Below are 72,089 nucleotides of genomic sequence, written 5' to 3'. Positions count from 1 at the left end.
GAGTCCTTGCAGAATCATGCCGTTGGCACGCTCTACTTGCCCATTCGTCATGGGGTGAGCTACGGCAGCCCAGTCCACCCGGATGTGGTGATCCTCGCAGAAGTCCAGGAACTTTCTGCTGGTGAACTGGGTGCCGTTGTCGGTGATGATGGAGTTTGGGACCCCAAAGCGATGGATGATGTTGGTGACGAACGCCACCGCCTGTTCAGACCTGATGCTGTTTAGGGGTCGGACCTCGATCCACTTGGAGAATTTGTCGATAGCGACCAGCAGGTGCGTGTAGCCCCCGGGTGCCTTCTGCAAGGGACCGATGAGGTCCAGACCCCACACAGCAAACAGCCAGGTGATGGGTATTGTTTGCAGAGCCTGAGCGGGCAGGTGGGTCTGCTTTGCGTAGAATTGACACCCTTGGCAGGTGCGTACAATCCTAGTGGCGTCGGCCACCGCGGTTGGCCAGTAGAAACCCTGCTGGAAGGCGTTTCCAACGAGGGCTCGAGGTGCTGCGTGGTGACCGCAAGCCCTCGAGTGTATCTCTTGTAATAACTCCTGACCTTCGACGATGGATACGCATCGCTGGAGGATGCCTGAGGGGCTGCGGTGGTAGAGCTCCTTCCCGTCACCCAACAAGACGAACGACTTGGCGCGCCGCGCCAGTCGCCAAGCTTCGGCTCGGTCGAAGGGTAGCTCTCCTCGGTGGAGATATTGCAGGTATGGGGTCTGCCAGTCTCGATTAGGCGGGACCCCATTCCACTCTTCCTCGACGCGCAGTGCCTCACCCTCGGGGGCCGAGGGTGCCTCGGGCAGGGCCGAGACCTTCTCGGGCTCGGGCGTGTCGTCGGTCTTGACTGAGGGTTGATGTAGGTCTCGGGAGAAGACGTCGGGAGGGACCGTTGTCTGCCCCGAGGCTATCTTAGCCAGCTCGTCCACAGTCTCGTTGTATCGTCGGGCGATGTGGTTGAGCTCGAGCCCGAAGAACTTGTCCTCCAGGCGCCGAACCTCATCGCAGTAGGCTCCCATCTTCGGGTCGCGGCAGTGGGAGTTCTTCATGACTTGGTCGATGACGAGCTGCGAGTCACCACGAGCGTCGAGGCGTCGGACCCCTTGCTCGATGGCGATGCGCAACCCGTTAACCAGAGCCTCGTACTCGGCCACATTGTTGGACGCCGGGAAATGGAGGCGCAGCACGTAGCGGAGGTGCTTCCCGAGGGGTGAGATGAAGAGCAGGCCCGCGCCCGCTCCTGTTTTCATCAACGACCCGTCGAAAAACATGGTCCAGAGTTCCGGTTGGATCGGAGCTGCGGGAAGCTGGGTGTCGACCCATTCAGCCACAAAGTCCGCCAAGACTTGGGACTTGATGGCCTTCCGAGGGGCGAACGAGATAGTCTCGCCCATGATCTCCACCGCCCACTTTGCAATCCTACCCGAGGCCTCTCGGCACTAGATGATCTCCCCCAGGGGGAAGGATGACACCACAGTCACCGGATGAGACTCGAAGTAGTGTCGCAACTTTCACCGCGTCAGAATTACCGCGTATAGTAGCTTCTGAATTTGCGGGTAGCGGATTTTGGTCTCGGACAGTACTTCACTGATGAAGTAGACCGGCCTCTGGACGGGCAATGCGTGCCCCTCTTCTCGTCTCTCGACCACGATCGCGGCGCTGACCACCTGAGTGGTAGCGGCGACGTAGATCAAGAGGGCTTCTCCGGCAGCGGGGGGCACCAGGATGGACGCGCTTGTAAGGAGCGCCTTTAGGTTCCCGAGGGCTTCCTCGGCCTCGGGGGTCCAAGTGAAGCACTCGGTCTTCCTTAAGATGCGGTACAGAGGTAGGCCTCTTTCGCTGAGGCGTGAGATGAAACGGCTCAGAGCCGCAAGGCATCCCATGACCCTCTGTACTCCTTTCAAGTCCTTGATGGGCCCCATGTTGGTGATGGCCTCGATTTTCTCCGGGTTGGCCTCGATGCCCCGCTCGGAGACGATGAACCCCAGGAGCATGCCTTGGGGGACTCCGAAGACACACTTCTCGGGATTGAGTTTTACGCCTTTCGCCTTGAGACACCGGAATGTCGCTTCAAGGTCGGAGAGGAGGTCGGAGGCTTTCCTCGTCTTGACTACGATGTCATCGACGTAAGCCTCGACCGTTCGACCAATGTGCTCTCCGAACACGTGGTTTATGCACCTTTGGTATGTCGCACCCATATTCCTCAAATCGAATGTCATAGTAACGTAGCAGTACATGCCAAAGGGTGTGATGAAAGAAGTCACGAGCTGGTCGGACTCTTTCATCCTGATTTGGTGATACCCTGAGTAGGCATCGAGGAAAGACAGGGTTTCGCACCCAGCAGTGGAATCCACGATTTGATCGATGCGAGGCAGAGGGTAGGGAACCTTCGGACATGCTTTGTTTAGACCAGTGTAGTCTACACACATCCGCCATTTCCCTCCTTTCTTTCTCACAAGCACAGGGTTAGCAAGCCATTCGGGATGGAATACCTCTTTGATGAACCCTACAGCCATCAGCTTGTGGATCTCCTCGCCTATGGCTCTGCGCTTTTCTTCGTCGAATCGGCGCAGAGGCTGCTTCACGGGTCGGGCCCCAGCTCGGATATCCAGCGAGTGCTCGGCGACATCCCTCGGTATGCCAGGCATGTCCGAGGGACTCCACGCAAAAACTTCGGCGTTTGCGCGGAGAAAGTTGACGAGCACTGCTTCCTATTTGGGGTCAAGCTTGGAGCCGATCCGGATCTGCTTGGAGGCGTCGTTGCTGGGGTCGAGAGGGACGGACATAACCGTCTCAGCTAGCTCGAAGTTGCCGGCGTGGCGCTTCGCATCTGGCGCCTCCTTGGAGAGGCTCTCCAGGTCGGCGATGAGGGCCTCGAATTCGACGAGGGCCTCGGCGTACTCCATGCACTCCACGTCGCATTCGTACACGTGTCGGTACGTGGAGCCGACGGTGATGACCCCGTTGGGGCCCGGCATCTTGAGCTTGAGGTAGGTGTAGTTGGGGACGGCCATGAACTTGGCGTAGCATGGCCTCCCCAGCACTCCGTGGTAGGTTCCTTGAAACCCGACCACCTCGAACGTGAGGGTTTCCTTTCAGAAGTTGGAGGGAGTCCTGAAGCAGACGGGCAGATCGAGTTGTCCAAGGGGTTGGACGCGTTTCCCGGGGATGATCCCGTGAAAAGGTGCCGCGCCGGCCTAGATCGAGGACAGATCGATCTACAGGAGCCCGAGGGTCTCGGCGTAGATGATGTTGAGGCTGCTGCCTCCGTCCATGAGGACCTTGGTAAGCCTAATGTTGCCGATGACGGGATCGACAACCAGCGGGTACTTTCCTGGGCTCGGCACGCGGTCGGGGTGGTCGCCCTGGTCGAAGGTGATGGGCTTGTCGGACCAGTCTAGGTAGACTGGCGCCGCCACCTTTACCGAGCAGACCTCCCGGCGATCTTGCTTGTGGTGCCGAGCCGAGGCGTTCGCCACATGCCCACCGTAGATCATGAAGCAGTCGTGGACCTCGGGAAACTCTACTGCCTTGTGACCCTCCTTCTTGTCGTTGTTGTGGGCTCTGCCACCTTCCGCTGGTGGCCCGGCCTTGTGGAAGTAGCGCCGAAGCATGACGCATTCCTCAAGGGTGTGCTTGACGGGACCCTGATGATAGGGGCACGACTCCTTAAGCATCTTGTCGAACAAGTTGGCGCCTCTGGGAGGCTTCCGAGGGTTCTTGTGCTGGGTGGCGGCGACAAGGTCCGCATCGGCGGCGTCGCGTTTCGCTTGCGACTTCTTCTTCCCCTTCTTCCTCGCACTGCGCTGAGCGGACGCCTCGGGGACATCTTCCGGCTGGCGCCCCTGAGGCTGCTCGTCCTTCCGGAAGATGGCCTCGACCGCCTCCTGACCAGAGGCGAACTTGGTGGCGATGTCCATCAGCTCGCTCGCTCTGGTGGGAGTCTTGCGACCCAGCTTGCTCACCAGGTCGCGGCTAGTGGTGCCAGCGAGGAACGCGCCGATGACATCCGAGTCGGTGATGTTGGGCAGCTCAGTGCGCTGCTTTGAAAATCGCCGGATGTAGTCCCTCAGGAACTCTCTCGGCTGCTAGCGGCAGCTTCGGAGATCCCAGGAGTTCCCAGGGCGCACGTATGTGCCCTGGAAGTTGCCGGTGAAGGCTTTGACCAAGTCGTCCCAGTTGGAGATCTGCTAAGGAGGCAGATGCTCCAGCCAGGCTCGGGCGGCATCGGAGAGGAAGAGGGGAAGGTTGTGGATGATGAAGTTATCATTGTCCGTTCCACTGAGCTGGCAGGCCAGCCGGTAGTCCGCGAGCCACAGTTCTGGCTTCGACTCCCCCGAGTACTTGGTGATAGTGGTCGGGGTTCGGAACTGGGTCGGGAACGGTGCCCGTCGTATGGCCCGGCTGAAAGCTCGCGGACCGGGTGGTTCGGGCGAGGGGCTCCGATCCTCCCCGCTGTCGTAGCGTCCCCCACGCCTGGGGTGGTAGCCTCGGCGCACCTTCTCGTCAAGGTGGGCTCGACGGTCGCGGCGGTGGTGCTCGTTGCCGAGGCGACCTTGTGCCGCAGGCGCTGTGTTCCGCGTTCGCCTGGTGTGGACCGAGGCTTCCCGCATGAATCGGGAAGTCGTGGCGCAATGCTCCGGGGGGTACCCCTGCCTTCGGGAGGCAAAGCTCTCGACCCGTAGGACTGCAACATCTTCCAGGAGATTCTTGAGCTCTCCCTGGATACGCCGCCCCTCGTTGGTGGATGGTTCCGGCATCGCTCGGAGTAGTATTGCTGCTGCGGCCAGGTTCTAGCCGACCCCACTGGAAGCCGGGGGTAGCCTCGCCCTGGCATTGTCGGAGATGCGGTGCTGGACGTCCTCGGCCAGATGACGCGCTTCTCCGGCCGGTGCTCGGCCTGCCCACTCCTGCCCGATATTTTGCCGAAGCTGCACAAGTTGTCCTGCTTCCACGTCAAGCCTGGCCTGTACCTCGCGGATTTGCTCGAGCTGTGCGTCCTCACCCCCCGCAGGGACTGGGACCACAGCTAGCTCCCGAAGGATGTCAACGCGAGGCGCAGGCCTAGGGGGATCACCGTCCTCCGGCATACCAAGATGGTTGCCTTCGTCAAGACCCCCTAGATCGACGTGAAAGCATTCGCGACTTGGGCCACAGTCCTCGTCGCCGAGGCTGTGGCTACTATCGGAGCAATCGGAGAGGCAGTAGTCACATGCGGTCATAAAGTCCCGCATGGCACTGGGGTTATCGAGCCTGGAGAAATCCCAACCAGAGTCGGGCTCGTCATCTTCCTCGGAACCTAAAGGCCCGAAGGTCGAGACGGCCGTCAGCCGGTCCCAGGGTGACCGCATATGATACCCCGGAGGGTTTGAACATGCCTTTACGAAAGCGTCCACCGAAGCGGGGTCGCTTGGTGGGTCGCAGCTGAATTCAAAAGGCATGGAACGGGAAACGGACGGTACCTCTTGATCGACGGGCGGTGACGAAGTCGCGTCGAGGATGGACTGCACCATTGTCTCAGGTACGAGGCTGACGCCCAGCAAGTCCTTCGCGAGCGTGCTGGCGTCATCCGTCTGCTTGGAGTTGGCGTGTTGCAGGGAAACGACGCTCGTCTTCGTCTCAGGCGCGAGGTCAACGCCCAACGTGTCCCCCGTTGGGACACCGGCGTCGTCGACTCGCTCGACAGCCGACAAGGTGCCACCTCCTGCTTGGCCATGCCTGCCCCGCCTCCTCCTCCATCGACGGGGAAGGTGACGGGACAGACCCGGATGTTGTTCTTCCGCCACGTGGGGAAGACGTCGTCGATTCTGCCGCCGGCGGGTGGGCTGTCGGCCGCCATTGTAGTTGTCGCGCGGCGGAGGAAGGAGTATCATGTCGTAGCTGCCGTCGAGGGACATGAACTCCAGACTCTCGAAAAGGAGCATCGTCCCGGGTTGAAGTGGTTGCTGGAGACTGCCCATCTGGAGCTTGACGGGAAGCTGTTCGTCAACACGCAGCAGGCCCCTACCTGGCGCGCCAACTGTCGGCGTTTCGACCCTGGGGGGTCCCTGGACTGACGAGTAAATTGTCGCCACGTGTCCCAGCCCAGATGGGTCGGCGCGAGACGGAGCACGAAGGGGGGAGAAACAGCAAAGGGGAAACCCGCGGCCTCCGTGTTGTCCTGCGCCCAGGTCGGGTGCGCTTGCAGTAGGGGGTTACAAGCATCTGCGAGGGAGAGAGAGAGAGACTGTCTGCCAGCCCGTTCTCTCGCGCGGCCAACTTTCTCGTACGAGAGCCCTAGACCTTCCTTTTATAGGCGTAAGGAGAGGGCCCAGGTGTACAATGGGGGGTGTAGCAGTGTGCTAACGTGTCTAGTAGAGAGAAGCTAGAGCCCTAAGTACATGCCGTCGTGGCAGTCGGAGAGGTTTTGGCGCCCTTTTCATGTGATGTCGTGGCCGTAGGAGGAGCGCTTGAGCCCTGTGGAAGTACAGTTGTCGGGGCTGTCGGATCCTTGCTGACGTCTCCTTGCTTCCGTAAGGGGGCTGAGAGCCGCTGTCGTCATGGAGCACGCGGGGTGCCATCATTACTTGTTTACTGGGGCGAGCCAGATGGGACGCCGGTCTTGTTCCCCGTAGCCTGAGCTAGCTAGGGGTAGGGTAATGATGGCCCCCCTGTGACGTGGTCGGTCCGAGCCCGAGGTCGGGCGAGGCGGAGGCTCCTCCGAGGTCGAGGTCGAATCTGGTCCCGAGGATCGGGCGAGGCGGAGACTGTCGTCCGAGGTTGAGGCTGAGTCCGAGCCCTGGGGTCGGGCGAGGCGGAGTCCGTCTTCCGAGGTCGAGGCTGAGTCCGAGCCCTAGGGTCAGGCGAGGCGGAGTTCGTCTTCCGAGGTCAAGGCTCACTCTGAGCCCTGGGGTCGGGCGAGGCGGAGTCCGTCGTCCGGCGTCGAGGTTGAGCCCGAGCCCTAGGGTCGGGCGAGGCGGAGCTTCCTATGGCGCCCGAGGCTAGACTTAGCTGCTGTCAGCCTCACTCTGTCGAGTGGCACAGCAGTCGGAGCGGGGCAGGCAACGCTGTTTTCCCGTCAGGTCGGTCAGTGGAGCGGCGAAGTGATTGTGGTCACTTCGGCTCTGTTGACTGAGGAGCGCGCGTCAGGATAAGGTGTCAGTTGATCCTTGCATTGAATGCTCCTGCGATACGGTCGGTTGGCGTGGCGATGCGGCCAAGGTTGCTTCTCCGTGAAGCCTGTCCGAGCTAGGCCTCGGTCGAGCCGAAGGTGCGTCCGTTGCTTGAGGGGACCCTCGGGCGAGACGTGAATCCTCCTGGGTCGGCTGCCTTTGCCCGAGGCTGGGCTCGGGCGAGGCGGGATCGTGTCCCTTGAGTGGACGGAGCCTTGACCTGAATCGCGCCCATCAGGCCTTTGCAGCTTTGTGCTGATGGGGGTTACCAGCTGAGATTAGGAGTCTTGGGGGTACCCCTAATTATGGTCCCCGACACTAACAGAGCAGGAAAATCCAAGCTTGAGAAAATAGCGCAAGCGATTGAGATGGCACATCAAATGCTATCAATGCGGGTTCCTATTTATATGCCCAGCGCATTGCAACTTGGTGGGCCCTACATGTCATTGACTTTCGCTCTTCTAGCAAAGGGAAGGTGTTTCTTCGGACCTTCGGCTAATGGCCTTCGTTCACGTCATAGTCTGAATTTGTCAAATACAAAAACAAATTATTACTGCGAGGGGCTACTGTTGGGGGCCTTCCTCTTCCGAAGGTCCTCAAAATCTTAACTAACATGTTTTTCAGTATAACAAAGACTGTTGCAGGAGGCTTTGGCTTTGAGATGAATGTATGCGTGATATGTAGATGCGAGCTGAAGGAAGGATGAGCGAGCGCCGAAGCTGTGGCTGAAGGACCTTCGGCTTAGCATGATAATGATGGTGAAAGATGGAACCGACCTAAAGGAGAAAAGACTACTTAGTCCTTTGATAGTTTGCCTTATGGCTAACAGTAAATGTTAGGGACGTGAATGTAATTCTGCCCGGGCTGCGTCCCGCGCCTATAAATAGATGAACAGTAACACCGTACTGTTCACGCTGTATTGTAATCGCTCTTGCGTCTTTCACATTGTCACCTCCCGTCGAGCCGAAGGTATCAATGAAATATAAATATTATGAGCATTTATTCATGTTTATAAAATGAAATGAGAATGTACATAATCTATTTTATGTTGCCATTGTTTATATTCTTATATGTTTTATGTTTCTTTATTTGTATTCATTTACCGAGATGATGAAGGTACGCCCTTCATGACCTTCGTCCGAAAATCATTATAGCCGAAGGGAGATGATGTTTCGAAGGACAAAGGTCCTTATCCATTAACAATTGTGTTGCTTTGTTCTTGGTGTATAGCATTCGAGAACAAGGACCAACAACATTAATACCTTCGGCTTGGCAGAAGGTAAGGATGCGAGAATGACACGAGAGTGATTACAATCCAGTGTGAATAGTACGAGGGTACTGTTCATCTATTTATAGGCATGGGACGCAGCCTGGGTAAAATTACATATAAGCCCTCAAACATTTGTTTACATGTAATTAAAAGTAATGAGGTCTATCTAGTCCTTTTTCCTTCTTTGCTTGATCTGGGCCGAAGCTATCGACCTTTGACATCTTGCACTATCGACAAAGCCATTTAGCTTCGTCTCGAAGAGTTGAGCTTAGGCTGAAGGTAACTTCGGCAAGCTTTTGTATCATTTTGTCGAAAGTGTTTTTGCCTTGAGAACCTTCGGTGAAGAAGAAGACCCCCAACAGTTAGCTTCGTATAAATATTTACTACGCAGTAGCAACATTGATTATATGATATCCCATACTTTTATAATTAAGTAACTAATTTGATTAATCTATGTTTTCTGGATTAGCTTATTCTAATATTAATATAGCATCATGATCTTAGGGTTATCTTTGGCCTAAAAGATGATTTATAATCAAGTAATGACTTAGATTAAAGTTGAGTTAACTATTTATAAGATATTCTCTCATGGTGTGCCCTAATCAATCCATAATATAGTTTAATATTTAAATCACGTAGTGTAACACCCAGGGCTTTAAGGGACAAAGTCGGATGCATCTCATACATGCGCCAAAGAAGACAACACATATAATAACAGAGTGTATAGAGATAAATGTCACAATAATCAGAGTACTTATTACATAGCGAAAGACTTACAAAAATAAAAGATACATATAACAGGATCTAAAATCCATCCTTGGAGCCAGAAAGTCAACTGGGAGACACCACCTAGATCGAATCGAACTCCTCGATGAGTGGCTCCTCTTGAACCACATGTACTTCTCTTGTGGGGGGGTGTGAGACAACAAGGGTGAGCTCACACATGTTCATCGCTCAACAAGTTGTGGGGAATAATGTGGCATGAACTCACCTAGGGTGGGAGTTCATGTGAAGTGTAAGGCTGATCAACAAAATAAAGGTTGAAGCTGAGCATAGCTTTTATAAGTTGGTCAAAGTTTTATTAGCAGTTACTAAGTGTAAGTAAATACCAAACCTTAATAAAAATAATAGAACAAAATTAATAAATATTCCTATGTAGATGCAAATGACAAATTGAGTTTAGGTTCCATAATTTAATCATCAGAGAGTCCTGAGCTTCTCATGACCGCAAGCACGACTAGTATACCAGTTTCACACTCTGCAGAGGTTGTACCTTGTACCCACAAGTCATGTATCCCATGTCTCCAGGGTTAGCTAGACCCTTAGACACTACCGAGGTGAATGGCTAGGGATCCACTACGAGGCCTTTACAAAGTTCCACTAGCTTCCGAAAACCCGCTACAGTTTATGGGAAGAGCACTTGCAAGAATTCCCCGTTTGACCGCCATCGCAGCAAAATCAACTCGAGAACCTCCTTGCATGCAATCTCCTACTGCCCTTGCTCGTTTCGGGTAAGGTAGTCTTCCACTAGCTTTTCTAGTTAGTTGGCCAAGGGCGTCCCATTAAACCCTTGTGGTGGCACGTGTTTCTCAAGTTAAGCTCCATGTTCCAATTAACATTAATGATCTTAACATTAATGCATTTTCTATGATTTATACAAGTTCTAGGGTTTATTTTCATATTAAAAATCCAATTTCCAATTCATTTAATCAATTTAAATTAGTACTGGACTGGGCCTCAATTCCAGGAAAGTCTAGGGGTCTCGGGGTAACATTTCTAAGGCACAGGAAACAATTTATGTGGACCGCGGGTTGATTTAAATAAAGAACAGGGACTCTTTTGCGAAACAGACAACCCGAAGGGGTATGTTTTAATCTGAGCCTCACGATCGCAGATGGACGCTGCAGATTAGACCTGAGCCGCGATGAACCGGTATGTGCCCACGATGGTCGGATCTAAAACTAACGGCTCTGATTTAATACAACGAGGGGATATGCCCAAACTAATCTCTACCGTCCAAGGCTGGATCAGTGGTCCCGAGGCGTTCTTCTACCTCACGATGGTCAGCCCGGGGGAGATCTTTCCTCCGCGGTGGCGACCTCGCCGACGCCCACTGACCCGACGCCCCAGTGCACGATTATCAACCACAGGAGGCTCTACTCGAAGAGAATAGTGAAGCAAATCGTGGGACGGTGATCTTACCGGCAGTGTGGGTGCAGACCGCGCTGGCCACGGCGTCATGCGGCCCACGGCGGAAGGAGGAGCGCAGTGAGGAATTGCCGGTGTGCAGATGAGCAATACCGAGCCGCGTGACCAAATTAAGCTTTCCCCCAAACCAAGGAAGCTCTTGGGCAAAGCTTCACGGGCGCAGTCGGCAGCAAGCTGAGGTTCCCAGGCGGCGGCCCTGAATCCCTCCGCGGCAACGAGAAATTCTTGTGTACGCGGAAGAGGAGGCGAGATGAAAAAGGGGCGAGTGGATTGAGCAGACGACCGAGCTCTTTATGCAAACCCAGCGCGGTCAATGTGGTCCGATATTGGTGGGCGAGATCCGCCGAGCTCGGGTAGGTGGTTGCGTCCAACATCGCGAGGAAGACGGAGTCCGCGAACGCCCAACGGCGGTCCACTGACCAGTAGGGCCCATCCGCCAGTGTAGCTGAGCGCGCGCGAGAGAGAGCCTGCCCCGCGAGCCCCACTTGTCGGCACGGAAGCACAGCGGCGGCGCGGTGGCCTGCTGATAGCTGGGTCGGGCGCACGCGGTCTGGTGGGCCGAGCGCACTGAAGTTGGCCCAAGCGAGTTTTTTTATCCGTTTTCTCTTCTTTCCTTTTATCTTTTTCTTTTAATTTCTAGAATTCAAATTTGAATCCACTTTTAAATGTGAACTTGTATTCATTTGAAATGCACAAGTTGAACCCAATAATATGGATGGTTTAACTATTTTTATATATACATATTTCTTCATTTTTGTATATAATTTCTCTTTCTCTTCTCTAAACTTCAATTTGCAAATTGGGGTTAAATCTCCAAATTTTGGATTTTGATATATTCCTTTTTACACTTTTTTTATATTGTCACAAAAATGCACACAACATGAAACCTCAGCATGATGCAAAATTTTGTGGTATGTCTTTCAATAATTATTTGTTTTTAAATGTGGTGTTCACATGTGATGATGCATAAGGGTCAAACTCACATATAGATGAAGTGTAATGGTGTCCCCTTTTATATTATCTCATACCAATTACAATTTGGGTATTACAAATCCTACCCCCCTTAACAAGAATCTTGTCCTCGAGATTTAAGAAGATCTAGGGAAAAGATGGGGAAAATCTATGCGAAGCTCTTCCTCTCTCTCCCAAATAGCTTCATCTTCTCCATGATGACTCCATTGTACTTTGCACATCTTTATCACCTTATTTCTTGTAACTCTAGTCAAAGTATCAAGAATCTTGATCGGGTACTCCGTGTAAGTCAAATCACCCTGAACACTGAGCTCTTCTATTGGTAACTGTTCCTCAGGGACACGGAGACACTTCTTAAGTTGAGATACGTGGAATACATTATGCACATCCGATAGACTAGCAGGTAGCTCGAGTTGGTATGCCATCTCCCCAACTCTCCTAAAGATCATGAATGGCCCAATATAGCGAGGGGACAATTTGCCCTTGACTTTGAATCTCCTCATTCCACGAAGTGGTGATACCTTGAGGTACACATAATCTCCTTCCTCAAATTCTAGTGGTCTTCTTCTATTATCAGCATAGCTCTTTTGCCTGGTTTGAGCTACCCTCAAATTCTCTCGAATTATACGGACTTGTTCTTCTGCCTCTTGAATCAGTTCAGGCCCAAAGAACTGTCTTTATCGAGTCTGATCCCAATATAGAGGAGCCCTGCACTTCCTGCCATATAGAGCCTCAAAAGATGACATCTTCAGACTGGCCTGATAACTATTATTATATGAGAACTCAGCATAAGGTAGACTTTTATCTCAACTTCCTCCATGCTGAAGGGCAGAAGCTCTCAACATATCCTCCAGTACTTGATTAGTCCTTTCAGTCTGTCCATCGGTCTGAGGGTGATAGGTCGTACTAAAGTTCAACTTAGTGTTCATATTCTCATGAAAGCTTCTCCAGAATCTTGAGGTAAACTGTGAACCTCGATCAGACACGATCTTCTTTGGTGCTCTGTGTAAACACCTAATTCGAGCCATATATAACTCTGCTAGCTGAGATCCTTTATAAGTAGTCTTGACAGGAATGAAGTGGGCCACTTTAGTCAACCTATCCACAATCACCCATATAGCATCATATCCTTTCTGGGTGCGAGGCAATCCAGTAATGAAATCCATACCAATCTCTTTCCACTGCCAATCGGGTATCTTTAATGGGTATAATAGTCCAGCTGGTCTTTGGTGTTCTGTCTTAACTTTTTTTGACACACATCGCTCATAGCCACATGTGCAGCCACATCTCTCTTCAATCCATACCACCAGTATCTCTGCTTCAAATCCTGATACATCTTGGTACTCCTAGGATGAATAGGATAATCTGAGTCATGGGTTTCCTTCAGTATAGTCTCACAAAGCCTATCAATCTCAGGAATTCCGGACCTCGACCTTCAGTAACCAGATCCTTAATCTCTTGTATTTTAGCATTACCAATCTGTTCTTTGCGGATTTTTCTAGCTCTAAGGTAGGTTCCACATCAATAGTAACTCCTTTAGTGTGAGCAACTATCCCCAGGTAGCTGGGCAACAATAGCGGAATGAACGTGCTCCTTTCGACTCAAGGCATCTGCAACCAAATTCGCGTTGCCCGGGTGATAATGAATTTCCAAATCTTAATCCTTAATAAGCTCCAACCAACGGTGTTGCCTAAGGTTGAGATCCTTCTGAGTGAATATATACTTAATACTCTTATGATCCTTGTACACTTGGCTCTTGATTCCCATGATATAATGCCTCCATATCTTAAGCGCATGCACTACGGCTGCCAGTTCTAAGTCATGAGTGGGGTAGTTCAACTCTTGTTTCCGCAACTGACGAGACGCGTAGGCAATCATGTGTCCTTCTTGCATAAGTACACATCCCAAGCCTTGGCCGTAGGCATCACAATAAATGTCAAATCCTTTCTGTAGATCTGGCATAACCAACACTTGGGTGACATCAATCTCAACTTTAGTTGGTTAAAACTGTCTTGGTACTTCTTGTCCCACTTAAACTCTCTTCCCTTCTCCAGAAGTGAGGTCATAGGCTTAGCAATCTTAGAAAATCCTTCAATAAATCTCCGATAATATCCTGCAACTCCCAAGAAACTCTTAATCTCCATAACTGTAGTGGGTATGCTCCACGCCGCTATCTCCTTGACTTAAGCAGGATCCACTGATATCCCTCCATTAGGAATGGTATGTCCAAGGAATGACACCTCGTCAATCCAGAACTCGCATTTACTGTACTTGGCGTAGAGTTGATTATCTCGTAGCTTCTGTAGCACCAATCTCATATGTTCCTCATGATCACTATCACTCTTGGAATAAATAAAAAATATCGTCGATGAAAACCACGACAAATTTGTCCTGATCGTGAACACCTTATTTTTCAGATCCATGAAATAGGCTGGTGCATTAGTTAGTCCAAATGACATAACAGTGGACTCATATAAACCATATCGGGTCGAGAAATCCATCTTGGGAATATCCGATGGCCTAATCTTCATTTGATGGTAACCCGATCGGAGATCAATTTTTGAGAATACCCTTGCACCTCTCATCTGATTAAATAAATCCTTAATGCAGGGTAATGGACACTTGTTCTTCACAGTGACGTCGTTAAGAGACCTATAATCCACGCACATCCCTTGCGATCCTTCTTTCTTCTGTACAAATAGAACCGGCGCTCCCCAAGGTGAGGAACTCGGACAAATGTACCCAGCCTCTTGTAACTCCGTTAACTGTTTATTAAGTTCCTTTAACTCTTCTACAGACATCTTGTATGGCCGTTTAGATATAGGAACAGTCCCAGGTAAGAGATCAATGACAAACTCAACTTCCCTATCTGGCGGCATCCCTGGTAACTCCTCTGGAAAGACATCCGGAAAATCACTAACCACACGGATGTTGTCACCAACAAACTTCCCATCTACTAAGAATGCCGCTAGTCTGGTGGCGGTAGTTACTGCAATTCCAACTTCAAATCTTTCTCCTTTGGAACTGGTGAGTTCTATGGTTCCTTTAGCACAGTGTATAAACTGTCTTTGCCTTTCTTAACCATGACATACCAAGGATCACGTCTATAGTGCTCTCTTCTAACACTATAGGGGTAGCCCATCTGGGTTAGAAACACAGGGTAAGAAAGGAAGAATTGTAGATGAGGCGAGTAATTACGAGGAATGTTACTGTGGGGGATTTATTAGCTAAGTAGATTAGTGTGTTATCCACTAAAGCTAATACATTACCTTATGGTGGTACATGCTAAGATGTCCAACTATAATGTTTCAATCAATCAAAGAAGCAAATCAAGCATTTATCATTAGAACAATCAACCAACATTTTTTTAAAATAGAGAAAATAGTTTTAATTTTGTCTTGGGTTCCCTATCTCTTAAAAATGTCATAAATGTAGGATTCCAAGGTGTGAAATCCATCTTGTCTCAGAGTAGAAAAGGTAAGAATGATCAGAGTAGAACAGCAAAAGGTGAGACATGATCTAGATAAGATGAGTATAGAAAGAATCAGAGTAAGGTAAGTAGGTAAGGGTTTGTCCAGTTCTATCTAGGTTTCGTCCTACAGTCAACATTTCCTCTGATACCACTTCTGTAACACCCCGGGCTTTAAGGGACAAAGCCGGATGCATCTCATACATGCGCCAAAGAAAACAACACATATAATAACAGAGTGTATAGAGATAAATGTCACAATAATCAGAGTACTTATTACATAGCGGAAGACTTACAAAAATAAAAGATAAATATAACAGGATCTAAAATCCATCCTTGGAGCCAAAAAGTCAACTAGGAGACACCACCTAGATCGAATCGAACTCCTCGATGAGTGGCTCCTCTTGAACCACCTGTACTTCTCCTGTGGGGGGTGTGAGACAGCAAGGATGAGCTCACACATGTTCATTGCTCAACAAGTTGTGGGGATCAATGTGGCATGAACTCACCAAAGGTGGGAGTTCATGTGAAGTGTAAGGCTGATCAACAAAATAAAGGTTGAAGCTGAGCATAGCTTTTATAAGTTGGTCAAAGTTTTATTAGCAGTTACTAAGTGTAAGTAAATACCAAACCTTAATAAAAATAATAGAAAAAATTAATAAATAATCCCATGCAGATGCAAATGATAAATTGAGTTTAGGTTCCATAATTTAATCATCAGAGAGTCCTGAGCTGCTCATGACCGCGAGCACGGCTAGTATACCAGTTTTACACTCTACAGAGGTTGTACCCTGTACCCACAAGTCGTGTATCCCATGTCTCCAGGGTTAGCTAGACCCTTAGACACTACCAAGGTGAATGGCTAGGGATCCACTACGAGGCCTTTACAAAGTTCCACTAGCTTCCAAAAACCCGCTACAGTTTATGGGAAGAGCACTTGCAAGAATTCCCCGTCTGACCGCCATCGCAGCAAAATCAACCCGAGAACCTCCTTGCATGCAATCCCCTACTGCCCTTGCCCCTTTCGGGTAAGGTAGTCTTCCACTAGCTTTTCTAGTTAGTTGGCCAAGGGCGTCCCATTAAACCCTTGTGGTGGCACATGTTTCTTAAGTTAAGCTCCATGTTCCAATTAACATTAATGATCTTAACATGAACATAAATAGAATAACAAAATAACTAGAACATGTATATAACAAAATATTATCCCAAAACCATGTAAAGCAATAGCAAAACTACCCAAGTGATTCAGGGATAACAAGGTAAAGAGATAAACAATCTAGGGTGACCTATCGGGTCCCATCAAAATTAAGCCTATGCATGGTAAATGATCATAAAGAACATTATTGGGTAACAAAAGTGAATCAAGGGCACAACTTGCCTTCAATGAGCTCCTGCTCAGCTACTTCTATCTACTGGTCACTAGGATCCTCAGTCACAGGTTCTTCTACTCGCCACAATACAAACATACATAGTATATAGAGAAAATTAACATCACACCAAATATGTAAACAAAATACATAGTAATAATCTACACATTAAAATAAAATCCTAGGAACATGAATCATAATTTTTGGAGTTATAGATTTTAAGTTATGAATTTCCAAAGGTTTTATGTGTTTAAAATAGGATTAAGCAGGAAATTAATTTTCTTACTATTTTTATGTCAAAACAAAGACTGTAAGTGATAGAAAATAATATTACAAAAATTTAGAAAGTGGAATGGATCAATTTGGACTAAAAATGGATTTTCTATGATTTATACAAGTTCTAGGGTTTATTTTCATATTAAAAATCTAATTTCCAATTCATTTAATCAATTTAAATCAATACTGGACTGGGTCTCAATTCCTGGAAAGTCCAGGGGTCTCGGGGTAACATTTCTAAGGCATAGGGAATAGTTTCTGTGGACCGCGGGTTGATTTAAATAAAGAACATGGACTCTTTTGCGAAACAGACAGGCTGAAGGGGTGTCTTTTAATCTGAGCCTCACGATCGCAGATGGACACTGCAGATTAGACCTAAGCCGCGATGAATCGGTATGTGCCCACGGTGGTCGGATCTAAAACTAACGGCTCTGATTTAATACAACGAGGGGATATGCCCAAACTAATCTCTACCGTCCAAGGCTGGATCAGCGGTCCCGAGGCGTTCTTCTACCTCACGATGGTCAGCACGGCTGAGATCTTTCCTCCGCGGTGGCAACCTCGCCGATGCCCACTGACCCGACGCCCTAGTGCATTGTTATCAACCACGGGAGGCTCTACTCGAAGAGAATAGTGAAGCAAATCGTGGGACGGTGATCTTACTGGTAGTGTGGGTGCAGACCGTGCTGGCCACGGCGTCATGCGGCCCGCGGCAGAAGGAGGAGCGAGGTGAGGAATTGTCGGTGCGCAGATGAGCAATCCCGAGCCGCGTGACCAAATTAAGCTTTCCCCCCAAACCAAGGAAGCTCTCGGGCAAAGCTTCGCGGGCGCGGTCGGCAGCAAGCTGAGGTTCCCAGGCGGCGGCCCTGAATCCCTCCGCGGCGGTGAGAAATTCTTGTGTACGCGGAAGAGGAGGCGAGATGAAAAAGGGGCGAGTGGATTGAGCAGACGGCCGAGCTCTTTATGCAAACCCAGCGCGGTCAATGTAGTCCGATATTGGTGGGCGAGATCCACCGAGCTCAGGTAGGTGGTTGCGTCCAACATCGCGAGGAAGACGGAGTCCGCGAACGCCCAACGGCGGTCCACTGACCAGTAGGGCCCATCCACCAGTGTAGCTGAGCGCGCGCGAGAGAGAGCCTGTCCCGCGGGCCCCACTTGTCGGCACGGAAGCACAGCGGCGGCACGGTGGCCTGCTATTAGCAGGGACGGGCGCATCGCGGTCTGGTGGGCCGAGCGCACTGAAGTTGGCCCAAGCGAGTTTTTTTATCCTTTTTCTTTTCTTTCCTTTTATCTTTTTCTTTTAATTTCTAGAATTCAAATTTGAATCCACTTTTAAATTTGAACTTGTATTCATTTGAAATGTACAAATTGAACCCAATAATATGGATGGTTTAACTATTTTTATATATACATATTTCTTCATTTTTGTACATAATTTCTCTTTTTCTTCTCTAAACTTCAATTTGCAAATTGGGGTTAAATCTCCAAATTTTGGATTTTGATATATTCCTTTCTACACTTTTTTACATTGTCACAAAAAATGCACACAACATGAAACCTCAACATGATGCAAAATTTTGTGGTATGTCTTTCAATAACTATTTGTTTTTAAATGTGGTGTTCACATGTGATGATGCATAAGGGTCAAACTCACATAAGATGAAGTGGGATGGTGTCCCCTTTTATATTATCTCATACCAATTACAATTTGGGTATTACACGTAGATCTTCCATAAACCATAACTTTATAACCGTAACCCCGAATTTAGTGATTCTCGTTCCCACGATCTCGTAGCAACACGTAGAGTATTATTATGCAGTTTGTTCTTATGTTTGGTGTGATGTTAATTTTGTCTATACTATGTTTGTTTGTATTGCTACGACTAGCAGTGAGGTCACGAGGATATGAAGAATCATTCTGGTACCTGGAATCTCAAGTCCCAGGCAAGTTGTGCCCTTGATCACTTTTATTTACCCAATAATGTACTTTATAATCATTTTATCATGCATAGGTTTAATTTTGATGGGACCCAATAGGTCGCCCTAGTCTGGTTATCTTTATACCTTGTTTACCCATGAATTATTTGGGTAGTTTTGGTATTGCTCTATATGGTTTTGGATTTAATATTACATTATCTTCATGTTCCTATTATACTGTTATTTTATTTATTGTTCATGTCAAGATCATTATTTTTAATTGGAACATGGAGCTTAACTTGAGAAACACGTGCCACCACAAGGGTGGAATGGGACTCCCTTGGCTGACTAATTAGGAAACCTAGTGGAAGACTACCTTACCCGAAAGGGGCAAGGGCAGTAGGGGAGTAGGCGTGTATGAAGGTTCTCGGGTTGATTTTGCTACGGCGGCGGTCAAACGAGGGATTCCTACATTGCTCTTCCTAGAAACTGTAGTGGGTTTTCAGAAGCTAGTGGAACTTTGTAAAGGCCTCGTAGTGGATCCCTAGTCATTCACCTCGGAAGTGTCTAAGCCCTAGCGACATGGGATACACGACTTGTGGGTACAGGGTACAACCTCTGCAGAGTGTAAAACTGATATACTAGCTGTGCTCGCGGTCATGAGCAGCTCAGTACTCTCGCATGATTAAATTATGGAACTAAATTCAATTTGTCATATGCATTGCATGGGATTTATTATTAATTATGTTCTATTATTATTATGGTTTGATATTTACTTACATCTAGTAATTGTTAATAAATTTTTGACCAACTTTAAAAGCAATGATCAACTTTAACCATTCTCTTTGGTAAGCCTTACACTTCACATGAGCTCCCACCTTTGGTGAGTTCATGCACATTATTCCCCACAACTTGTTGAGCGATGAACATATGTGAGCTCACCTTGCTGTCTCACACCCCCCATAGGTCAAGAACATGTACCACAGGATGAGGCGCATGGAGGATGTTGCGATGTGTTCGTGAGAGGTCTAGGCCGTTGTCTCCCAGTCAACTTTGGGTATCGTTGTCTCTTTTCGATGTATTTATTTATTTATTTATTTATTTTGTATAGAACTCCTATTATATAGTAAAGATGTGACATTCATTTCTGTACCATGATTCATCATATGTGTGAGACTTTGTCCTAGCACACCTGGTGATTATGTTCGCGCCCGGGTCTTGGTGCCCCTAAAACCCGGGTGTGACAGAAGTGGTATTAGAGGAATGTTGACTGTAGGACGAAACCTAGATAGAACTGGATAACTAATACTTACTTACCTTTGCTACTCTGATTCTTTTCTAAACTTTTCTTAATCTTTTCTCATCTATTTCCGCTTTACTCTGATTATTCTTACCATTTCCTTCTAAAGACAAATGTGGATTTCACACTTTGAAATCCTGTGCCTAAAGTGACCTTTAGGAATAAGAAACCTAATCTTAGGAACAAAAACAAAACTATTTTTATAGGTATCTATGTGCTTCCATGGTTGTTCTTGTGATACTTGTCTGATTTGGATCTTTGATTGAGTGTGATGAGTTGTGGAGTAATGTCCACAATTGCGTCTGCATATACATATATGCAAAAAAATGTGTTATAAGACAGCTAGCCCACATAGATTATCCCCCATTAAAAATATATCTAGCTTAATAGATCCATCTTATCTTAATAGATTCTTTCTTATCTTAATAGATTCATCTTATCTTAAAGGATTCATCTTATCCTAACCACTCTACTTATCTCATCCTAAAGTAACAACCATGATCTAATTGATGAGATCTTATCTAGTCTATCTAGTCATAACAATCTAACCTAGATTTGACCTAATGTGATAGATTAATCTAACCTAACGAAGGCTAAAGTGGAGCTAATCTAATGTAAGTTGCTTAACAAGAAGGATAATACAGATGAAATAAATGAGACTCTACTCCTATACAATATGTTTTAACTTAATTCACTCTGCACTAAGAATGACAAACCAACTCGACCATATGCAACTACATTAACCATCCGATAGTTTCATAACCCCTCTGTTTTAACCTAACAGAGATTCTGACTTACCTTCATCATATAATCCATCCCATCTCAAAAGATTCTAACATATCCTAATAATATTTAACCTACCCTGGTAGATCTATCTAACTGAAACTACTCTAATCTACTTATATCCAATCTAAAGGGAGTTACTTAAAAAAGTTAGTTAATACTGGTAACATAGATTAGACCATATTCCTATAAATGGGTATTAAACCTAAATTGGTGTCTTAGACCAACTCGTCCGTGAAACCACAACCTAGCCTATGTTAAAATTCTGTTTAATCTAAAATTCTGTTTGATCTAATATAGGTTGCCCAACCCTTTTATCTCAAAAGCAAAGTAAAATTTTGTTTAATCTACCTACCCTATGTACCCGCAATTGTTATCCCAACTCATATAATGGCATCCAACACCATGACTGATGGTCCCTAAATCAGACCTAAGAAGAAAGTTAACCTCGACAATGAAGGATATGAGTAGAAACAGATCCTCAGATGAATCAAGATCCACCATCCAGAATAAAAGTTTCCCTTACCTAACTCTTCCTTATTCCCAAAATCCTCTCTACACTCATCTAACAGCTAAAACCTGATGTACCCTTGTTTTCTATGCCACGCCTGCTAATGGCATGAAATTTTAGGTGTATAAAAAAACTAATTGGAAGTTCCACTTAGATAAAAAATACTAGAATTTTATAAAGATGAAGTCAGCTTGTTATGCTTACCTAAATGAGATTCTAATGTGATCTAATCTTGTATGATCTAATCTGATGTGGCCTACTTAAACAGATTAGTGGTACTGGTAGAAGAGATTGGACCCTACTAGCCAGGTGTTAACTTAACTTAGGCCAGGTGTTAACTTAACTTAGGACATTAGACCAACTCAATTGTGAACAAAAGAAAAGATCAATGATATACACTGACCTCGAATCAATGAGACCAAGACCGGAGAAGGAAAGATCAACATCAACAAGGAAGTATAAAAAAGTCAAATCGAATCTCAAGATGAATCAAGACTTAAACAATTCGGACGAAGTCTCTTCCTTGACATAATCTTTCTTACCTCAATCTGTTCAGCTTATATCCTACCTAATAAGTAGCTAGATACCTATGCTCTCCCAATCACCCACTATTGACTATTAAAAAAATGAGACTAGATTTTTGAACCAATTATAGACTAAAAGCTGAATTACAAACCAATCCTTCTGTATCCCTTTTCTTACAAATCTCGAGGACGAGATTTTTGTTAAGGGGGTAGAATTTGTAACACCCAAAATCTTATTTTGGATTTATTAAAAAGATTTTTTATTTATTCCAAACAAATGTCATAAATAAGGAATTTATTAGTGTAGAAATTATTCCTTGAATATAAATATATGTTAGGATTATATTTTTAATAGTCAAATATTAAATTTGGGTCTCAAAACTAGATATTTAAAAATTTAAATTCTTTTAATAAACATAAAGATTTTTAAATTTTGATATGAGTGAATTTTTTTCTTCTCGCTCTCATGAATTACGCATCAATACTATTTAAAATGGTAAAATAAAAAAAAATATTATTGCATCATGCTGGATTCTGATTGTGCATTTTGTTTGAAATAGAAAATTCAAGCTCAGATTCAAAAGTGAATTCAATTGGAGATAGAAAACAGAAAATAAAACAAAAAAGAGAAAACCTCCACTTCCTAGGCCGGATCGCCACCATTTCGGCCCAATTGGCCATTTCAGATCCTCTAGCGCGCACTCACTGGCTTGCGGGCCATCTTAGCCAGCTATCAGTGTTTAGAGTCTAATCGCACACCCAGGGTTACCCATTGCGGTGCTTTTGGGTAGGACGTTGTTGTTGACTGTAACTCAATGATTCGTGCTGGATGCACGAGAGAGAGACATGCGATTTTCTGCAGGTTTGGGCCGCTCTGAGAGGCGTAATACCCTACTTCTTAGGGTGGATCTATATATGGTGGGTTACAAGCAAGGTCTCCTAAATGGAGAAAAACTAATGAGATAGGTAGATGGTCGATGGAAATGATGGGGTACCCCCTTGGCCTTATATACACGACCATGAGGCACTCCATACGTACATGAGGATCATATGTTTCCTAAATAATAGTGAACCGACTGAACTGATCTCCCTAAAATTTTGTCGACTTATCCCTAACCCGCCCCGATATTCGAGGACGCCATGCGCGGGAAAGTCGGGTGGTTTCTGTGGATAGCGCATGAGCCGACGGATTGTCTCGGCTTGAGTCCGTTGCCTCCTCAGGTCGGCCCACTCCGCCAGTAGCACTAGCCCGGCCCACGAAGGGATGGCCTTGCGGGGTAATTGGCCTGAGGCCCCGCGCGAGGCATTCTCGCCTTCTAGTGGACCTGGGGATATCTGTCCCCCACAAGCCCCCAATCTTTGGTTTGATTTTGAAATAATCAGCCCAGAGATTTTAGGTCCGGCTTATGAGTTTGTTATGTGGCACGATTTCTACTCTATCGACGGGTGCACCGAAGTTGCACCCATTGGGTGTAGCCCCCGAGCTTTGAGTGGATTTTAGAAATAATCCATTCAAAGGTCTTCATCTTATGCTTTAGAAATCGACATTTTGTTTTCATGGGACTAAAAATCTATTGGGTGTAGCCCCCAAGCTTTGAGTGGATTTTGGATATAATCCATTCAATGGTCTTCATCTTATGCTTTAGAAATCATTATTTTGTTTTCATGGGACTAAAAATCTATTGGGTGTGCACCCAATAGGTGTAGCCCCCGAGCTTTGAGTGGATTTTGGAAATAATCCAATCAATGGTCTTCATCTTAGGCTTTAGAAATTCAAATGATGCTATCTGTCCATGCCTTGTTAGGTCTGAAATCAATTTGATCGGTGACAGATTGGACGTCTGGCTAGTTGAGGCAGATGGTTCTCAGCTAGACATCACTCCGCTCTATGCTTCAATGCTTTTGATGATTAGACTCGCGCTTCAGTAGCTACATTTGGACTTTCTTCCATCTCAGCCGATCTCCTCCTTATGTCATGGTACATTCATTGCGTATATTTTGTGGATATGGCTTCTTCAGAAAATCTTTGAAAATTCTGGGCGACACCCAATGGGTGTGCCCAAGGGGTGTCTTGGTACGCAGAGTGTTTACCGCACTGTCCTGGAGTAGTAACTTGATGTGACCGAGAGGTGTAATCATTTGCCTGAGCAGTTGACTTAGGTCCAACCAGTGCCGTGTTACGCGAAGCGGCGCCTGTTGCATGACTCATTTTTAGGCGGCTTGAATTGCTTATTGAATTATTGCGACTGTTCGGCGAGCGTGGTAGGAAGTGGACGGTCACCCCTGGCCTTTATTATTAGCCTGCTTGCCCCGTTGTTCTCTGCACTCATCCTTCGATCATCTGCTTTCTTCTTCTTCTTCACTCCCTCCCTCTCTAACCAACCATGGGCAAAGGTAAGAGGGGTCGTGGTTGGCCTCGCCGTGCTGAAGGCAAGAGCAAGCGTGCTCCAAGTCCTCCCTCGGAGGACTTCGAGGACTCGGAGTACTCAGAGGAGGCCTCCTCCGAGTCTGATCGTTTGCCTGCTCCTGCTTCTCCCCTAGCGTCATCCGAGGACTCAGATGATTCCATGGGGCTCTCCACTGCTGCCCGGGAGTAATGGCGCTCCATCGAGCGCACCAGGATTAGTGGGTCGGATCAGTCAGGGTTCTCCTCGGACGAGGTGGACTTCTCTGACTCCTCCGAGGAGTGGAGCGGCGATGACAGTGATGACGAGGGCGACGACAGCAGCAGCGGCGACGACGGGAGTGACGACAGCAAGGGCGACGGTGATGGCAGCAGTGGCGATGGTGACGGCAGCAGCGACGACGGTGGCTGGGCGACGGCAGCAGGGGCGACGGTAGCAAGGGCGACGACAGCAAGGGCAACGACAGCAGTGGCAACGACGATGGCAGTGGCAGCGACAAGGGCGACGACGGCAGTGGTGAGCAGCGTCGGCAAGGCTAGTGGCATAATGCCACTGGTCTAAATATTAGTATAGATAATAGTAGTAGTAGTAGTAAGTAGCAGTAGAATAAGGTAGTGTTAGTTAGTAGCGTAGTGTAGTGTAAGTAGTAAGGAAATGTAATGTAATGTACTGACCAGGGGAAAAAGGGCTGACTCATAATGAGTCGGCTCGGCTTCGAGTTTGTATTGCTCCCCCTATTACGAATCAAGGATGAAGTTGCTCCAGATAATCACCGTTGTTTGCTTTTCATTTGTGCACTTGAAAGTTTGTCCGTGCGCTTGACAGTGATGGCATTTTAGAGGTAATGCCCGAGTGACGATTGCAGTCTTTACTTTTCCGAACTGTGATCTGGCCCGACCTAAGGAGCCCATTTATACTCATGCCGACATGCCTTTTTGAGTTCCGAGCCCTAACTCTCACTTTTTCCTCTGCTGCTTCTCCGCTTTTCTGAATTCTTAAGCCCGCTCGTTGTGCCCGAGAGATTGTGATGGCTCCCAAGCGGAAGAGACAGAGCGCCATCATTCCAATCATTCCACCCATCGATCCCAACAGCCAGCTTTCGTTTAGTGGTAATCACATGTCCATAATTTCTGAATCAGACCTTTTGCGTCTTGTGGAGACTGGGGTTTTGCCGCCAAAAGAACTATGTTCTTGGCGGATCTGGCGCGAGGTCACTGTTCCGACAGAGGACACCCACGAATCTATTGTTTATGTGGCGTTCCTCATCCACAGACTTGCTCTACCCGTTTCTCCCTTTTTCCGTGGTCTCCTCGACTTCTACGATTTAAATCTGACACATTTAAACCCTAACTCCATTCTTCAAGTTGCTATTTTCGTACACATGTGCGAAGCTTTTCTTGGAATTCTCCCCCATTTTGGACTCTAGAGGACAGCATCAGCTCGTCGGCGGCGCAAGATTGGAACTTCGCCGGGGGAGCAAAGTGGAATACCTTGACATTCCCCTCAAGGACAACATTAAGGGATGGCGCCTCGAGTGGTTCACCATGGAGAATCACAACAAATCCCTTCCCCTCGGTTAGGAAGGCAGCCCGACGTTCGCACACCCAGCTGGGTGGAGTACTCTACTTACTCAGAGGCAGCCAAAGCCAAGGTGCTGCTTGCTGAAATTTGCTCACTGAAGGACAAAGATCTGACTACTGAGGCCGGGGTTGCCGACTTTGTCTTCAAGAACATTCAACCTTTGAAGGACAGACTTTACCTCGCTTACCTATATACTGGCATCAACGATTCCAAACGAGTCACAAACATGCAGATTCCCAATGAGGACCTGTTAAGCCGACTGGATATGATACTGAGGGGTAGGGTCTCGAATGTTGGTGCTCCCTTAGCTTACTCTGCATGGAACCTACCTCTGCATAGTCCTTTCTCTAACTTTGTCTCCAATCCTCCTGCTCAAGATGGTAGCTCGGGTCATAGAGTGCGCCCCCAGAGGACATTGAGGCCTTGATTGCTCCCCTTCGGAATCTTCCCGAGGCTAAGAAACTAACTCATTTTGAGATGCCATCCAGTACCGATGATGCTGAAATGGATGCCATACTTAGCCTGCTGGCCGGGGAACCATCTAACTCTACCCGCACTGAGCCAATGGCAATTGCGACAGTGCAAGAGTTTGGCGAAGATGAGGAAATCCAGAAACCCGAAGGTACCTGCCGGAAGCGTTCACGCTGAGTGAACCACCCAGCTGCACCTGTCAAGGAGAAGAAGAAGAAAAGGCAACTCCGACGGTTGTCATGCCTAGAACAAGACGCTGGCCCTTCCACATTATTCCTTAGCGATGGCCCGGCGAGCGCCATCCCCGAGGACAATGTTGAAGGTTGTGATGATGCTCAGGTTGTTGGCGGTATGCTTGATGAGGAAGAAGAGGAAGAAGAAGAAATTTCGCTGATCTGCAAGAATAGTCGTCACTACAGGGGCATCAACGGGGGCAGTGACATTTCCACGCAAGCCTTGTCAGCACTCATCAGCCTTCAAGGGTTGTCAATATCTGATTTTGACCAAGCACTGGAAGAGGTCATCCCCGAAGACATTCCATCAGAGCCACCTGAAGCTGTCAATCCCACTATTTGTTCAGAGGTCCCAGATGATGGTCTTCTGCCGCATGACTCTGCTGGGCAAGAGGTAACCCTAATGGTTTCTCGTGCCTCGTCGACCTTAGAGGGCGGTCTTCCTCACGAAAACGCTGATCCGAGTCACCCGGCTCTTATGGACGTGGCTAAGGAATCTTCAACCCTAGAGGTGGTTGCTGTGGAGGGCCCAGCCCCTGAGGGTGGTGCTAGTTGATGTAGCTGAGGTGCCCTATCTTTCGGCGAGTAGAGATAATTTCGATTTGGCGGAAGATGACCCTTGCGATCCGACTACGACGAGCAAACCCGAGGCGCCAATGCAATCGCTGAACCAACTCCCTGTGGTTACCGACCTTGCTGATGCGAGATCGGCCTGATCACGAAGATCGTTTCCTGTGCGCAATCGAAGAACGAACAAGAAAAAGAAGCGAGCAATCTAATCTATTACTCGAGGGTGGAGTTCTGAATACACGAAGACAGCGCAGATTTGCGCGTGTTCGAGAGTAGCTAAGGCTAACGTAAAACAAAACTCGAAAATAAAGGAGGCGCAGCTCCTGCATAAATAGAGGGGGCGCAGCCCCTAGGGCGGCCAACCCTAGGTTGTCCACTATGGGCCGCAGTTGGGCTGGTCGTCTATTCTTCTGGGCCCTCATTCTTCAGTAGCATGACGAAGTTAAGATCTCTGGCACGGGCCCGAGTGATTAGCCCAGCTAATGAAGGAAGTGGCGCTTGATGTGGAGGTGCTGCTGGTGTAGTCGTACTCATAGTGATGTCCTCATCACTAGTAGCGACCTAGCCCCCGAGGGTGTTGGGGCGGGCTCCCTCTCTACTTCTTCTATGGATGTCCACGTTGGATCACCCCTAGTCCGGTCCGAGGAGGCTGTGGTGACACATCTTTCTACGGCTCTCGCTAGTCTAGTCACTTTAGAAGCCAGTGAACCAGACGCCAAGAGCCTGCCGCTTGCTGATGGGGTCAAAATTCCTCCGAGTCATGCCTTTGATATCATTCCCGCTGGTCACCCCTCATCAAGCCATGTATCAACTCTTCCTGCTTTGGGTCTTCCCCTGTTCCTCTCCAATCTTCAGGTGAGTCAATTTTTGCCTTTTTTACTGTTCTTACTGGCAAACTAGCTTTTTTGCTTATCTTTCAATGATCATAGGATTTTCTTGGCGGTGTATGTGCCTAATTGAGATCCTGCGGTGCTCCTGTCCCCGATCAAGCTTCGTCTCTGATGCCCAACCCACTGCTGCTCCAAAAACAAATTGATGACCTGAAGGCGTGAAATATTGGTTAGTGAGTCCACAGTTCCCTTATTTGCTATCATTGCTTGGCTTATTCTAAATATTGCGCTCTCCTTCTACTGCTTTATCAGATTTGGCTCGGTGGTGCTCTGATATTGAAGAGAAGTATTCACAGAGCCAGGCCGACTTAAATCAAACTTCTACTTTCCTGGATGATTCTCGTTCCCTGAACTCCTCTCTGAATGCACTGCTCGACTCCGAGAAAATTGCACACGAGGTAAACTTCCTTGGTTGCTCCTGCTTTGCTCTCCTTGCTTCAATGCTTAGTGTTGTTCTTGCTTGTAGGAGGAGAAATGAGCTCTCGTCGCTTCTTGCGATAATCTAGATAGGCCGTATCGTGATGCTAGTAACTCCTTGACCATCCTGGAGAGGAGCCATCGCTTTACCATGTCTGACTTGGAGCATCATCGCAACGAGCCACGGGCTTCTCAGGATGAAGTCTCTCGACTCGGCAAGTTGTTGTCCGCCAAGGATTCCACCATCAAGGAGCTGCGTGCTTCCAAGAAGCTTGTCACGCAGGAGCTAGAGGCCACCCATCTCGCTATCAAGACCTTGGAGAATGACTGTGTCGCCTTGAAGGCTCAGTGCGACAAGGCCATGGACAAGGTCGTTCGCGTCGGGCGAATCCTGACAAGGAGACCCAGTGTCGTAGTGCCTGATGATATCGTCGCTGATGTCATGGTCGCACCTAATGCTGCAAGTCGTCCATCTTCCTCTGTTGCTCCTGCAAAAGATGTTGCCTGCAGGGATACTTCAACGCAATGATTTTCCTGAAAACACTTATTTATCGAGTTAGCATCTTTTAGTGAAAAGGTGTAATGTGAGTTCTTGTATGCGCACAACAATTATGTTTGAACCGATTGTTCCGTAGGTAGGGTGCTGAAAAACACCCCTGGGTCTGTAAGCGAAATATTTCTTTTTACAAAGTACTCCCGATTTGAGTTGACTATTTTTCTACTAGGGTATAGTGATCACCCTAAGTCATGTGAGCGTGAGCATGTCGCATCGACTCAAGGTGTTTTTGAATTAAGTCGATTACTCTGTTAGTAGGGTATAGTGATCACCCTTAGTCATGTAAGCGTGAGCATGTCGCACCGACTTATGGTGTTTCTGACTTAAGCCGATTGCTCCGTTAGTAGGGTATAATGATCACCCTTAGTCATGTAAACGTGAGCATGTCGCGCCGGCTTAAGGCGTTTCCGACTTAAGTCGATTGCTCCGTTAGTAGGCTATAGTGATCACCCTTAGTCATGTAAGCGTGAGCATGTCGCACCGGCTTAAGGCTTTTCCCACTTAAGCCGATTGCTCCGTTAGTAGGGTATAGTTGTGGCAGAACCTCCCAAGTTATTGGGTCCACATGCACCTGTCCTTGTCTCAAAGACCTCAGACGGCTATGCATGTGCACCAAATAACTTAATAGGATCTGTCCGAGTGTCCCAAGGACCCCGGATAAACCACTTACAACCACGACCGCAGGATTAAGTAAACAGAAATCACACACCAACATTTTTGCAGCGGAATTTCTTTATTACAAAAGTTACAAGTTACAACAAATTTACATTATGTTTATCGGAGTGTTTACAAAAGTGATTCAAAGGAATACACTTTGAATTGTTATAAATTATTTATAAGTTTGAAATATATGCTAGCTTAAGTGACCATCCTCAATAAGAAGTATAGAAGAGTTACTTAGACTTATAAGAAGGTCGTGCCCAACGACGCTTAACACCAATCACAATCCAAGTGACTCGTAACCTGCAGCAACAATGGGAATAAAACCCTAAGTACGCAAGTACTCATCAAGACTTACCTGACTAAAGAAAAGACTCTCAAGGGTATGCTGGTTTTAAAAGGATTCAAGGTAAGGCTTATCAAGAATCAAGGACTCTGTTTGCAGAAAAGCTTACTATGAGTGGATCCTTAAAAATCCATTTTTATTTGTCAGGTTAAGTAAAATTACATGCATCTAGAGTTCTTTATATCCTAGTTCAAACATTTGGCCTACACTAGTCGTGTTTTATCAACCCTTCAGTTCACTGGATTGCTACGTGTAGGGCAGTGACCAAGTCTTTATATCCGAGAAGTAACGGCAATCCAAATCGATTAATACCCAGTTGGGGATCTCCAACCACACGACATATGTAGCACTTAACCCTTGCATATGTCAACTCACCACCGGGTTTCTTAAGACCAGACCGGGTTCACGCCAACCGAGAGCACAGATACACCACCGTCCAACCTCTTGCTACGAAGGGTACACGCTACTCTCGCCATCTCTCCACTCCCATTGTGTGTTGGCCTTTCTGGTATTAGTCTGCCCGAGGCAAAGCTTACCCATGACGAGGCATGTGGCCAGTTAAAAGGTCCTCAATCATCAAGCCTACATCGACACGGTCCTTAATCGACTCAGACGGAGACACTACACCGAGACTCTCTTCTCGTGCAAGTCACCCGTCTGGTCTCGTTTTAATCATTTAAAACCCAAAGTTTGGTACCTGGCAGAGGTACATCTTTTCAGATGTTGAACCCATCACGGCCGTGATGGATCCACCATCACAAGTTTTTCTTTGCAAAAAATTCCCATCCAGTCTGAAGCATCACTTTTGTTTTAAAACAAAACATTCTTGTTTTTCTAGAGCAAGGCTAAGCATAATAAAATTCTTTTCATAAAAGGGTATCAAGGAAGGGTAATCAATTTTCCAAGGAAGGAAATGCATCAACGGTTTAGCACACAACTCCTATCACCTAATGCATCAAACAAAGTGATACAGATTTTAAAACAGCAAGGAGGTGGCAAATGCACCGGGGCTTCCCTGGAATAAACACTACGTTAGTGTTTGTTAGGCGACGATCACTTGACGATCAGCCTTTTGTGTTGGCACTCGTTCGGATTATCCATCTTCCGGTTCGTCCATCAGCATCATCTTGTGGCCGACTCAACTTTGGTCCTCCATATCACGTGATTAATTAACATACCTGAATGAAATACATTATGCACATGAATGCATATAGACAGGAATATCACAAACCTAAATAGTGCTAGGCGATAGCGAATTAAACACCTATAGCAAGACATCACAAAATTTAGTACAAAAATACTAGATATCGATATCACATTAAAATTATATCGATGGCATTCTAATTTTAATTGTATTTAATTCTAACAGCACACAATAGTAAATTATGTATAAGCATTTTACTCTCCTAAAACCTACCTCTCAATATTCAAACTTGGAGTAAGCATAGAAATTGTTTAATTAACTTTTTAAACTAATTCTCTAGGTTACTTATTTAGCACAATAATTAACATAGCATCACATCATTCGCTTTAGCAAGCAAAACCTTATAAGACATCAAAGACTACTACCAGACCATAATTTTTAAATCTAAAGACCTAAAACGTTTTTCTGCACGGGGTTCTTATATTTCGACTTCACTAAACAAATATATTTAGCATAATCGACAATGAACAAATTTATTGGATAATTGTATGAAATACTAAATCTATCTTTTACGTCATCAGCTCACATAAATTAATCTATCTTTTGCATTACTAACTCCATCGTACTGCACATATATTTAACACTATCACAACGTGCCTGCGCTAACACGAGGATTATTACGATTAATATATCTATTCAATCCATCGACTCAATCAATTAAAAAAATAGCGAACTAGAGAACGGTTACCGATTCAATTAGAATTCCAAGCAAACATTGCTGATTCTTGTTCATGCCTCCTGTCGAGTTTCTGGCAAGCGCCTCGCAAGTTCCACTTCTTCACTCAAACTTCTAAAATTTAACATTCTCATCACGACAATAGCAAGGTTGCCGATCGACAGCAGTGCGGAGGCAAATAACGACATCGACGTGGTGGCATGATAATTCTATTTGATGGAAATAATAGCGTGGTGATTTGTTTGGGCTTTTTATCAAGCACAAGCGCAGGGTGTCGGGATGGAGCAGACGTCGCGATGGCCGAAGTTGGCACAAGCGGCAAAGCGAGTGTAAGGGTACAACAGACGATACTAGGCGAGCATGCAGCGAGGCATGCAGCAGCGACGACAGTCAAATCGGCAACAGAGCGTTGGTGAACTCAATAAACTCGACCACAGCGTGCTGGCGCATGGGACCGGGCCGGGCGAACTCTATGGCGCGGACTGCTCCGATAAAAGGGATGGCCACCAGATCTGTGATGCACGAAAGAGAGGAACCGTCCGATGGCTTGAGCGTCCAGCGAAGCAAACGATGGCTGAACAGCAGAACAGAAGCGCGCGCACAGAAGAAGCTCCACGGGCTGGAGGCCGACGCGCGCAGCAGGGAGCAGGGCGCGGCCAACAGCGGAGCAGGCGTGCGCGCCATGGGAGAGGGAAGAGAGAGCTTTGGCCAGGGAGATGCGCGCCATGGGGAGCTTGGCCGGGCACCGAAGCTGGAGGCTGAACCGCCATGGAGCGGTGCAGGGAAGCCGAGTGAGCTGGGGATGGCCGGCGGCGCGCAGGGAGCAGGGCGCCGGACAAGCGCACCAGGGAGCTAGGACGAGGCCGCGGCCGAGCGAGCTCTAAGTTGGGGCCAGAGACGCGCGCGCACGGAACTCAGGGAGATGGGCGCGAGCAGGGATGGTCGGCCTTGGGGGTTGGGGCGCCATGGGAGACCAGGGAGAGCGCACAGTCGGGCCAGAGATGGGGAAGAAGAAGCTCGGTTGCTTGCAGGCTGGAGGGACGCGCGCAGGAAGGTAAGGAGCTGCTGGAGAAGACGACGCGCGCGCAGGCAAAAATCAGAGGGAGGAGAGAGGAGGAGCGGCTGGGAGATGAAGCCGAGGGAGCTGCCGTGGAAGAAGCAGGAGAGAAGTGCGCAGCGGCCAGAAGATAACGACGGTTGAAAATAATCAGACCGCACGCGCGTGGGAGATACGACCTAATGGAAATATCCAGCGGTCGGATAAGAAGAGTGCTGAAAAGTCTCCACTCGAAGTGTGGCGGGTGCAGATAACGGAAAGAAGCAGCCATGCGGAGTAAAAAGAAAATAGAACATTTAAGGGCTGTTTGGTTCGTGTCTAAATGTGTCACACTTTGACAAAAATTAGTCGTTCGAATTGAAGAACTAACCTTAGACAGAAAAGTTAGGCAAAGTGTGGCAAGTTAGTCATCGAACCAAACAGGCCTTTATCCTCTAACCTCACGCATAAAGAGATAAGGCTAGGTCTAAGGAATAGAAAATTGGATTATTCCTCTTAAAACAACAATATGAATATAGACATAATTATAATATGAGTTTTAGATTAGAATTTAGGAGAGTCAAAACAAGTCCTATTAAGGCATTATCATGACACAATATCTAGACGAAGTTTGAATTGATGAGCATTTTCGCGAGGTCAGATGAATTTTTACCTGTTATATATTCAAACATTTGGATCTGGGTGAGATATAATCGGACAGAACCACAGTATCGGCTTTGATATTTTAATCTGCATTTGATTCAGTTGACTTTAGACGAATTCCGTTCGCTACTCGAACACTCGACTAGAGAACAATTCCATTAAAAATCCGTAGACGCGATGTCACGGATGACAAAAGGGGACTAAATTATTTTACACTAAAAACTTTAGTTGTCGAGATCCGCTTAATTTATCTGGGACAAGATGGTATTGTTCCATTGATTTATTTGGGATCGAATAAATTCGCCCGCAACCAGATACTTGGATTTCTCTGCCATAAATAGCGTGTAGGATGAAACCAACCTCGGTTATCGACTTTGCGTGTGTTTTCCTCGGATAGCATGCGCAGTCCAGATTTATGAAATCAATCGATTCCCAAATTTTACACTAGCTAGCACGTCGGACATGCGGTAGCGGAGTGACGGAAGGCGCGGCATGTAGTGAAGAGTTGAATCAATGGCGGATTCGGATAAACAAAAGGGATAGCGGTAGTGAGATAAGGTGCACACGGGGACCTCCGTGGAGACGATACGTGTCTTTCACGTAAGTGAGAAGCTGTGCGTTGTCACACACAAGGTTGCGCCCGCCAAGCTCGTCGCGATGTTAGGTCACAAAGAGACACGTGTAACGCAAGCGTGAAAGAATTTCAAACGAAATTTACGGAACCAGATTCGATTTCCGAAAATTACCAAAGTCTGAATTTTGCAAAATAAATTAGGACAATTTAGACAGATGAAGACAGACACGATATCATAATTGTGATAAATAAGGATGATTAAAATTTAGCATCCGTGTTATCTACCGCTATCACGTGTTAAAGTCCGCACTCGTGGTCGAGCAGACGATAAATACCTGGGGTGTTACAATAGTGATCACCCTTAGTCATGTCATGCCAATTTAGAGTCGAGCCAATCTAAGTCAGTTGTCAATCAAGAGTTTGAACGCCTTCGTGAAATGAAAGCTTTATTGATGATGAAACCTTCTGGTTACAGAGTACAACATTCGTTCGAGAGTTTTGAGGCATCGCTAAGGGTAGAACTTTCTGAGGTGCTCAATGTTCCATGAGTTCCCCACTTCTGTGTCGTGCATCCGAGTAAGCCGATATGAACCCGGCCGTGTGACCTCTGCTATGATGAACGGTCCTTCCCATGGTGGTGATAGCTTGTGTCGCCCCTCCCCCGTTAGAACTCGGCAGAGGACCAAGTCTCCCACTGCAAAGGATCGGTGCCGCACAACTTTGTCGTGGTAGCGCCCAAGGTCTGCTGGTACCTGGCCGACTGAATTACCGTGTTCAATTGTTCCTCCTCCAACACATCAATGTCTTCTAGCTTGGTTGCTTCTGCCTCAGCTATGTTTTCAAAGGTCAGCCTCGGCGCCCCGAAGATCAGATCAGCAGGCAACACTGCCTCCGACCCATACACCATGAAGAACAGGGTATTTCCATGTAGAGCTCGACTGGGCTGAGTTCGTAGGCTCCAGACCACGTATGGTAGCTCTCTGATCCACTTTCCTGCAAGCTTTTCGCTCTTGTCGAATACCTTTTTTCTGAGTGCATCCAGTATCATTCCGTTGGCTCTTTCCACCTGGCCATTAGCTCTTGGATGTGCCGCTGATGCGTACTTGATCTCGATGCTCCTTTGCTCACAGAAATCGAAGAACTCTGAGCTGGTGAAGTTGGATCCCAGGTCAGTGATGATACTATTCGGTTTTCCAAACCTAAACATTATATCTTGGATAAACTCCACTGCTTTTGCTGAGGTCAAGGAAGCAATTGGCTTGTACTCTATCCATTTTGTAAATTTATCAATAGCAACCAGTACATGAGTATAACCTCCTTGAGCTTTCTTGAAAGGTCCGATCATGTCCAGCCCCCCAGCATGCAAACGGCCAAGTTATAGGAATGGTCTGCAGCTGCTGCGCGGGCAAGTGTTGTTGCTTTGACAAGAACTGGCACGCCTCACACTTCTGGACTAACTCGCATCGTCGCTCTTCACAGTTGGCCAGTAGAAACCAGATCTGAAAGCCTTTCCCACCAGAGTTCTTGATGCAACATGCACACCACACTACCCAGCATGAATTTCATCTAACAGCTGTCTCCCGGTGGCTGAGTGGATGCATTTCATGAAGACTCCTCTTGCGCCTCTTCTGTACAGCAAGCTCCCTATGATGGTGTAGTGGGCTGACTGCCTTGCAATGTGCTTTGCCGAAGCCTTGTCATTCGGCTCTTCTTTATTCTTTATGTAGCTGATGGTTGGCTCTCTCCAGTCATTGGGATCTGCCTCCAGCTGACTCAAGGTGTTGCATTCTTCCATCTGACCCATGATGATGCTCAGCTGTGATATTTCCTGGATGAAGATCCCAGGCGGAGCCTGGGCCCGACTAGATCCCATCTTCGACAATGCATCTGCTGCTGCATTGCGATCCCTTTCCATGTGATGGAATTCCAATCCTTCAAACTTATTTTCCAGTTTTCACACAACTGCACAGTATTTGCCCATTGAGTCAGTCGAGTAGTCCCAATCATTGTCTATTTGGCTTATGACCACTAGCGAGTCGCCATATACCATCAGCTTCTTGATGCCGAGTGATACCGCGATGCTCAACCCATGGACCAGTGCTTCATACTTCGCTGCATTATTTGATGCTGGAAACAATAGCTAGAGTGCATACTTGTGTTGTTCACCTCTGGGAGCAATAAAGAGAATCCCTGCACCCGCTCGTTGCATCTTCAGCGAGCCATCAAAGTACATTCTCCACACTTCAGCAACTTCTGGGCTATCCGGGACCTGGTGCTCAGTCCACTCTGATATGAAGTCGACCAATGCCTGAGTTTCTATCGCCGTGTGGGGCCAGAACTCGATGTCGTGAGCCCCGAGCTCACACGTCGACTTGGCTATCCTTCCAATAGCTTCTTTGTTGTGGAGAATATCACCTATCGGAAATCCTGTGACTACTATGACTTTGTGGTCGTCAAAGTTGTGCCGGAGCTTGCGAGCGGTTAGAAGTATCACATACAACGACTTTTGGACTTGAGGATACCTTATTTTTGAGGGCCCGAGGACTTCGCTGATGAAGTAGACTGGATGCTGCACAGGGTATGCATGTCCTTCCTTCGCCCGCTCGACTACTAACGTGGTGCTTACCACATGAGTCGTGCAGGAGATATACAGGAGCAGATCTTCCACCAGCTGACCAGGCGTAGCTCGGCACGGTGGCTTGAGTACTAGCGGTGTGGTCAAGAACTTCTTCAGTGGCTCTAGGGCCTCCTATGCCTCTGTTGTCCAATGAAACTTGTCCACCTTCTTGAGCAATTTGTATAATGGTATTCCTTTCTCGCCTAGCCTTGATATGAACCTGCTGAGAGCTGCCATGCATCCAGTAAGCCTTTGCACCTTTTTCTACGACCATGGCGCTTCCATTCTCATGATGGCCTCAATCTTCTCCGGATTCGCTTCAATTCCTCGGTTGTTGACAATGAATCCTAGTAGCTTTCTGGTCGGCACTCCAAAGACACACTTTTCTAGATTCAGCTTCCACCGGTAGCGCCTCAGGCTATTGAAGACCAGTTGCAAATCGTCGATGAAGTTTTCTGAGTTTTCTGTCTTGATAACCACATCATTGACGTAGGCTTCCACCTGCTTGCCCTAGAGATCGGCTAAGCATGTTTGGATGGCTCTCTGGTAAGTCGCTCCAGCGTTCTTGAGGCCGAACGACATGGAGGTATATCAGAAAGCTCCAAATGGGGTGATGAAAGCAGTTTTCTCCTCATCTTCTTTTGCCAAGCTGATCTGATGATATCTAGAGTAGTAGTCTAGGAAGGAGAGCATGGAACAACCAACAGTCGAGTCAACTACCTGATCTATTCTATGGAGCCCGAAGGGATTCTGCAGACAATGTTTGTTGAGATCAGTATAGTCGACGCACATGCGCCAATCTACTTTATTTTTTTTGAGTACAAGAACATGATTCGCTAGCCACTTGGGGTGCAGTACTTCCCTAATGAACCCTGCTGACACTAAGTGGGCTAACTCGGCGTGAATAGCTTCCCTTTTGTCAGGCGTGAAACAACGTAACTTCTGTCGAATCGGCCTTGCTTGAGGATACACCTTCAGTTTGTGCTCGGCCAGTTCTCTCGGGACTCCCGACATATCTGTAACACTATAAAAACCATCAACTAAAAATAACACATTTAGTTATTAATGGTAATTATGGCAATAATTTTTTCATTCAAGTGTTTGTTATTTATTTGCATTTGGAATAATTTTTTTGATTGCTCATGATTGATTTTGGATATTTAATAGCATTTCTTCTTAAATGAAAATTCAAATAAATAATATAATAATTATTATTCCAAAAATTAATATTTTATTTATAAATAATTTTGGTATAATTATTATGAATTTTAGGGTTATTTAAAAATATATTTTTGAAATTAGAAAAGAAATAGAAAAAAAGAAAAACCCTAACCTAACCCTAACCCTAACGGCCCACCAGGGCCCATTAGCGCGTGCCCCTCCCTACCGTAACCAAGCCGTCGCCGCCACCTGGCCTCCCTCTCCTCCCCCTCGCGTCCCCTTCCCCGCGCGCCACCAGGAGCAACGCCCTCGCCCCGACTACACAGCCGCCAGGCCGCCAGGAGCGCGCCCAAGCCCCGCGACCCGACGCCCCGGTGAAAGTCACCTAGAGGGGGGATGAATAGGTGTAATCTGAAATTTACAACTTTAACCACACACTACAAGCCGGGGTTAGCGTTAGTACTAAAATCAAGTCCGGGAGAGAGGGGAAACAAATCAAATGGAAATCAAGCGAATGAACACGGTGATTTGTTTTACCGAGGTTTGGTTCCAAAGAACCTAGTCCCAGTTGAGGAGGTCACAAAGACCGGGTCTATTCCAACCCTTTCCCTCTCTCAAATGGTCACTTAGACTGAGTGAGCCTTTCCCTTAATCAATCGGGTCACTAAGACCCCGCAAGGACCACCACACTCTTAGGTGTCTCTTGCTTTGATTACAAGTCACTTGAGAACAAGAATGAGAAAGAAGAAAGGAAATCCAAGAGGCAAGAGCTCAAAAGAACACGAAATCACTCTCTCACAAGTCACTAAGTATTTGAGGTGAATTTGGTACTTGGAGAGGCTTTGATCTTTTGAATTGTGTCTAGGAGTGAATGCTAGAGCTCTTGTATTGAATGTGATGTTCAGAAATCTTGGATGCTAGAAGTGGTGGTGGTTGGGGAGTATTTATAGCCCTCAACCACCAAGGTAGCCATTGGGGAGGCTGCTGTCGATGGGCGCACGGTACAGTTCGGTGCGCCACCGGACATGCACTGTAGGTTGTCCGATGCGCTGCCACGTCACCCAACCGTTAGGGTCTAGAGCCCGGTCAACCGTTGGGGGCTTTGTCCTCTTGCGGCATCGGACAGTCCGGTGCCCCTCTGACTTTCTGCTCTGACTTCTGCCGCACACTGTTCACGCACTGTAGAAATTTGTAGAGTCGACCTTGGGCGCTGGGTAGCCATTGCCCGCTGACTCACCATACAGTTCGGTGAATTATAGCGGAGCGCGCCCGAGTTTTCGCGAGAGTGACTGGTTTGACCTTGTACGGTCCTGGTGCTCCTGACACTGTCTGGTGGCACACTGGACAGTCTGGTGCGCCAGACCACAGCACACTCAAGTCCTTTTTGATCCTTTTCAATTGGGTCCCTAACTTGAATATTTATTGGTTTGTGTTGTACCTTATGCACCTGTAGAACATGTATTCTAGAGCAAACTAGTTAGTCCATATATTTGTGTTGGGCATTCAACCACCAAAATTAATTGTAGAAAAAGGTTAACCCTATTTCTCTTTCAATCTCCCTTTTTAGTGATTGATGCCAACACAAACCAAAGCAAATATATAAAGTGCAGAAATGAACTAGTTTGCATATGGTAAGTGCATAGGTTACTTGGAATTAAACCAATTGATAATCTCACTAGATATGAATGTATTGCTTTTCTTTTCTTTAACATTTTGGACCACATTTGCACCACTTGTTCTGTTTTACAAATCCTTTTGGAAAACCATTTCAAAGTCTTTTGCAAATAGTCAAAGGTATATGAATAAGATTGCAAGAAGCATTTTCAAGATTTGAAATTTCTCCCCCTGTTTCAAATGCTTTTCCTTTGACTAAATATAATCCCCCTGAATGAAGTTCTCCTCTTAGCTTTCAAGAGGTTTTGAAATTGATACTAATTTTGAAAAATGATCTTGAAAGATACCAATTGAAGAAATTTCCATTAATTAGATACCAATTGAAATTTTGCTTTCTCAAGACAAGTGATGCATGGATACCAATTTAGAAATTGCCAAATATCAATTAAAGCTTTATTTTGAAAAATTTTGAAATTATGGTGGTGCGGTCCTTTTGATTTTGGCTTAATATTATCTCCCCCTTTGGCATTAATCGCCAAAAACGGAGACGTTGAGAGCCCTTTTTAAATTTTCTCCCCCATTGGTAAAGAAAATATGAGTGAAGGATTATACCAATTTGAGAGTGTGGAGGAACAACGGCAAAGGGTAAATGATACCGTCAGAGATGGAGTGGAAGCCTTGTCTTTGCTGAAGATTCCATTTCCCTTTCAATCTACGACTTAGTATAGAAACGCACTTGAAAATACATTAGTTGTAGCCTTGGTACAAGAATGATAAGAAATATGCATTTGCACCAAATGAAAGAGATATGATCAAAGGTATATAAATGAGCTATGTGTGCAATGGTTCAATCAAAATTCCGAGAATCAAGTATATTTAGCTCATTCCTAAGTTTGCTAAATGTTTTCTCATCTAATGGCTTGGTAAAGATATCGGCTAATTGATTCTTAGTGTTTACATAAGCTATTTCGATATCCCCCGCTGTGTTGGTGATCTCTCAGAATGTGATACCGAATGTCTATGTGCTTAGTGCGACTGTGTTCAACGGGATTATCCGCCATGCGGATTGCACTCTCATTGTCACATAGGAGAGAGACTTTGCTCAATTTGTAGCCATAGTCCCTGAGGGTTTGCCTCATCCATAGTAATTGCGTACAACAATGGCCTGCAGCAATGTACTCGGCTTCGGCGGTGGAAAGAGCTACTGAATTTTGTTTCTTTGAAGCCTAAGACACCAGGGATCTCCCCAGAAATTGACAAGTCCCTGATGTGCTCTTCTTATCAATTTTACACCCTGCCCAATCGGCATCGAAATATCCTATTAAATCAAAGGTGGATCCCTTAGGGTACCAAAGCCCAAACTTAGGAGTCTAAACTAAATATCTCATGATTCTTTTCAAGGCCCTAAGGTGAACTTCCTTAGGATCGACTTGGAACCTTGCACACATGCATATGGAAAGCATAATATCCGGTCGAGATGCACATAAGTAGAGTAAAGATCCTATCATTGACCGGTATACCTTTTGATCTACGGATTTACCTCCCGTGTCGAGGTCGAGATGCCCATTGGTTCCCATGGGTGTCTTGATTGGCTTGCCATCCTTCATTCCAAACTTCTTAAGTATGTCTTGAATATACTTTGTTTGGCTAATGAAGGTGCCATCTTGGAGTTGCTTGATTTGAAATCCTAGGAAATACTTCAACTCCCCCATCATAGACATCTCGAATTTCTGTATCATGATCCTTCTAAACTCTTCACAAGTTGATTTGTTAGTAGACCCAAATATAATATCATCAACATAAATTTGGCATACAAACAAATCTTTTGCAACAGTTTTAGTAAAGATTGTAGGATCGGCTTTTCCGACATTGAAGCCATTAGTGATAAGAAAATCTCTCAAGCATTCATACCATGCTCTTGGGGCTTGCTTGAGCCCATAACGCGCCTTTGAGAGTTTATACACATGGTTAGGGTACTCACTATCTTCAAAGCTGGGAGGTTGCTCAACATAGACCTCTTCCTTGATAGGTCCATTGAGGAAGGCACTTTTCACGTCCATTTGATAGAGCTTAAAGCCATGGTAAGTAGCATAGGCAAGTAATATACGAATTGATTCAAGCCTAGCTACGAGTGCATAAGTTTCATCAAAGTCCAAACCTTCGACTTGTGAATAACCTTTGGCCGCAAGTCGGGCTTTGTTTCTTGTCACCACACCATGCTCATCTTGCTTGTTGCGGAATACCCACTTGGTACCTACAGCATTTTGATTAGGACGTGGAACTAAATGCCATACCTCATTCCTCGTGAAGTTGTTGAGCTCCTCTTGCATTGCTAGCACCCAATCTGGATCTCTTAGTGCATCCACTACCCTGTATGGGTCAATAGAGGAAACAAAAGAGTAATGCTCACAAAAATGTGCAACTCGAGATCTAGTGGTTACCCCCTTATGAATGTCACCGAGGATGGAGTTGACAGGGTGACCTTATTGAATTGCTTGGTGGACTCTTGGGTGTGGCAGTCTTTGACACTGAATTTCTTGATCATCTTCCTTGTCTTCATTCTCTTCATCTCCCCCTTGATCATTGTCTTCCTCTTGAGGTGACTCATCCTCTTGATCTTCATTTTCATCAACTTGAGCCTGATCCTCATCTAGGGTTGGTTGAGATGCTTGCATGGAAGATGACGGTTGATCTTGTGCTTGTGGATGCTCTTCGGATTCCTTCAGGCACACATCCCCAATGGACATGTTCCTTAGTGCGACACACGGAACCTCTTCATCATCTAATTCATCATGATCAACTTGCTCCACTTGGAGCCATTAGTTTCATCAAACACAATGTCCCAAGAAACCTCAACTAATTCGGTGGATTTGTTGAAGACTCTATATGCCCTTGCGTTTGAGTCATATCCTAGTAAAAAGCCTTCTACAGCCTTAGGAGCAAATTTAGATTTTCTACCTCTTTTAATAAGAATAAAACATTTGCTTCCAAAGACTCTAAAATATGAAACATTGGGCTTTTTACCAGTGATGAGTTCATATGATGTCTTCTTGAGGATTCGGTGAAGGTAGAGACGGTTGATGGAGTAGCAAGTAGTGTTGATTGCTTCTGTCCAAAACCGGTCTGGTGTCTTGTACTCATCAAGCATGGTCCTTGCCATATCCAGTAGAGTCCTATTCTTCCTCTCTACTACACCATTTTGTTGAGGTGTGTAGGGAGAAGAGAACTCATGCTTGATGCCCTCATCCTCAAGAAATACTTCTATTTGAGAGTTCTTGAACTCTGTCCCATTATTGCTTCTTATCTTTTTGATCCTTAATCCAAACTCATTTTGAGACCATCTTAAGAATCCTTTTAAGGTCTCTTGGGTTTGAGATTTTTCCTGCAAAAAGAATACCCAAGTGAAGCGAGAATAATCATCCACAATAACTAGACAGTACTTACTCCTGCCAATGCTTATGTAAGCGATCGGGCCGAATAGATCCATGTGGAGTAGCTCAAGCGGCCTGTCAGTTGTCATTATGTTCTTGTGTGGATGGTGAGCACCAACTTGATTTCCTGCTTGGCATGTGCTACAAACCCTGTCTTTCTCAAAATGAACATTTGTTAGTCCTAAACTGTGCTCTCCCTTTAGAAGCTTATGAAGATTCTTCATCCCAGCATGGGCTAGTCGGCGATGCCAGAGCCAACCCATTTTAGTCTTAACAATTAAGCAAGTGTCTAGTTCAGCTTGATTAAAATCAACTAAGTATAGCTGACCCTCTAGCACTCCCTTAAAAGCTATTGAATCATCACTTCTTCTAAAGACAGTAACACCTATATCAGTAAAAAGACAGTTGTAGCCCATATTACATAATTGAGAAACATAAAAGCAAATTGTAATCTAAAGAGACTACAAGAAAAACATTGGAAATAGAATGGTCAGGAGATATAGCAACTTTACCCAAACCTTTGACCAAACCTTGATTTCCATCCCGAATGTGATAGCTCTTTGGGGATCTTCATTTTTCTCATAGGAGGAGAACGTTCTTTTCTCCCCTGTCATGTGGTTTGTGCACCCGCTATCGATTATCCAACTTGAACCACCGGATGCATAAACCTACAAAACAAATTTAGGCCTTGTTCTTAGGTACCCAAAAGGTCTTGGGTCCTTTCACATTAGAAACAAGCACCTTGGGTACCCAAACACAAGTCTTGGAGCTCTTGTGTTTGCCCCCAACATATTTGGCAACTACTTTGCCTGATTTGTTAGTAAGCACATAAGATGCATCAAAAGTATTAAATGAAACATTATGCTCATTTGATGCAGTAGGAATTTTCTTTTTAGGCATTTTAATGTGAGTGGTATGCCTAGCCTCATTTTTATACATAAATGCATGGTGAGAAACATTGTGAGGTTTCCTAGCATGAATCTTCCTAATTTTGTGCTCAGGATAATTAGCAGGATATAAAATGTAGCCTTCATTATCCTGAACCATTGGAGCCTTGCCCTTAACAAAATTAGACAATCTTTTAGGGGCATTAAGCTTGACTTGCTCCCCTGTTGGAAACCAAAGCCATCTTTAATGCAGGGCGTCTCTCATTATAGAGCATGCTTCTAGCAAATTTAAACTTTTCATTTTCAAGTTCATGCTCATTAATTTTAGCAGTTAATTTAGCTATGTGATCATTTTGTTGTTTAATCATGGCAAGGTGATCATCCATAGCTTCTACATTAACATCTCTACATCTAGTACAAATAGAAACATGATCAACGGTAGATGTAGAAGGTTTGCATGCATTTAATTCTTCTATCTTAGCAGTTAATTTAACATTCTCATCTCTAAGACAGGAAATAGAATCATTGCAAACATTTATCTTAGAAACTAAACTAGCGTTTTCATTTCTAAGACTAGAAATTGAATCATGACAAATGCTAAGGGATGCGAGAATAATCAAAGGAATACTTTTGATTGACCATTTTCTTTTTCGACGAAGGTCTTCATCGTCGTCATCCCTTGGTGAAGAGGAGGCATCGCTGTCGTAGTAGATGATCTTCTTTATGCGCCTCTTCTTCTTCCCATCCCTCTTCTTGTGACTTGATCCCGAGTCAGTGGGCTTGTTGCCATTTGGCTCGTCGACGTAGATGGTGTCCTTCTCATTGTCGTTGATCACCATCTCCTTACCTTTAGGATCCATCTCTTCAGGCGGTTAGTCCCTTAATGAAGAGTACAACTCTGATACCAATTGAGAGCACCTAGATGGGGGTTGAATAGGTGATCTTGATGAAAATCAACAATAAACAACACAAGCTTGGTTTATGAAATATTAGTGAAATCAAAACCAAGGTGCTATGTCTAGAAAGAGAGATGACTTGTTCACTTAATTGCTCTTCACAAGATGAGTGTTAAACTTAGAGCAATTATCATGTGAGTAAAGAGAATCGCACAAAGATAACAACACGTGACACAGGGATTTTTATCCCGTGGTTTGGTCAAGTAGAATACTTGCCTACCTCCATGTTGTGGCGTCCCAATGGATGAGGGTTGCACTCAACCCCTTTCAAGCGATCCAATGATCCACTTGAATACCACAATTTTCTTCCTTATAGTAGATGTTTCCCTTTGTGAGGAATCTCCACAAGTTGGAGCCTCTCAACTTTACAATATTGATCACAATTAAAACCACAAGAGTAAGGGAGGGAGTAGAAACACACACAAGAGCTAGAGTCGTAGCATGACACGCACACAAGTCAAGAATCGAGCACACAAACACAGCGCAGCGAGTTCACAATTCAACAAGTGCTCAAATCTCAAACACAATGATCCGGATGCGTGCTCGGAGTCTAGGCATCTTAGGATGTTCAATGGAGGCTTGGGTGTTTGCTTCATGTGCCTAGGGGTCCCTTTTATAGCCCCAAGACAGCTAGGAGCCGTTAGAGCTCCATTTTGTAGGCAATTCTTGCCTTCTGTCAGTTGGCGCACCGGACAATCCGGTGCACCATCGAACATGAACAATGCTTGATTTCTTTCCTTGTATGGCGAAGCCGACCATTGCACCCGTGGTCCCCTTGGCACTCCGGACATTGTCTGGTGTGGCCTAGTTACCGTTGGCTCTGGCCACACGTCGCCTGTTGATTTCGCGTTGATCGCGCTACCGACCGTTGGCGCGTACGCTGTTGGCTCACCGGACAGTCCGGTGCACACCGGACATTCCGGTGAACTGGTGCAATACTGGTTGTTTCAGCTGAACTTTTTCTGCTCCTTTTGGACTTGACTTAACTGAGTTCCTAGCACTTAGACAAGCATGTTTAGCACATAAAATAATTGACTAAGTGTCTAGAGCTTACCTTCATACTTGATCCATCTAGATATATCTTTATATACCTTTGCTCAACTTTATGTTAGTTCACACATAGTGTGTTGTGCATCTAATCACCAAAATAAAATAGAAATGGCCCAAGGGCACATTTGCCTTTCAGCTTCAGAAAACCCGCTATAGTTTCTAGCGAGCGCAGTATAGGAATCCCCCATCTGAAAAAGCCATCGTAGAAAAATCAACCTGAGAACCTCCCTATACCGACCACTCCCCTACTACCCTTGCCCCTTTTGGATAATGTAGTTCTGCACCATCTTTCCTAATTAGTCAGCCAAGGGCGTCCCATTCCACCCTTTTGGTAGCACAGATATCTCAAGTTAAGCTCCATGTTCTAGTTAACACAATGATGTTGTCATGAACAATAATTAAAACAATAGTATAACTGGAACATGATCGTAATGTAATATTAATCCCAAAACCAGGTAGAGCAATAGCAAAACTACCCAAAAGTTCAGTGGTAAACAAGGTGTGGGATAAACAAGTCTAGGGAAACCTATTAGGTCCCATCAGATGAACCTGAGCATGTCATAGTGATTAAAATTAACAATATTGAGTAAAGAAAAGTGATCAAGAGCACAACTTGCCTTAGACTTGAGAACCTCAGGTACCAATTTGTACTTCAAGTGACTCGCAACCTAGCTGCTACTCGTAGCAATACAAACAAACATGGTTTAGGCAAAATTAACATTACACCAAACATAAGAACAAACTGCATAATAATGATCTACACGTCGTACCGAAAACCTAGTTTCGAGAACCACTAAATTTGGAGTTACGGTTAAAGAGTTATGATTTTCTAAAGATTTAAGTGTTGGATAAAAAGAAACTAAGAGCATAATTTTTTTAATCTAGAATTTATAACAAACTAAGGTTACGAGATGATAAGCAATATTATTATGAATTTAATGCAACTGAAATGGTGTAATTTGGAGTTAAAATGATCAAGATATGATTTATCAAATTTTCTAGGATTAATTTTATACTAAAAATCATTTTTCCATATCAATTTGTGTAATTTAAATATCCCAAGGACTACGTGTGTTAATACTTAAGAGTGTAGGGGCTTCTTTATTATTAACAGGACCAATCGGAGATGATCTTTGCTCTAAGGTGGACTGCGGGTTGATTTTACCATACCCCGAGGACTCTTCTACAAAACCGCCACGCCGAAGGGGTACAATTTAATGTGAACCGCACAGATTTAGATCAATGGCTCGGATTAACCACATATCCACGTGAACCAGTATGGGCTCGGGATCCTCGGATCATTAATGAATGACCCGGATTTTATGAGGCTTGATCTGCTCTGAACCGCACGATCATGATCCAAAGGCACCCGATGATTCGTTCTACGCACTGAATCGGTACGCCATGCGGACCACCAGATCAAAAACATGCGGTCAGGATTTTATTAGGTCTGATTAACCAGCACTAGTTCGATCTGAAGTGAACAGCCAGATCTTTACAAGATGGAGGAGGTATCCACGATCTAATCTAGGTCGCAACTCCCAAGATCAACGGCCCCAAATTCCCCAATCATCTCGCATCCACGCACGGTGGCGCCGCCCACAACCAGTGACGGACCATCGCTGGTGAGCAACCAATTCCACGCCCCGAAGTTCAAAATCCCGTCGTCATAAGCGCCAAAAGGAAGTTGAACCACCAACTATCATGCTAGGACTATCATACCTTCGGTAGAAGTGTTCTAGAACGACGCCCGCGAGGAATGGCGGCCCACCGGAGAGTCACAGCTCCGGTGAGAAATCTCGAGCGCACAAAGCTCACCTAGGCACAATCAAGCTACGCGCGAGTCACAACGGACCCCAAGCGATGTTCCTTGGGCACACCCAAGGCCGAGTCAAGGGCAAGGCGCGGATAGTCCAACGGCGGGCTCGATTTCCTCTTAGATGCACGTGTATGCCGGCCCGGGGTCGAGGCGCGGGTCGAGGAGGGACACGGATGGTTGACTCGGGTTTTATACCCCGAGTTCATAAAATAGCAATACAACACATTATTCACAATTTCTTATTATTGGAATAAAGGTGAGAGAAGCATGTTGGTGCACAAGAGACAATGATGCGACAATCGTGATGTATGCTCATTCTAGACGTCTTCTCAGACCTAACTACTTTTTCGGGTGCTTCTACAACATCCTTCCTAATAGTAGTAGTAGTCTTTATGGCCTATATAAATATAGCCACCTAGCTACCCATCTATTTCCTAAGGCTTCACGTCCTTGGTCTATCCTTATTGCCGTGACGATCTATCAACATTGGTTTCTAAGAAAATTTTACTTTAGAAAAGGTTGAAAATCATGACTTATTGACTTCTCTAAAGTGATAATCGCTCCGATACCAGCTGTGGCAGAACCGCCCAGATTATTCCAACTTAAGTGCCCGAGTCACGCCTTGGAGGCAGCAACACACTTAAATCAGAATAACCCGTGAGTCCCTCTGATCTAGTTCGATAATGTAACACCCCAGGTGTTTATCGTCTGCTCGCCCACGAGTGCAGACTTTAACACGTAATAGCGACAAAATTCGTTTTGGTTCACCCAAATCGAATGTCTATTAAAATATCGAATCCAACATCGTTTGGTTTGATCCGTCGACATCGAGCTAAAATTCTGCCTTATAAATTTTTCCTCAAACAAATTCATTTAGAATTCAACAAATAAAGTTTTCAGTTCAAAATAATCTCGACCCCATGTGTTATCTGAGAAATTGTGTTCAAAGATAATGACGTGGTCCGGTTCATGTTTTTCTCGTCTCGATCTGAATCTCCAAATATAAATAACAGGTGAAAACTCATATGACTCCGGGAGTATTTACCAAATTAAAAATCAGGCGTCGATCAAATATCTGGGCCACTAATTTTTTTAATCCGATCTGTTTTCATCTCACATAAACCCATTTTAGAATCTAGAAATATAGTTAGGTTTCACAAAAAGGAACGTGAGAAGAAAATATCTCCTAATCATTCTCCCACCGCTCTCTCTCTCTCTCTCTCTGGTTTTTTTAGCCTCATCCGCCACCGCTCATGACCGATCGCTATCCTATTTCCTATCGCTAGATTTTTATTTCCTGTACGCGTTGTGCTGCGAGGAATTGGTTTTTCACGCAGGCGCTTGACTCTCTAAAAAAATCTGAAACCGCCGCCCCCTGCTCAGATTTTTTTGTTCAGCGGCCTTATCTTCTACGCGCAGCCGCTCCAGCCATTGTCTTCCCTAGCCACGTGCATAGGACTGTGCCCTCCCTGCTCCGTCTTCCCGTCGCGCGCTCCTCAAGTTCCTAGCGCCCTGCCAAACTCCCCTGCGCGTGCCCTATCTTCCTCCATCGCGCCCAGCTCGCCCAGCTCGGATTGCGCCCAACTCCCAGCACTGGGGTCACCCTCTCTGCTCGCTCGCACCCTGCCTAAGCCCTCCCATGGCGGCGCGCCCTCCAGCTCTGTTGCCGTGCGCGCCCGACTCCAGCTCTGCCACCCGCGTCGCTACTCCAGCACGCGCCTCCCTGTGCTCAGCCTCCATCGTCGGCCACAGCTCCCCAAGCCTGAACTCCCTGGCCGACTCCTCTCCTACGTCGTTTCCCAAGCCGCGCCCCAGCGCCGTCCCATCTCCTGCTCCTCCGCGGCGCTGAGCTCCACCAGTCACTGGTTCTGAACGCCGACACCGACCACCATCTCCCATGGCGCCTAGCTCGGACTGCCCCTACTCCTTGTTCCTCCAGCTCGCTCCTGTCGGGTTGGTTGTTGGTCGCGTTGGCCGTCGACCTCGCTTAAACCTGCGTCGATGGGCCAGTCTTGCTGCACTCGCCGGCACCGGAGCACACGCACTGCTTTTATTCCCATGGCCGCTCGCAAGGATGTTGTCCCCCTGCTCTATGCCGCTAGCTTCTGCGTCATTGCCTAGTTCGCCATCGCATCTGTGCTCCTCGTTCTTGCCCCTTGTCTTCGATTTCTGAAATTTCTATGTCACTAGAGAGAAGATCTCAGGCGTTTTGAGTGATAGGAGAAAGCTCATAGGTGATGGCTATCTGCTGTTCGGAGATATATTCGAGCCGATATCGTTATGGTCTTTGTGAATAGTTAGTCAGTCTTAGTGTGGTATGCAGCGGTTGGTATGTATGGACGAAGAAAAGTGAAGCCCATGCGGTGCTCGTCAGATGATTGATGAAAAGCCTAAAGTCAGCATCGTCGTGCCATCGTCTATCTTGTCCGGAAATCGTCGTGCCGGCATGTTAGGGTCATCGTTCGCCATCTTCGTCCTCGCCACAAGAAACTCTTGGCATTCGCTAGCGAAGAAGCGAGGCCCGTGTGCATCGCTCGTCAAGTGTTCGGTCGAAGACTTCAATCGGAGACTGTCGTCGTTCTTGCAAATATTGAGTCGAGTTGACTTTGGTGAGAAAATGCTTTACGTTACTATTTTGTTTTAATGAATGGATTTATAAATATGTAGGTTTCGATGATTCTCGTATTTTTAGCAAGAGCGATACATGTTGATTTAATCGCATCGTCTAGTATTCGTTAGTTCGAGGTTATGCGAGGAGGATTAAATTGATATTTCGTATCGGATGTATGGTCGAATTAATATTGCAGAGAATAAGTCTTGTGTTTCTAATGTCTAGCCGATAGGTGCTGTTAGTATTGCGTATGACGGATTTCATTTGGTTGTATGAAGTCGATGTCCTGTTGTGATAGCCGTTATGTTCTATGTTTGCTGATCGATAAATATCATAGTCAGATATTGATTAGTTAGATTAGTAGTCGTGACTAAACATTTTTTTTGTTTTTATCTTGGTCAGGGTTACCCAAAATAATTAGGAAAGCAGTTTCGTAGAACTTTACGTTGTATGGTAATGTTCTACTTGTTAGTCTAAGGATAAATGAAATATTTAATTTAGTGGGTCTTATGCATAATTGTCGAGAATAGTAATACTAGAAGCTAATGGAATGATTTTTATTTTTAGTCTGAGTTTAGATGTTGTGCTCTAATCAAGAGAGATAGGGTGCTTATAAATGGTTCTCTATGGTTTGCTATTAGAACTGGATCCGATTAAGTTAAAATACCATAACTATAGTTTTAATGTGATCTCGACATCTGGTATTTACTTTTAAATGTTATTATGTGCCTCGCCACTAGGTATTTAATTCACTATCATGTAGCAATAATTAGACTTGTGCTATTCCTATTTGTATTTATTCATGTGCATAATGCATTTCATTTGGGTACGATAATTAATCACGTGATGCGGAGGAAAAAAAGTCAGGTTGACCTCAAGATGGTGCAAGGAGTTGTCTTCTTCGCACAACGACGTCGTTAGTCGGATCAACCTGAAAAGGGACAGATGGAGCAAGTATCAGAATAAAGGCTTATCGCCAAGTGGTCGTCACCTAACAAACACTAACCTAGTGTTCTTCCAGGCAAGCTTCGGTGCATTTGCCACCTCCTAGCTGTTTTAAAATCTTTATCACCTTCTATGATGCATTAGGTGATAGGAGTTTTGTGCTAAACAGTTGATGCATTTCCTTCCTTGGAAAATTGAACACTCTTCCTTGATACCCTTTTATGAAAAATATTTTTATGATGCTTAGCCTTGCTTTAGAAAAACAAAATTTTTGTTTTAAAAACAAAAGGTGATGCTTCACAGTGGATGGGAATTTTTACAAAGAAAAACTTGTGATGGTGGATCCATCAGGGCCTTGATGGGTTCAACATCGGAAAAGATGTACCTCTGCCAGGTACCAAACTTTGGGGTTTAAATGATTAAAGCGAGACCAGGCGGGTGGCTTGCACGAGAAGGAAGTCTTGGTGTAGTGCCTCCGTCTGAGTCGCTTAAGGACCGTGCTGATGTAGGCTTGCTGATTGAGGACCTTTTAACTGGCCACATGCCTTGTCACGGGTAAGCTTTGCCTCGGGCAGACTAATACCAGAAAGGCCAACACGCAATGGGAGTGGAGATATGGCGAGAGTAGCGTGTACCCTCCGTGGCAAGAAGCTGGATGGTGGTGTATCTGTGCTCTCGGTTGGCGTGAACCCGGTCTGGTCTTAAGAAACCCAGTGGCGAGTTGACATATGCAAGGGTTAAGTGCTACATATGTCGTGTGGTTGGAGATCCCCAGCTAGGTATTAATCGATTCGGATCGCTGTTACTTCTCGGACATGAAGACTTGGTCACTGCTCTACACGTAGCAATCCAGTGAACTGAAGGGATGATAAAAAGACGGCTAGTATAGGCCAAGTGCTTGAACTAGGATAGAAAGAACTGTAGATGCAGGTAACTTTACTTAACTTGACAAGTAAAAATGGATTTTAAGGATCCACTCATAGTAAGCTTTTCTGCAAACAAAGTCTTTGATTCTTGATAAGCTTTACCTTGACTCCCCCAAGCCAGCGTATCCTTGAGAGTCTTTTCTTTAGTCAGGTAAGTCTTGCTGAGTACTTGCGTACTTAGGGTTTTATTCCCATTGTTGCTGCAGGTAACGAGTCACTTTGATTGTGATTGGTGTTAAGCGCCGGTGGGCACGGCCTTCTTATAAGTCTAAGTACTTCTTCTATACTTCTTATTGAGGATTGTCACTGAGCTAGCATATATTTCAAACTTATAAATAATTTAAAACATTTCAAAGTTTATTCTTTGAACCACTTTTGTAACCACTCCGATAAATATAATGTAAATTTGTTGTAACTTGTAAAATTTGATAATAAGATTTCCGCTGCAAATTGTTGGTGTGTGTTTTGTGTTTACTTAATCCTGCGGTCCTGGTTGTAATTGGTTTATTCAAGGTCCTTGGGGCACTCAGACAGATCCTATTAAGTTATCTAGTGCACATGCATAGCCGTCTGAGGTCTTTGAGACAAGGGCTGGTGCATGTGGGCCCAATAACTTGGGAGGTTCTGCCACAGATAAAGCTACTTACCAAGGATCAAATACCACTAGCTCACTCGAAGGTGAGGCACAGAGAAATACAATAAAGCATAATACCACAAATTTAAGAAGTATCAGTAGTGATTACATTATCAGAGTTTCAAAAGCAGTAACAATAGTTTTTAGTGCAGTGGAAATAACTAATGGACCGAGTAACATGGCAAAGCCTGGCCACGCTACTCCTCTTGTTCCTCTCCTACGAAAGCAGTAACTCACTCGACCGTCTATCCCAGTGGCAGGGATGGAGGCCAAGTCACACCATCAACCAAATCAAGGAGGTACCTGAAATATTATGCCACAAGCAAGGCTGGGTATACTAATACTCAGCTAGACTTACCCGGTGTGAGGAGTCTACTTCTCTACCTCTAGACCATGAAGTTGTTTAGCTGAGGGGTTTGGTTTGCCAAAAGCACTAGCTGAGTCTAAAACAAGTTTTAGCTTTTCAGGTTCTAGAATAATACTTTTAAGACTAGATGAGCACCTAACTATCCATACATGGTATCAAACATTATGTCAGTCAACATCTTTTCCAAGTAACCTAAATTTCCACTAATTACTCAATGTAGTACAATGGATTAAGCAGTCTCATTGGCTACGAGAAGTAGACGATTCGAATCGAGTTTTAACCTTGCAAGGTAAACCTAAACACACGACATGTAGGGGCACTCCATCCCTACACACGTCAGCCGAACATGTAGGCAATTTTAATACGAATCTAACGCAACTTGAACGGATTGAATCGGATTTAAAATGCAAAAGTTATCACAGTTTTAAATCGAACTAAATTCCTGCGTACAATTTTAATTTCGTATAGGGGCAATTTCGCAAAATGTGTCTTCTTCCTCCTTGGAACAAGAACAGAGAGGGAGAAAGAAGGGGGCCAACCATGGGGGAGGGCTCGACCGATGGGGGAGGGAAGGGGCTAGCCACCGCCGCTAGGGACTAACCACGTCGCGCGCCCACGTGCGGGGGCCACGACTAGGGGGGCCCGTTGACCTGCTGCCTACCGTAGTAGGAACAACATGGGAGGAGGCGACAGAGGGGAGAGGGAGGAAGAGAGAGGGAGAGGGAGGGAGAGAGAGGAGGAGAGAGGGGGCGGCTGGGTGCGAGCCATGGGGAGAAGGAGAGAGGGGGCTAGGCAGGTGTGGGGGACAGATATCCCCCGGGTCCACTAAAAGAGTAAAAGACCTCACAAAAGGCCCAAGGGCCCAATAAATCGTAAGGTCATTCTTTCGTGGGCCTGGGGAGGGACAATCAGCAAAGCAGATCGACATGAGGCCGGATTGATGCCAGCCCGGATGGCCCACAACGTCGAGCGAGCGACCACAACAGAGATCCGTATTATTATCGGGCATAAACAAAAACATCGTTGAATTACAAGTGTACCTTCAATCGGAAGGAGATGACAATACAAGCGTGACGCAAAAAGCGAATGCCAAGTCAGCGTGAACAGTATGGGGGTACTGTTCACCTATTTATAGGCACGAGGCACAGCCCATTCAAAATTACATTCATGCCCTTTACATTTGATAATAATTCTATAGTAATCTATCGAGGTCTGAATAGCCTTTTCATCTTTAAGTCGGTTTCATTTTCTGCAACCACGCCGAAGCTCTCCTGCTAACATCTTCGGCGTTGTATCAAGACCTTCGTATTATCCTGGTCTTCTCCTGCCGTGATACCGACTTGAGTTCGAAGGTACCTGCTCACACATTATACTTCCAGAAATACTGTTAAATCCTGTTTTTGAGGACCTTCGGATGCCGAAGGTCCCCAACACCAGTAACTTGGCCTTTCGCATGCTGGGGACTGGATATGATTGGACCTTTCAAGAAAGCTCAAGGAGGATACACTCATGTATTGGTAGCAATCGACAAATTCACTAAATGGATAGAGTTCAAGCCCATTGCTTCTTTAACCTCAGCTAAGGCCGTGGAATTCATACAAGACATAATATTCAGATTCGGGATACCAAACAGCTTCATAACTGACCTAGGATCCAACTTCACAAGTTCAGAGTTCTTCGACTTCTGCGAGCAAAAAAGCATTCAGATCAAGTATGCTTCTGTAGCACACCCGAGAGCCAACGGGCAAGTTGAGCGAGCAAACGGGATGATACTGGAGGCACTCAGGAAAAAGGTCTTCGATAAGAATGAAAAGTTCGCAGGAAAATAGATAAGGGAATTGCCCTATGTCGTCTGGAGCCTAAGAACCTAACCTAGCCGAGCTCTGCATGGAAACACTCCTTTATTCATGGTCTATGGGTCGGAGGCAGTGTTACCCGTTGATCTCAAGTTCGGGGCGCCAAGGTTGATCTTCGAAAGCATAGCTGAAGCCGAAGCTACTAGGATGGAGGACATTGATGTACTCGAGAAAGAACGGTTGAATGCAGTAATCCAATCAGCACGATACCAACAGACTCTAAGGCGCTATCACGACAAGGCCGTGCGGCAACGATCCTTCTCAGTAGGAGATCTCGTCCTCCGCCGAATTCTAACGGGGGAGGGACAGCACAAGTTATCACCCTTATGGGAAGTACCCTTCGTAGTAGCAGAAGTCACTCGGTCAGGATCATATCGTCTCACTCAGATGGACAGCACAGAAGTCGGGAACTCTTGGAATATAGAACACCTCAGGAAATTTTATCCCTAGCTGTATTTCGAAAGCTATCGGGACGACGATGTACTCTGTAAAATGGAAATATGTCATCAATAAAAAAAGGGCTTCAAAGATACTCAGTTTGTTCATGATTGACTTACATTCTTACTTAACTCGGGGTGACCACTATGCCCTGCTAACGGAGCAATCAGCTTAAGTCGGCAACGACTTAAGGCGGTGCAACATGCTCGCGCTTACTTAACTCGGGGTGACCACTATGCCCTGCTAACGGAGCAATCGGCTTAAGTCGGCAACGACTTAAGGCGGTGCAACATGCTCGCGCTTACTTAACTCGGGGTGACCACTATGCCCTGCTAACGGAGCAATCAGCTTAAGTCGGCAACGACTTAAGGCGGTGCAACATGCTCGCGCTTACTTAACTCGGGGTGACCACTATGCCCTGCTAACGGAGCAATCGGCTTAAGTCGGCAACGACTTAAGGCGGTGCAACATGCTCGCGCTTACTTAACTCGGGGTGACCACTATGCCCTGCTAACGGAGCAATCGGCTTAAGTCGGCAACGACTTAAGGCGGTGCAACATGCTCGCGCTTACTTAACTCGGGGTGACCACTATGCCCTGCTAACAGAGCAACCGGCTAAAGTCAGCAGCGACTTAAGTCGGCGCAACATGCTCGCGCCTACGCAATTCAGGGTGACCACTGCGCCCTATTAACAGAAGCAATCGACTTAAGTCAGCAGCGACTTAAGGCGATCTGACGTGCTTACAATTACTCATATAAGGATGACTTCTATATCCCGCAAACAAATTTCAAAACCATCGCACATCATTTTACTACTGCAAATTTACGAACTGATGAATTCTGAAACAATATGAGAATAACAATGTCGTTTAAGTATTGAAATGACGTCCTCTAACAAATGTCTGACCATGCTAACCGCGCGCTCAAAGCACGCAAAATGTTTCTCTATTTTGTGATATTTTTCTCAGGAGCAATCGATGAGGAAGGGCGACTCGAGGAATCAGGGGCAGCATTCACGTCAGCCCTTATATCTTCGGGAACAATCACGCCGGGTCTCCTCATCAAGATGCGCCCCGCCCGAATAGCCTTGTCCATGGCTCTGTCGCGCTGGGCCCTGAGGGTAACGGAAGTTTCTTCAGCAACCTTAGCAGCCAGCCGAGCAGTTTCTAACTCCTGGGCGATGGATTTCTTGGAAGCTCGGAGTTCTTTGATGGTAGCGTCCTTCGCTGATATCAACTGCTTGAGCCGGGTCACCTCATCCGTGGATTCCTGCAGCCTACAGCGTTGGTTGTCTAACTCTTCCATGGTGAAGCGATGACTCCTCTCCAGGATAATCAGCGAGTTGCTAGAATCACGATACAATCTGTCAAGACTGTCGCGAGAAGCAGCAAGGATACGTTTTTCTTCCTGCAAACAGAAGTCAACTCCCTCAAGCATCAAGCAAGTAATGGGACCACGACAAGGCAAAGCACGGTTTCATAAGTCACCTTTTCAGAATTAAGCTGAGCATGAAGAGAAGAACTCAGTGCATTGGCGTCATCTAAGGCAGCAGAGACCTGAGCTAGTTCAGTCTGACTTTGAGAATACTTTCCTTCAAAGTCAGAGCACCGCTGGACCATTTCAGCCTGATCTCGAGAATGCTTTTCTTCAAGAATGGAAATCTGCTGAGTCATACCTAGCAGGAGACAACCAAGCAAAGGGGGTTAGAATGTAAAGCAGTTTAATAGAGAAGACAAAAGAGAAGCGAAAAGCACTAACCAGCGTTGGTCGCCTCCAATTCAGAGACACGATGTTGAAGTGACACTGGATTCCAACGTGCAAGAGACGAAGCTACTTCTGGGACAGAAGCACCCTGTAACCTCAGCTGGCTAGCCATCCCATCCACCAAAGCCTGATGAGGAGAACAGATGAGTGTAATGACAACAGTTCGTGCAGTGTAAAAACCAAGCTAAAATACATCACAGTACCTGGAGGTTGGAAAAGAACGAAGAGATCCCCAAATCAGGAGAGATCAATTGATAACCGGGCGTAAGGCCACCACCCGAAGCAGCTTGCAACGAACCAGCAGGAATCAGCTCGGTGCCATCAACAGAGCCAAACACTCGGTCAGCGGGGACGCTACCCTCTAAAGCGACTCCCTGGTCCAAGGCTTGGGCTACCACCATACAGCCGGAGTGTGGAGGCGATCCCGCATGAATGTCCATGGAAGTACAAGAGGGAGACCCCGTTCGGACATCCTCAGGGGCTAGGTCATAGTTTGCACTGCCCACTTTAGCCGGATCATCCCCGGCAGCACCCTCAGGGGCTGGGCAGTGGCTTGCACTTCCCACCCGAACCAAGTCATCCCCAACAACATTCTCGGGGGCTGGGCACGTGTCAACACCATCCTTGGGGTCCAAGTTCTTTGCGGTAGCCACCTCTAAGGCTGATGGGCCCTCAGTTACTTCCATGGGACCAGGACGATCCAAGTCAGTCTCCCGACCCTCGAGATCGCGCTCTAAGGTCGACGAGGCACGGGATGACCTCAACCCAGCATCAAGCACATCAGCACAAACCTCCATCACACCATCATCTGCTGGCTCCGATAACAAATCCTCTGGAACCATATCCTCAAGAGTCTGATCAAAATTGGCCAGGGACAGTTCTTGCAGACCAATGAGAGCAGACAAAGCAGGAGAAGGAACTCCACTACTTTCACTGCTAGCGATGAATTGCCGACTGTTTTTCCGAGTCAAAGGAACTTCATCTTCTTCTTCCTCGTCGTCCACATTAGCAACACAAGCAGCACCCCCATTGGGATCAGCAATAGATGGAGCACACCCATTGGGATCAGAAACAGATGGAGCACCCACATTGGGATCAGCAACAGATTGGGTACACCCATTGGGGTCAGCGTCAGTAAATTCAGTCACAGGCACTTCTTCAGCAGCTGGAACCGAGGTACCAACGTCCCGATCCAAACTGGATACTCGCCGGAGGCGTCTCTTTTTCTTTTTCTGCTCATCAGCAGAAGGATCAGGTTGACTGGCTCGGCAAGGGCGCCTCGGGCGAGTACTGGCAGGCTTCTGAGTGTCCAAAGTTGTATCAGCCTCTGGGAGGGGCGCCACCACCAATGCCCCAGCAGGAGCAGCATCAGAAGAGTCCTCAGCCAGCAAATCAAGCATAGCGCTTATCTCTGCATCACTAGGGTTCAGGGGCACCTCAAAATGGACCTGACGTTCATCATCAGGAATCTCCCCGAGCGAGGCAACCAAGGCACTAACTTCTTCAGCAGAGGGCCGCACTCTAAGGCCCAAACTGCCATCAGTGACAGGAGGATTCGACACAAAAAGAGTGAAGGCTTTAGGAGGAGGCAAGTTCCAGGCTGAGAATGCCACTGGGGCACCAACATTTGACACTTTGCCTCTAAGGATCATCTCAAGTCGGTTCACCAAGTCCATAGAGGGAATTCTTCTGTTAGTAACCCGAGTTGAGTCGGCTAGGCCTCGATACAGATAAGCCGGGTATGCCCTGTCTTTCAACGGCTGAATATTCTTGAAGACAAAATCAGCAACCACAGCTTCAGCAGTCAGACCCCTCTCCTTCAGCAATCCAACTTTAGCCAGCAAAGCACCTGCCTCAGCTACCTCCTGATCTGTGGGGGACTCGGTCCAGCTTGGGGTGCGAACATCCGGCTGTCTTCCCGACCGAGGGGGGAGAGAGTTTCCATAATTCTCAACTATGAACCACTCCAAGCGCCATCCCTTGATATTGTCTTTGAGAGGGATTTCGAGATACTCAGTCTTCCTCCCGCGGCGCATCTCCAATCTAGCACCCCCAACCAACTGATGTTGTCCCCCGGCCATCCCAGGGCGACAGTGATACAAGTACTTCCACAACCCGAAATGTGGCAGCACGCCAAGAAAGGCTTCGCATAAATGAACGAAAATGGAGATTTGCATGATAGAATTGGGATTCAGATGGGTCAAGTTAAGATGGTAGAAATCAAGGAGGCCGCGGAAAAAGGGAGAAATGGGAAGACCGAGGCCGCGGAGAAGGAAAGGAGCATAAATCACGGACTCATGGGTATCCTCAGTTGGGACAGTAACCCCATGGCAAATCCGCCAAGAACAGAGTTCCCTCGGAGGAAGAACCCCGATGGACACGAGGTGGAGAAGTTCGGGCTCAGAGATGACGGACATGTGGTTACCTGCGAAAGGCAACTGGTTGTTGGGGTCGATTGGAGGAATCACCACGGCAGACGAACTCGAGGCCTTCCTCTTGGGCGCCATCTCGATTCTACCGGCGAGCAGAGTGGGAGGCGAATTGCAGAGAGGGTTCGGAAGCAAGAAAGCAAGAACTAGGGCATGGAAAGCAGAGGCGGCTAAAAGCGCAGCACTTATGGGATATTCCCGAGCCAGATACCGTTTCAAAAAGCGCCCAGTCAGCACCCGGCGGTTATTTCCAAAACACCGGCGTGCCACATGATCACCCGGCGGTTATTTCCAAAACACTGGCGTGCCACGTGATCACCCGGCAGTTATTTCCAGAACACCGGTGCGCCACATCATCACTCGGCTATTATCCTCAAAGTGGCCCACGCAGCCCGCTATCACTCGGCGTTACCTCTAAAACGCTGACGTCGTCTTCAAGTCACTCGGCGTTACTTCTAAAACGCTGACGTCGTCTTCAAGTCGCTCGGCGTTACCTCTAAAACGCTGACGTCGTCTTCAAGTCACTCGGCATACTCCTAAAACGCTGACGTCGTCTTCAAGTCGCTCGGCGTTACCTCTGAAACGCTGATGTCGCCCTCTAGTCGCTCGGTGTTACCTCTAAAACGCTGACGTCGCCCTCCAGTCACTCGGCGTTACCTCTAAAACGCTGACATCGTCTTCAAGTCACTCGGCAGCTACCTCTAAAAGCATCGATATGATGCCCGAGTTATTCACTTATTATTCCAAGGGAATCAACTTCACAAAAAAGGAGGGAAGATAAATGATTCAAGAACTTTGAGTTATGAAAATCGAAGAGCAATCATCACAGAGAAGCTAACTTCATTTCCTCATTAAAGGGAAGATATCATACTTACAAATCAACTCATTATGAGTTGATACTTCCCTATTACTACTGCTATATTACATTACATTACATTACTACTCTTACTACTACACTGCACTATACTACTCTACACTACTAAATACTACTACATTATTCTAACTATACTATACTAACATCTAAAGGACCAGTGGCATCTAGCCACTGGCCCTGTTGCTGCCGCCGCCGCTGCCACCCCTGTTGCTGCCCCTACTGCTGCCGCCACCGCCGTCACCGTCCTTGCTGCCGCTGCTGCCGCCCCTGCCGCTGCCGTCACCGTCACCGCCGCCACCGCCTTCGTCGTCATCGTCGTCGCCGTCCTCGTCCTCGCCGCCACCGTCCGAGTCCTCCTCATCCGAGCCCTCGAGCCCGGAGCGCTCGACGGCCCGGATGTACGTCCAGACCTCCGCCGCGAGCCCCTAGGAGTCGTCTGAGTCGTCAGACGACTCACGCAGGGGGATGGGAGCCGGAGACCCCTCAGACTCAGAGGAGAACTCCTCCTCTGAGTACTCCGAGTCACCAAAATCCTCCGATGGAGGAGTTGGCTCACGCTTGCGCTTGTTGTTCTTGCCCATGGTGGAAGCAAAAGGGAGAGAAGAAAAGCAAGCAATAGAGAACAGCAAGAGATGTGAAAAAGCCGGAGAGACAACGGCATTATTTATAGAAGGAGAAAGCAACCGCTCACCTCCAACCGCGGTCACTGAACAGTCGCAAAGCATTCAATAAGCACTTCAACCCGTCTGAAGACACGTCAGGCGGCTGACGCCGTTTCACGCAACACAACACCCATTGGGACTCCAGTCAACAGCGCGGAGGGTATGATTACACCCGCCGTCACATCACATTACTACTCAGAAGCAGCCGGCTAAAACACTCAGCGTACCAAGTCATCCCTTGCCCACACCCATTGGGGGGGACGCCCAGGAATTATCAGTATATTTTTCAAAACGGTCACATCTGTGCAGGGCATGCAGTGAATACCTCAAGACAAAAATGAGATATCAGTAAGGATCAGAGGAAAGCCAAATATAACCAGTGAAGTACAAAATATGGCCGATAGAAGCGACGTGAAGACTAGACAGAGAACGTCCATCAAATGTCCAATCAGTCGCAGAGCAAATAAATTACACCACCTAGCAAGATATGGAAGGATTGCGAACTCGGCTGCAAAAGACAAAATACATGCTAACCTCTGAAGCATAATATTGATGACATAATGCTGACCTCCAAGGCGTAATGCGGATGGCATCATGCCGATTTTTTACAAGCAGAAAGGATAATCTTCAGCAAAAAGACACAAAAGGAAAACCTTCGAATGGATTATCCTCAAAAATCCACTTGAAGGTCAGGGGCTACACCCATTGGGTGCACCGCACCCCATGGATCATCATTCCAAGCCAAGATAGTGCCGACTTCTAAGGCATGGGATAAGATTAAAAACAAGGCTGGCCCTCAACCAAAACGCAGGAGTAAAAATGGAAATAATTTCTGGTGAAGACCTTCGAGTATATTATTTTCTAAAATCTACTCGAAGCTCGGGGGCTACACCCATTGGGTGCACCTCCGGTGCACCCAATGAAGTTCAGGGTCCTGCAAAACGAAATGCCGACCTCTAAGGCACAAGCACGAAACAAAGTTTCGGTTTACGAGTGATCAAAGCAGGAGGAGGCAGTAAGAAGTCGTTTTCTTCAAATCGCCTGCAAGTTGGACCTGGGATCTTTGGGCTGATTACCTCTAAATTAACCCAAAGATCGGGGGCTTGTGGGGGACAGATATCCCCCGGGTCAACTAAAAGAGTAAAAGACCTCACGAAAGGCCCAAGGGCCCAATAAATCATAAGGTCATTCTTTCGTGGGCGTGGGGAGGGACAATCAGCAAAGCAGATCGACATGAGGCCGGATTGATGCCAACCCGGACGGCCCACAACGTCGAGCGAGCGACCACAACAGAGATCCGACTTTCCCGCGCTGGAGCCTCCATGCAACGGAGCCATGCGAGGATAGGTCGGCAGAACTACAGGGAGATAAACTCAAACAGTTCACTATCCTTTAGCTACATATTGTTATCATATCCACGTGTATTGCCCCACGGTTGAGTATATAAGGCCTAGGGGGCACCCCTTCAGAACGATCGACCCTATTACTTAGCCACCCACCTCAACTCTCTGCGTTCTCAATTCAGAGAGCTCTCTTGTAACCTCATTCACCAAGCATACTCACCAGGACGTAGGGTGTTACGCATCTCTAAGCAGCCTGAACCTGTAAACATTGTCCATTGTCCCTCGTGCAACTGGCACGAACCATTTTGCTACAGTCGTCGACACCGCCCTACTCCTAAAAACACCTTGAGGGGCAACCCCGGGTGTGCGGTCGGACCCAAAATATCGACAGCAGGGGAGGGGCTGCAACAAATCAATGAAGAAAATGAAGAACAAGGAACCAAAATCATGGTGATTGCTCAGTGGAGACAAGAAGGAAAACACCGATTGATGGAGATTCGGGAGTCGAATCGACGAATCGAAGGCACCGAGACGAAGCTCTCGACGAGACGAATGCTACGGTACCCTCGGATTCCGCCGACGATGCACGGATCAAAAGTAATTGCTTGTCGGAGTTGTTGACGGAGTTGGAACCGTCACAAACTTCGGCGAGCTATTCCTGGAGTTTTGGATCTAGACTGGGGTGGGGTTTCAAAATTTGAAAAGGGTTCCACGATTGGATTCCAGCCATATATATGTTTTGAGGATTTGAAGATATTTTATTTTTCGTAATTATCCTATTATTAAAATTAAGAATCGTTTTTAGAAAAAGGTTGAAATCGTTTCTATCGTCCAAACAATATCTCGAAGGCTCCAAAAATTTTAGGAAAATTTCTAGACATGATTTGGCACCCAATGAACTCAAAAAACATATTTAAAACTTTTGAAAAAGTTTTTAAGTAACTCAAATAAATAGATTTTGAATTTTGTAAAATATAAAAATATTAAGAAAATATGAAAATTTACGGGAAAGTTCTACATGGCATCATAACATGTTTCAAACACTTTTCGCACATATAAACACTTTGCAGCAGCATGAATGCAACAACCAAAGCGCCTCTAGGGCTCACTTCACTAGGCTTATGCCAATATATAACAAATGAACTCTCCATTATTTAGAAGAAAGAGAAGGAAAGCAAAGAAAGGAGAGGGTAACACCTGAATTTGGTGGATATTAGAAGAGAAATATTATACCCCCAAATTCAGGGTGTTACATGTCGCCTACTTATAGGTACACATAAAATGGTTTGTCTGGCCATGGTGGGACCAACACTGGCGGCTTCGATAGGTATTCCTTAACCTTTTTGAATGCCTTTTGCTGGTCTAGCCCCCAACAGAACTCGCTATCACTCTTGATTTTAAACAATCCCATAAACGACTCATTCCGCCTAGATAGGATGCAAATAAACCTTTTGACGAAATTAATCTTGCCGATTAGTTGTTGGAGCTCCTTCTTCGTGGTTGGCGGTGTCATTGTTTTGACAGCCTCCTAACTTTTAAGGCTGATCTCTATCCCTCGCTCATGCACTAAGAATCCAAGGAATTGGTCTGTCATCACCTCGAAGGTACACTTCTTCGGGTTCATCTTTATCCCGAACCTCCTGGTTCATTCTAGGACTTGACGCAAGTGTTCTCTATGCCCCTCAGTGGATGTAGATTTGATCACGACATCATCGATGTAAATCTCCATTATATTCCCGATCAAGTCATGGAAGATGTAGTTCATTGCGCGTTGGTACGTAGCTCTAGCATTTTTAACCCGAAAGTCATGACCAAATACTCGAACAATCCTACCGAGCCAGGCACCCTGAATGTGGTCTTGTGTACATCTTTTAGGGCCATGAAAATTTGGTTGTACCTAGCATTTCCGTCCATGAAGCTTAAGTTCTTGTGGCCAGTAGCTGCATTGATTAACACTTCTACGACCGGCATGGGGTATTCATCCTTCGATGTGGCCCTGTTGAGGTCTCTAAAATCTACACATACCCGCTAGTGCCCATCTTTCTTTTGAACGGGCACTACACTGGAGATCCATTCAGAGTATCGGCATGGCCTGATGAACCCTGCCTCCAACATCTTCCCTACCTCTTTCTTGACCTCTTGTAGTACTTCATATTTCAACAACGGTGCTCATTGCTGAAAAGGTCGAAACCCCTTCTTCAATGGGAGCCGATGTTCAACAATGCTCCTATCAAGCCCTGACATCTCTATGTAATCCCAAGCAAAACAATCCGAATATTCCTGTAGCAGGCTTATCATTAGCTCTTGTAACACTAGGTATAACCTCTTACTGATGAATGTGGGTTGTAGCTTATCCCCAGGGCCAATATTGACTTCTTCTAGTTTGTCCACTAAGGTGAACCCGTATCCTAGTTTCCCATCGCCTTGCAAATCGACATTATACACACATGAGGAGTAGGACTGAAAAAAATTGGGCTGATCATGAGGACCGACTGCCTCATTATTGTTATTAATACTTGAATATTTACAATGAGATTGTGACTGGCTACCAGAGCAGGTCTCATCATCATTCGCTATCTTACTTTTACGTTTTATTTTTTTCGACCGGTCGCTGGGATCAGCCTTTACATGCACGTATGCTGCCTGTTCTACTCTGTGAGGCCAGTGGATAAGACCAACCTCAACCCATTTTTTGATGCTTCTACATGGTCGCAGCCTTCCAAGTCGATTCCTGATATTGGCTCCTGTCCATCCACGTCCCACACGTTCATATCTGTGAGTGAAATTTTGCACGAGTCGTCCGAGGGACTACTTACACTTTGTCTCCATCCCACTGAATCAGGCATTCATGCATTGTTGATGGGATACAATAGTTAGCATGGATCCAATCCCTTGCTAGCAAGACGGTGTACGTCGTATGGCTGCTGGTAACGAAAATGATGTAGGGATGGTCTTGTGTCCAACTATCAATTCCATGTTGATCACCCCTTTTACTACTGTTGGCTAGCCATTGAAGTTATTCATTGTCATGTTAACCTTGATCATATCATTAGTAGATCACCCCAAATAGTGTAGCACGGTGTATGGCATGACCTTAACTGTCGTTCAAGTGTCCACCATCATTTTGTTGAGGGGTTTACCATCAATGTGCCCTTTGAGGTATAGTGCCTTTAGATGCTTGTACTTCTTTTCTGGCGGCATCTCGAATACAACCAGCTGTGGGCTGAGATCCATCTGAGCTATGAACGGCTCTTCAGGCTTTGGTGCATGAAACTCTAGGCGAGTACAAACACCATATTCACATTGGCCGATGGCGTTCCCTCGGCCTCCTCATCAACTTCCTCAGCGACCTCCCCATTTGCCTCCTCATTATCTGTTATTTGCTTGGGACGCCACTCCCTCCTCCGAGGGTATTATTATGCTCTCCTAGGGTATCGCTCCTTGACCGCTAGTTCGGGGCGGGCTTCAGCTTCTTTTAGGTTCCGCAAATGCAACACACTATGCTTCTAGGTGTGACTGAGGCCATCTAGACACCACCATGGTTGGTGATATTTATCTTCTTCGTCATCAAGACCCATTTTGTGCAATGGTCCATTTCGTTCATCTTGCTGTGTCATCGGGCCTAGACAGTGAAACATTGAAACCTTGTTGGCCTTCTGCCTCCGTGGTCCACACTTCGGGTAGTTGCTAGAAGTGGGCAGGCTCATGCTAGTGTTTCAATAGTGTTTGATGAAAGGGCAATGCCAGTGATCTCGTATGTCCTCCCATCTCCTTAGGCGCTTCCCAGTATGGTGCTCATATTCCTCATCCTCAGGTTCATGCTAGCGACACTGCCTATAATGGTATTCATACTTCTTGAGCAGATGCTCGAACGTTGGTCGTTGATAATGCACTTGTTGGACCTGCTCTTTAGTGACATACTCCTTCTCATCCTTTTGGTGTCAATCGCCTGGACCAGCCTTATCTGATAGAAGGCAAGGCCCAATCTTCCATGAGGTACGATAACTTGATTAGGTGGAGATCTCGACGTTTATGATCGGCTCTGAGCGAACGGATCCTCTCAATCACTATACCACTGCTCCGTTGGTTATCACCCGTGACACATGAGTGACCTCGCCACGAAGGCTTACCCCTGCAAGCGCAATCAAGAACACAAGCAAGAACAGGAAGAATGCAATTCAAATGGTATTGATCAGGAGGTGGGGTCTCACAAACCGATTAATGGTGACACTGTTCGATGACAGATATGGTCTAAGCAAAACCTAAACCCTAATGTGGTGGCGGCTACTGATATTATAGAGGTTAGGGGCGTGTGTGACCCCTGGTCGCACCCCCTAATGGGCTCCAACACGATACACAACCAACAGACGGTGTCGCAGCACCAAAACTGTAATACCCACTTTGTAAAAAAATCTAAAAGGAGAAATTATATTCTTGTGTGCCATCTCTACTTATCATTTCATGTGAACACCTCATTTAAAAACAAAGGATTAATAAAAGTCATTAAATTGTGCATCATGTTGAGGCTTTATTTTGTGTGCATTTTGTGATGATATAAAAATAGAGTAAAAAGAAAAATGTTAATAGCCAAATGGGGATTTAAATCCTTAAGGAAATTCTAGAATTGAGAAAAAGAGAAGAAAACATTATACAAATAGGATAAAATAAAAATATAAATAAATTAAAATTTTGTTCATATTATTATATAGACATTTAACCTAGGTTTGAACTTCACACATACAGATTCAATTTGAAATTTGAATTTGAAAGAGAGGAGAGGAGGGAAGAAAAGAAAAGATAAAAGAAAGAATACCTAACTGGGCCTCAGTCTGCACATTTGGCCCATCTCCCTTTATTTGCCCTCGCGCGAGGCAGCCCATTTACTCATCAGGCGCCGGCACCGCCTCCCCACTGGTCACTCACTCAGTCGGTCTCCGGCGCCAATCGCCACTGCACCACTGGCCCCACGCGTCAGCTGCGACAATATCGCGTCGTTTCAGTGGCCTCTAGGCCCCACTTGTCATTCCGCCGCCACCGTTGCAACAAACCACACAGAATGCACGTCGGCTCTCCTAGGCGAGCCGACGACCTCCTCCATCTCGCCTAGGTCGTTATAAAGGAACCCCGTGCATGACCCTCTCTTTCCTCTACCCGCTCGCCTCACCATTGACGCACAGCTGCGCTCCCACCGGACCAATTTTTGCGCCACTGTGACCAAATCGGGTAGTCGCTGACATTGGGTCCCCGGTGACCGGCCTTGGAGCGTCTCCAAGTCTATTGGAAGGGTGCCACATCGTTCGCGTGTGGAGACGGCCACTGGGCATGGCGCAATTGCTCGCAGAACTTGGTTGTTGCCGCTGGAGCCACTCTGCGCCATAGACCGACTTCAACTCGCGGTATAGGATGGTAATAGCTCTCCCCTGCTGTTTGTATCACCTTGCACTTCATGAAGCATGATTTAGATTTAGTCTTGGGCGCCGGAATGGCCGATGGGCACTACTCCGATGGGGCACCGCCGTGCGAGTCGCGCGCTCCACCGTTGGCTGCCGCAGGGGTTTTGAAGACGAGTTCATAACCATTGATCTCGGTGGCAACTGCCACGATTAGACCTAGGTAACAATTCACGTTAGGGTAATCTGAGGCGTAGATTCGGGATCGGACGGGTCTAGGTGAATCCGGGAGTAATTAAATCCATACCGTTGACTAGAGATCCAAGGGATCTCGTTGTATACCTATTCATGGCGGATGGAATCCCCGCCGTCCGCGTGAGATCCAACGGCCAGATCATGCCGATACCGCTTCAGTTTGCCCACTTTGCAGAAGAGCCCTTAGGTTTATAGGAAAATAACCTGCAGTCCACTCGAGTTGTTCACTGTGTCTTGGGAAGTTTTACACCATAGCCACTGCACTCTCTATATATTATGCGCCTAGTCCAGAGCTCAAGGAAATCAAATAAATAAATTTAGAAATGAATTTTTAATATAAAAACAATTCCTATAACTTATTTAATTCATAGAAAATCCATTTTTAGTCCAAATTGATCCATTCCAGTTTCTAAAATTTTGTAATATTAATGTTTATCACCTAATGTCTCTGTTTTGACATGAAAGACACATTAAAATTTATCTTTTACTTAAGCTTGTATTAAATACATAAAACCTTGGAAATTCATAACTTAAAATCTATAACTCCAAATTTAATGATTCCTATTCCTAGAATCTTATTTTAATGTGTAGATTATTATTATGTATTTTGTTTACATGTTTGGTGTGATGTTAATTTTCCTTTATACTATGTATGATTGTACTGATGCGAGTAGACGAGCAAGTCACTGAGGATCCTGGTGCCCAGAAGGTAGAAGTTGCTGAGCAGGATCTCGTTGAAGGCAAGTTGTGCCCTTGATCACTTCCCTTTTACCCAGTCATGTTCTTATTAATCATAATGATCTGCATAGGTTAATTTTGATGGGATCCAATAGGTTACCCTAGTTTTGGCTATCTTTATACCTTGTTTTACCACTGAATATTTTTGGGTAGTATATGTTATTGCTTTATGTGGTTTTGGGTATGGAGATATACATCACTCATTGTTACACTTTTGTTATCAGTTATTATTTACTGTTCATGATAAGATCATTATGTTAATGGGAACATGGATAACCACCCGGGAAAACAGTGCTACCACAAGGGTGGTATGGGATGCCCTTGGCTGATTAACTAGGAAAGCTAGTGGAGGACTACCTTACCCAAAAGGGGCAAGGGCAGTAGGGGAGTGGTTAGTGTAGGGAGGTCCTTGGGTTGATTTTGCTGCGATGGCGGTCAGGCGAGGGATTCCTGCACTGGAGCTTCCTAGAAATTGTAGCGGGTTTTCTAAAGCTAGTGGAACTTTGTAGAGGCCTCATAGTGGTACCCTGCCTCGCTTCCTTGGTAGAGGTGTATGGGGTCCGATCAACCCCGTGGCAAATGGGTAACACGACTTGTGGGTAAAGATGCACAACCTCTGCAGAGTGTAAAACTAGTATACTAGTCGTGCTCACGGTCATGAGCGGCTCAGACACTCACATGATTAATTTATGGAATTTAATTCAATTTATCATTGGCATCGCATTGGGATTATTTTAATTATTACTTTTATTTATTATTGCTATGGTTTGGTATTTACTTACACGTAGTAACTGCTAATAAAACTTTGACCAACTTATAAAAGCAATGCTCAGCTTCAGCCTTTATTACATTGATTTGCCTTACACTTTATATGAACTCCCACCTTTGGTGAGTTCATGCACATTATTCCCCACAACTTGTTGAGCGATGAACATGTGTGAGCTCACCCTTGCTGTCTCACAACCCCCCCCCCACAGGAGAAGAACAGGTGGTCGAAGAGGAGCCGCCTAACACTGAGGCTTTCGACTTGATCTAGGTGGTGTCTCCCAGTTGACTTTCTGGCGCTAAGGATGGATTTTAGTTCGATCTATATTCATATTTTATTTTGTAAGACTTCCGCTATATAATAAGTACTTTGATTATATTGTGACATTTATCTGTATACACTCTGTTATTATATATGTTGTCTTTTTGGCGCATGTATGAGATGCACCCGGCTTGTCCGTTAAATCCGGGTGTGACAAAAACAGAATCTAAATGTTGACTTGTTATGACGATTCTTGTTGACTCTAGATGACTTTTAAGGTGGTTCCAGTGGGGTTGGAAAGCTTATCTCCTTTTCTTTCCATCCATATAAATCCCAACCTAATCGGAATTAGTATGCATCCTAGGCATTCATTTTAGTGTAGACTGGTCCTGGACTCCAAGGTGGAGACGAAGTTGAGTCGGACTTGGCTTTCTCTTGTTGTGAACGTACTAACTTCTCCTCCTTGACATATTAGCCTTTCCCAAGTCCTTCATGGTCATCTCGAAGTTTCATAATCATAAAAAAATCCATGGCAGAAAGCGTAAGCTCTAAAATACAATTGACTAGGTAAAAACAAACCTAGAGATTTAGTTGTCGTGCACGTGCTCGTATTGTTGGTCCATGCATTATTTGTATGGGAATGATGTCCTCACCATCCTCCCCCACTTGAATTGGAGTCGTCGTCGACTCAAGCGGTGGCCAAAGGGGTGACCGAGCAACCCTAAGATGTAAATGTCCTTTTGGCCCAAAAACAAGCGTTGCTTTCTAGCAGATTCTGAACGTCATCTTATTATGATGATTACCATTAGGTCCTAGCATATTTTGATGTGGGATCAGTTGGGTTGGAAAGTTTATCTCCTTAGCTTTCCAATGGTATCTAGAACGTTGAAACCGGAGTCTGTATGTAGCCTGGGTGTCCGTTTTCGTGAGACCCAACAGTTCGAACCGGATTCACGAATAAACTAGACTTCAACTCCCCTTGAGCTTGGGACTATATGATTGACTGGGCCTTGACCATATAGTTGACATCCATGTACCCATCATTCTCCCCTTATTGGTTTTGAGTTGACCTCGACTCAAAGTAGTTGGTACCTGCATTAGGTGTTGTTATAGGTCTTGACATCGTCCAAACTTGCTCCCCTTCTTGAAGTTGACCCTCTGTTGCAAAACATACAAAGAAAGACAAGTGCAACTAGACGTAATATATTTAGCTTTCATCCCTCTAGTTGATCACATTGTTTCATGATAAAAGGAGAATTCATATTTGAACAAATATATACTCAATATACTATATATTCTCCTTTCCAATTATATCTTCCAATAAAATGATATGTATGTTTAGATGTCCATGGGAAATCAACAATAAAAGAAAGTTTCTCCTCTAAATTATTTAGATTACATAGAACATAAAATTCAATATAAGCCAAAGTATTTAAAGAAGATAACAATTTTAGCTCATCATGCACACTAGTTATGGGATTGAATGTTCTATTTTCTTTCATAAGTTGTGGCACAGAAAAAATAGAAGCATCATCACACAACTCTTCTTTACCACAAGGAATATGTTGATTATTAGGGAAAATTTTAACACATCAAGAGAAGTCTCACCATGAGCATTACCTTTACTCTCACTAGCAAAAGGAATACTTGATGAATTATGAAATGATGGGTCTGAACTTTCTAATGCTGCTATGAGCACCTCATTTTCTTTAACATCATCCTCTATCTTTTGTATATGATCCTGCAAAAGGTTAGTCACAACAAGAGGAATAACAATAGTATGATCTACTAGATGATGCACCACATAAGATGAATTTTTAGATCTTTCTAAGTTTGTGGTTTATCAAATGGAGTTAAGGACTCCCACCAATATAAAGTAGAATGGGTCAAAACACTAGTTGTCTTTTTTTTCTTTTTCGGTTCACACATAAATTATTTTGCAAAAAGATAATCTATCTTAGTTTCTCACTCAATATATGTTTTAGCATCTATACCATCATAAGATGGAAAAGCAAGAATATGATCACCTGTAGACAAAGTTGTAGGTTGTGGTAGAGGAGTCTATATTATGTACAGTTGTTCAACAAGTCCTGAAACTCTCTTTAACCTTTCAATGTTCATGTTGAGTGCATCACACATAGCTCTCATCATGTCATGGAGCTCTAGATGGGATGTTCCTATCATTGTTAGTACAAAACAGAAACAAAGGTAACAAGCAAAAGGTGTGAACCCTACAACTACTCTCAAGGGTGGTGGTGGAACACAAG

This window comes from Zea mays, chromosome 4, assembly GCF_902167145.1.
Source record: "Zea mays cultivar B73 chromosome 4, Zm-B73-REFERENCE-NAM-5.0, whole genome shotgun sequence".
Lineage (NCBI taxonomy): Eukaryota > Viridiplantae > Streptophyta > Magnoliopsida > Poales > Poaceae > Zea > Zea mays.
The sequence above is the reverse complement of the archived record's forward strand: the minus strand, read 5'-3'. Positions refer to the sequence as shown.